General features: G+C 45.0%; 1 long non-coding RNA gene across 1 annotated transcript; it reads left to right on the forward strand.

The window, feature by feature from the left end:
* Positions 1-20,644: 20,644 nt before the first annotated feature.
* Positions 20,645-57,305, forward strand: LOC142830279 (uncharacterized). The gene is made up of 3 exons (XR_012905427.1): positions 20,645-21,040; positions 45,756-45,995; positions 55,292-57,305. It is a non-coding gene; the product is annotated as an uncharacterized LOC142830279 (long non-coding RNA).
* The last annotated feature ends 14,784 nt before the right edge of the window (positions 57,306-72,089 follow it).

The following is a 72,089-nucleotide window of genomic DNA, read 5'->3' on the forward strand; positions in this document are numbered from 1 at the left end:
TATGCCTACCACAGTAATCTAGTGAAGACTTCATCCTGACAAAGGCTTGTCTTGTTTTGTTTTTTTTAAAGAAATGGATGACAGGAGAAGTGATAATTCCCTGTTCTGTTCATTCCCTCTAGGACATCTGGCGTTGGCCACTGTCGACAGACAGGACACTGGAGATGGATCTTCTGTCTGACCCAGTATGGCCCCTCTTATATTCTTGTATACATTTTTCTAAGTCGATAAGAAACCGGAAAAAATGTTATCCCTGTTACAATCCAGCTGGTTTGCTCCCTGAGTAATCAATATATAAGACACAAGTTCTAAATGCGAAGCTGAGTGCTTCATTTTCTCTGTATAGTGATTCTACATCAAATGTATATCTTGGCCATGTACACCATTCTTCTATAGCCTCTAGTTAAATCAACTCTAAAGTGTGAGATGAGACAGGACAAAAATCTATTGCCTCCTTGTGAATTTATCAGAGCTGCTATATTAACTCAGTGGGTGAAGCGACTTCATTGTTTTGAATGGGAGACTTTCTAGGTCAATACTTAGATCTACCTCTCTTATTGCATCTTTTTTTTTTCTTTCTCTCCTGTGCTCTACTCTAGTTTCCTTCAGCTGCAGATGGTAATGATAATACACTAGTACATTACCTCGGTGGCTGGAAAATGAGTTTCCCTTAATACACACTTAAAACATATATGGCTGTGCCTCGCTGTAGATATGTATATTTATTTCTGGATTCAAGTAGATGGCAAACAGACCAGATTAATATCAAGGCACGCATTTATCTTCATGCACAAAACCCCCCAAAGAGGCAGGAAAAATGCATCGTGGGATTTGCTCATTCTTCCTGCTTTTTGTGGTGGCTACTGTCCTCAGACTGATTAATGTTGCTTTCAGTTCCATGGCATATAAGCCTTTCTCCATGCTGAAAGAAGACCGTTAAATAGATTTTGATTTGTTCTCACCTACTCTTTGTCCCCCAACTTGAATTAAGTGTAAAAGTGCCCTACCCTACCGCTCCTCCCCCCCCCCCGCCATGCAGTTATTTAAGACTGGCTAACATTAAAACACACAGCGTCCCATGAGACAGCACATTTCCATCATCTTTCCCAGTCTCTCTCCTCTCACCTAAAAGCACTTTTTTCTGAATTGAACTAAGTTGCACAATCACAGTCATTAGAGCCAAGAAAATCCACTTGTACCACACAGTGTAGCCCTGCGGTTCTGGGAAGACAACTCAATCCATCATTTCCACTAACGTTTTATCTAACTTGTTCTTGAACGTCTGCTGTGAGGATGCCTCGACCCCCTCCCCAGGGTGTCGGCCTGACTACCCAATTCCTTTTCTTGCTAAGAAATATAGTTCTACTGTCTAGTGCAAGTCCATGGTCAATTTCTCCCAGGACTGTCTGCATCTAAGATGGATACACAGAGAATATATATTTTCACTTGAAAAGACTCTTTGAAAAGATTTTTTAAAATTCTTTAATGTATATACTTTTGATTTCCCCTATTATGGTTTCTTTTCCTTCATTACAAGGCTCTGTTGAACAGTAAGGTCTCAGTTCAGGAACTAATTGCATTTTCAGGATGGTCTCTTTGGACAAAGTACCATTAGGGTTTAATTGGTAAAACAAGAAATCTGACACCGTTTAAAAAGCTGAATGAGGTTCCAAAGTGGCTTCTGAGCTGCCCTTGTTCAAACAGCTCAAGTGCAAAGAAGTTTTAGATGCTTGATTTTTTTTAGAAATGTGTGACAATTGGGTAGCTACAGTCCCATGTCAAATTCCGTGACCTTTTCTTCCATTTCCATTACAAATTGCCTTATGCCAGGAAGATAAATAGCTACCACTACAAACAAATCCCAAGTTTACATCACAGTCTTTGTATGCTGCTAAAACGTGCTTTTGCGTCACACCGAAAAACTAACTGCCTATTTATCTTTTGAAGCCAATCCCATTATTTATACAGTATTTATCAGCTCTTCACCTTGTTTGGAAATACAGGGCCGCTGGAAGGTTCTAAACACTTAAGGAATTTGAGGGAAAATAACTGCAAAGGCAATACCACGGCATAACAAAATTCAGGCTAATACACTGAAACCTCCTTTTCCCTGCTCCCTGCTTTTCAGAGATGTTTTCCCCTCCCTCACAATACATACGTTAAACAACCTCTTAGCTTATTGTTGTGGTTTAACTTGATTTTGTTTGTTTGTTAAACTAACAAGTGGTACAATGTGTTAGTGTATTGGCTTCCCCTTTTGGAAGGTTGACAGCAAATGAGTTTGCTAGTTTTAAAAGCCTCCTTTCTACCAATCCGCTACGCCAGGCTCACTCCACCCCCACACACAATGACTGGTCCCTGTCTGGAAAGCAGAGATCCAGCAATGGGAACAGCTGCAAAAGCTGTGGGAAAAGAATTGGGGTTTTTCTCAATGGCTGCGGACACTGTGTCTACTTTAGACTGTTTGAAACATTAAAAAGAGGTTAGTGCTGAGGAAAGAATGAAGCAAAGACACTTTGGTTTGGCAAGCTCAGGGCTGGTGATATTCTCATCTGGGGCAAATCAGCAAAGTTCTATGGAAGTCATGCCAATTTCCACCAATCGAGGCTCTGGCCCTATGTACTCACATTCAAATTACGTCCTCCATAATCACAGTGACGTTCTGGAGCAGGAAAGCAAGAGAAAAGACATGGTAATGTAACCACCACCAGGCACATTTGAACCTGGGTTTTCTGACGTTTGGTATAGGAGCCTCTATCCTCTGAGCTAACAGCCAGTTTATTCCCCACCCTCTTCTGTAGAGGTCTCTTAGGGTATGTCTACACTACCACCCTAGTTCGAACTAGGGTGGGTAATGTAGGCAACCGGAGTTGCAAATGAAGCCCGGGATTTGAATTTCCCGGGCTTCATTTGCATATTGCCGGGCACCGCCATTTTTAAATGTCCGCTAGTTCGGACTCCGTGCCCGCAGCTACACGTGGCACGAACTAGGTAGTTCAGATTAGGCTTCCTATTCCGAACTACTGTTACTCCTCGTGGAACAAGGTGTACCGGTAGTTCGGAATAGGAAGCCTAATCCGAACTACCTAGTTCGTGCCGCGTATAGCTGTGGGCATGGAGTCCGAACTAGCGGACATTTAAAAATGGTGGCACCTGGCAATATGCAAATGAAGCCCAGGAAATTCAAATCCCGGGCTTCATTTGCAACTCCGGTTGCCTACATTAACCACCCTAGTTTGAACTAGGGTGGTAGTGTAGACATACCCTTAGTCTTATCTGTTGCTGTGGTCTAGGTGCCACTACATGGGACAGTGAACCACACTAGGACTATGTCTACACTGGCGTGATCTTGCGCCAGAAGTATGCAAATGAGGCTAAGCGTGGAATATCACTGAGCCTCATTTGCATATCTAATGAGCTGCCATTTTGCAGAAGAGGCTCTTGCGCCAGAAGGAGCTGTCTACACTGCCCCTTCTTGCGCAAGAAAAACCCTCTTGCGCAATGCCATTATTCCTGAAAATAATCAGCGTAACGGCATTGCACAAGTGGGTTTTTCTTGCACAAGAAGGGGCAGTGTAGACAGCTCCTTCTGGCACAAAGACCTCTTCCGCAAAAATGGCAGCTCATTAGATATGCAAATGAGGCTCAGTGATATTCCACGCTTAGCCTCATTTGCATACTGCTGGCGCAAGATCGCGCCAGTGTAGACATAACCTAGGTGTGTGGGTTACAATAGTTCATTGTACCAGCAACTATACATCCCCAGGGTGAAGGAAAGGTTAATAATGAGACACCATGTCATAGTAACTAGAATTTGACAAAACAAAACTACAAAATGAGAACAAAACAAAACGTAGTTTTATGGATCATCTAAACCACAAGTTCATCGCCTAATACAACCAGCAGCTTTTAATTATTTCGTTCAGAAATGATGGCTGCCGTTGTGTAAAGAAAAGAATTGTCAGACACATAGATGAACAAAATTTGTTGATAAAAGTCTCAGAGTGGTAGCCGTGTTAGTCTGTAACTTTAAAAACAATGAATAGTCCTGTGACACCTGATAGACTAACAAATATATTATCGTGAGCTGTTGTGGGTAAAACCCACTTCCTCAGGTGACTTGGAGTGGAAATTACAGAATCCAGAGTATATATAATTACAAAAGCAGTTACCTATCATTTGTAGGACCCATATTAATGACATCAATTAGTGTCAAGGTCCCTCACCAAAGGTTCTTAAGCAAAGTAAGCTGTCTTGGGATATGAGGGAAGGTCCTTTCATGGAACGATAACTAGCTAAAAGATAGAAAACAAAGAGTGGGAATAAATGGTCAGTTTTCAGAATGTAGATTGGTGTCCCACAAGAGTTTGTATTGGGATCGGTCCTTTTCAATATATTCATAAATGATCTGGAGAATGGTGTAAACAGTGAGGTGGCAAAATTTGCAGATGATACTTAACTGTTCAAGATAGTTAAGTCCAAAGCAGACTGTGAAACGTGTCAAAAGGATCTCACAAAACTCAATAACTGGGCAACAAAATGACAGATGAATTTTAATGTTGATAAGTGCGATGTAATTCATAATGAAAAACATAATCCCAACTAAATGTACAAAATGGCAGGGACTAAATTTAGCTATTGCCTCTCAAAAGATAACTCTTGGAGTCACTGTGGATAGTTCTCTGAAAACATCCATTCAATGTGCAACAGCAGTCAAAAAGCATACAGAATGTTAGGAATCATTTAACAAAGGATAAAGAATAAGACAGAGAATATCTTATTGCCTCTAAATAAATCCATGGTATGCCCACATATTGAATACTGAATGCCTTGTCTCAAAAAATATAGCTTGGGACTGGAAAAAGTTCAGAAAAGGGCAACAAAAATGGTTAGGGGTTTGGAACAGGTGCCATATGAGGAGAGATTAATGAAACTGAGAATTTTCAGTTTAGAAAAGAGGAGACTAAGGGGAATATGATAGAGATCTATAAAATCATGACTGGCGTGGAGAAAGTAACTAAGGAATAGTTATTAACTTGTTTCCATATGACAAGAATTAGGGGTCACCAAATGAAATTAATAGGTAGCAGGTATAAAAGAAGCAGAGGGAAGTTTTTCCTCACGCACTGCACTGCCAACCTGTGGAACTCTTTGCCAGAGGATTTTGTGAAGACCAAGACTTTCACAGGGTTCAAAAAAGAGCTAGATAGATTTATGGAGGTTAGGTTCATCAATGTCAGAAGCTGGGAATGGGCAACAGGAGAGGGATCACTTGATCTGTTCATTCCCTCTGGTTCACCTGGCATTGGCCACCATAGAAAGACAGGATATATTCAGATAATTCAGGATCCACCTGCTGGTATTGCTATGTGGGGTCAGAAATGTGTGTCCTCTTAGGCTGTGTCCAGACTCAGAGGTTTTTTCGAAAAAAGTAGACTTTTTTCGAAAAAACTTCCCCTGCGTCTAAACTACAGCCACGTTCTTTCGAAATTAAATCGAAAGAACGCGGCTTTTCTTTTGACGGCGGTAAACCTCATTTCACGAGAAAGAATGCGTTCTTGAATGCCAACAGGGCTTTTTAGAAAGAGAGCATCCAGACTCACTCGTTGCTTTCTTTCGAAAAAGCGGCTTGCTTTTTCGAAAGTTCCGCTTGAAGTCTAGATGCTCTTTTTCAAAAGAGGCTCTTTCGAAAGAGGCTTGCAGTCTAGATATAGCCATAGAGTCAGACTTGGAGCAATTAGATTGGGGGCAGGAGAGGAAGAAGGAATAGCTCAAAGATTTGAGTTCAATCCTTGAGGGAGCTATTTAGGAATCTAGGGCAAATCTGTCAGGGATGATACTTGGTTCTAGTGTGAAGGCAGGGGGTTGGACTTGATGACCTTTCAAGGTTCCTTCCAGCTCTATGAGATAGGTATATAGGGTTTGGGACAGGTCCCATATGAATAGTGGTTAAAGCAACTGGGACTTTTCAGTTTAGCTAATGGGGGAATATGATAGAGGTATATAAAATCATGAGTGGTGTGGAGAAGGTGAATAAAGAAAAGTTATTTATTAGTTCCCATAATGGAGGAATTAGAGGACACCAAATGAAGTTCATGGGTAGCAGATTTAAAACTAATGAAAGAAAGTTCTTCTTCACACAGCACGTAGTCAACCTGTGGAACTCCTTGCCAGAGGAGGCTGTGAAGGCTAGAACTATAACAGAGTTTAAAGAGAAGCTAGATTATTTCATGGAAGTTAGGTCCATAAAAGGCTATTAGCCAGGGGATAGAACTGGTGTCCCTGGCCTCTGTTTGTCAGAGGCTGGAGAAGGATGGCAGGAGACAAATCGCTTGATCATTGTCTTCGGTCCACCCCCTCTGGGGCACCTGGTGCTGGCCACTGTCTGCAGACAGGCTACTGAGCTAGATGGACCTTTGGTCTGACCCAGTACGGCCGTTTTTATGTTCTTATGTTCATATAAACATTCCACATCCACTGCCCACCGCAAATCCTGAGCCTAAAGTTATTGGAGCAAAATGTCTCCAGCTGACAGCAATCTGGCCTTCACTCACTCAGTCTCACCTGGTTTTTGGTCACATCGCCAGCACACCCCAAACCATCCCTGCACACTGTGCTCTCAAACTCTTCATCAGTGTGTGTGTGTAACGCCAGCAAGCAGAATCAAACCTGGGACTTCTGCAGCTGCTACTGCATGAGCAAAAAGCCAGTTACCTCTAAGCTAAGGCTGTAGAGCAGACTTGTTATTCTCCCTGTCCATGGTCTCAGTGCCACTCAATGGAGCAGGACACCACACCACATGCACACCCTAACCATAGCTGGCACCACCCACAGGGATCTGTGAATTCACAAAATTTGGGAACGTCCCTATCCAGTGCCATCAACCGTGCCCACTCTGCCGGGTGCCAAGATCCTCCATAGGCTTAGTGTATTGGGGGGGGGGGGGGTGCCACACAAACTAACCGGCAAGATTGTAAAGATCTTTGGTACAGACTGAAACTCCATCATCTGGACTTCCCCAGTCTGGCACCACCCTTGGTCTGGCACCATTGGGATGATCCCAGAGGAGCACTCATAGGTGTAAGCCAGTGGCCTGGGGCCTGGAGCATTGCCAAACTAGAGGACCAATAGAGTGGAGTCCTGGATAGTAGCAGAGCCTCCTCCCATCCCACCCAGGGAGAGCAAAGATCCAGGTGGCAGGGCAGCCAGAAGGAAAAGTGGAATCTTCGGTGCATTGACCTCCCCTGGTCCAACAGAGTCCATGGTCTGTCTGAGGGTTCCAAACCAGGAAGGTTCAACCTGTAGTAAAATGCTCCATGACTTAGTTAATAACAGGGAGTGGCTAGGCCAGGATGATGAGAACTGCTTCGGACACTATTCTCACCACTGGAGCACGGAGAAATCACGCTTCCCATTTCACGAGGGACGCTCTTTAACCAATTCTGCCTGTTTACCCCTGAGACGGAGTTAAGGTGAGATCTTTTAACTACGGAAACTGAGGGCCAAACCCATTGGCTGTGTGTAGACTGCATCCCTTTTCCGTAAAAGGGCTGCAAATTAGACATATCGCAATTGCAAATGAAGCGGGGATTTAAATCCCCCCCTCTTCATTAGCATAAAAATGGCTGCCGCTTTTTTCCGGCTCAGAGCTTTGCCGGAAAAAAGCACCAGTCTAGACGTGGATCTTTCGGAAAATAAAGCCTTTTCCGAAAGATCCCTTATTCCTCTTAAAATCGCTTCATTTGCAATTGCGATATGTCTAATTTGCATCCCTTTTATGGAAAAGGGATGCAGTCTAGACACAGCCATTGTCTGATTTGCCCAATGGAATCAATCACTGACTTGGTGAAGAGAAATGAATCAGTAGCAGAGCTGGGAATAAAGGCTGAACATAGACCCTCTGATGTAACTACTGGAGCTGTGTCAATTGACACCAACAGAGGATCTGGCCGGCCCTAGGAGTCCTGTACTAGAATTACGAGACACTACAGGTTGAACCTCTCTAGTCCAGCATTCTCTGGTCTGGCAACATCCGCAGTCCGGCATGATTTGTTAGCCAGATGTCCTCTTATCATGGGTGTGGTCAAGTTTCCCGTGGTCCTATAAAGTTTGTTTACAGCCCCCCAGGCTTGGCTTTCAGGGTTCTGTGCTGTCATTTATCTCTAATTTACCCCAAATGTCTTCAAAGACCCCAGTAAGCAGTGGAAGTGTTGGTAATGCTCCTAGACAATATTGACCTCCTGTGGTTCGGCAAATTCTGAGGGTGCCGGACTAGAGAGGTCCATAACTTTCATAACTGCTCCATTAGGAGCAAGAATGTATGCGAGCTAAGAATATTTCCCAAGCATTGGTTTCTGGCAACATTGGTAGAGCTTAATCTCGCTCGGTTTATTTCTGCACACTGCAATTCCGGAGGAAAACGGTCAGTGAAGTCGTGAAGTGCTCACGTTTTTATTTTGCCAAAAGCCAATGCATCACAGTGTGCCTCCCTTCCCCAAGTGGGTCTGAAATTGTCATTTTTATTGTGCAGCAGGAAAATGGCACTTTGCATCCTACTGCAGGGTGAAGTGAAAGACTGGGGTTTCTTTCTTTAATCTCCTCCAGAGAGCTGGTCTATGATGCAAACCTCCCCATCCGGAGTCTGAAAAGAATCTATGCCGTTGCTTTACCCTTTCCGTGTACAGTGTCTGTGCAAGTGAAAGGGGGCAAAAGGCAAAGACAAGCCAAGAGCTGCAATAAAAGAGCCAGATAAATACATGAATCATAAATATCTTTTCTCACGCATCCCATCTGGCTTTCCAAGATAATATTACGACCTTCTCTTCTTCTGTGCACACGGGCTTTGTCACTGGGATAGGTACTATTCAACAGGAGCAAAAAAATGCAAGCTCCCCTCTCCCTCTGTAATACAAAGAAAAGTTTCACTTTTTATGAGTGTTTCTGGCGGTGATGAACGTGTTACTTTCTGGCATTCTTCGCCCAATGCCAGTGCGTGGAACAGAAAACTGAGGGGGGGCTGTTTTTTGGTTTATTCAAAAGCACATCAGTGTCCTAGAGGAAACCACGGGATCTCTAAGGCAGGGCAGGGAACCTTTTTTGGTTGCGGGGGGCTCCTGATGCCCAGGAAAATCAGTTGGGGGCTGTAGAAAAGTGAGAAGCCCCTAACTAAGAAACAAAAAGACATTCCCCTTGTGCAGCAGAGCTTGCGGGGGAGGGGGAGCTTGTAGATTTTGAGGGGGGAAAGCCTCCAGGTAGCACTTTACTGCAGCAGCGCACACAGTCGCTTCCTCCCCGCCAGGCAGAGCCTGTGGATTGGATTTGGCTCTGGCTTGCGTGATTCCAGCCCACGAGGTTCAGAGCTCCTCTTCCCAGAGCGGGGAGCCAGTGCTGGATCTGCGGGTGAGGGGCCATGGGGCTGGAGCGTCAGCATGGGCTCCCTGATGTTAGGGATCTAGGCCACGCCTTAGGTTTCTTACATTCCACGGCAGGAAAGGCTATTGCTCAGTATTGCATACTCCAGGGGTGTGTCTAGACTACATGCCTCCTTCGACGGAGGCATGTAGATTAGCCAGATCGGAAGAGGGAAATGAAGCCGCGATTAAAATAATCGCGGCTTCATTTAAATTTAAATGGCTGCCCCGATCTGCCGATCAGCTGTTTGTCGGCAGATCGGGGGAGTCTGGACGCGATGCCCCGACAAAGAAGCCTTTCTTCATCGACACAGGTAAGCCTCGTGAAACCAGGCTTACCTGTGTCGATGAAGAAAGGCTTCTTTGTCGGGGCATCGCGTCCAGACTCCCCCGATCTGCCGACAAACAGCTGATCGGCAGATCGGGGCAGCCATTTAAATTTAAATGAAGCCGCGATTATTTTAATCGCGGCTTCATTTCCCTCTTCCGATCTGGCTAATCTACATGCCTCCGTCGAAGGAGGCATGTAGTCTAGACACACCCCAGGAGTGGAGAACCTACGTGGTAGACACAACTGGAAAGCTTGTGTAACCACCACAGGGTGGATTTGAACCTGGGCCTTCTGGAGTTTAGTATAGGAGCCTCTACCCGCTGAGCTAAAAGCCAGCTGACTGTCAGCACATGCTGTATAGGTCTCTTGGTCTTAGCTGTTGCTGTGGTCTACATGCCACTGCATGGGACAGTGAACCACACTAGGGCTATGTCTACAGTCGCGGCTTCTTGCGCGAGTAATATGCAAATGAGGCTAAGCGTGGAATATTGCTGAGCCTCATTTGCATACCTAATGAGCCACCATTTTTTTCAGAAGAGGCTCTTGCACAAGAAGGAGCATCTATACTGCCCCTTCTTGCGCAAGAAAACCCCTCTTGCGCAATGCCATTCTTCCTCTCAAGTAATAGGTGTGACAACATTGCGCAAGAGGGTTTTCCTTGCGCAAGAAGGGGCAGTGTAGATGCTCCTTCTTGCGCAAGAGCCTCTTCTGAAAAAAATGGCTCATTAAGTATGCAAATGAGGCTCAGTGATATTCCACGCTTAGCCTCATCTGCATATTACTCACACAAGAAGCCATGAGTGTAGACATAGCCTAGGTGTGTGGGTTACATATTTCCCCTAGGAAGGGGAGTGTGTCCCAAGCTTCCAAGACCCAGTTGAGATCCCAGACTAGCCCCAGCTTGTAACCGCCACCAGCCAGATTTGAACCTGGGCCTTCTGAATCTTAGTATAAGAGCTGCTATCCTCTGAGGCTGTGTCTACACTGGCACAATCTTGTGCAAAAGTGGCCGCTCTTGCACAAAAACTTGCTGCCCGTCTACACTGGCCGTGTGTTCTTGCGCAAGTAAACTGACGTTTTAATGTATAAAATCAGGGCTTCTTGCACAAGAACTCTGATGCTCCTGCTCAGGAATAAGCCCTTTTGCGCAAGAGCTCTTCCAGAAGAGGCCAGTGTAGACAGGCAACATGAATTCCGTGCGCAAGAAAGCCCTATGGTTAAAATGGCTATCAGAGCTTTCTTGCACAAGAGAGCGTCTACACTGGCATGGATGCTCTTGTGCGAAAGCACATCTCTTGCGCAAAAGCACATACCAGTGTAGACACTGTCTTCTGGAAGAGTTTTTGCACAAGAACTCTTCCACAAAAGAGTTTTCACGTGAGAATGCGCCAGTGTAGACATAGCCTGAGGCTCTGAGCTAAAAGCCAGCTGTCTCCCAGCCTATGCTGTAGAGGTCTCTTGGTCTTAACTGTTGCTGTGGTCTAGGTGCCACTGTGTGGGACAGTGAACCACACTAGGTGTGTGGGTTACGCTTGCAATGCAGGAGAATGGTCCTGCAGGATGGGCAGTTGTGCCTCTCGCTTCACAACCAATTTTGGAGCCCACTTAAGGGGTTTGGGAAAAGAGCAAGAGGGTGGGCTGGTGGCTACAATTTCATTTCCCAGCTGCTTTTCAGGACCCTTTCCCTGCTCACCCTGTAATGACAGAAACTGAGCAGGCAACGTGGAGCTTGCCAGGAGGCAAATGTCGCCAACGATGAAGGGCAAGAGCCTATCAGATTGTCCGGTGAAGCTCCAGGAACTCACTTACAATCCGCCTCACTACTCCTGGCTGTGCAGAGTGTTGGAGACAAGATACGCCACCTTCCACTGGCCGGGAAGCGTCCTCTCTTCTGACTATTCGGATCCAGGCTTTTGCAATCCTCGGGTTGGATTAGTTTTGTTAAAGCAGAACAAAACGAGGGGCGTTTTCCGTTTACAACTGAAATCGGGGCTGGGAAAGGGCCTCTCTTTGCTGTGAAGCTCTCTAGACTCCTTTGGGCTTTGTTTTTCAAAATGAAAAACCAGGGGGGAAATGTTTTGGGTTGAACATTGGGTTTCAGTGAACCCTTTCTCAGGGAAAGGTGTTTGGTTGGGTTTTTGTTTGCATTTCAGTTCAAGTTGCTTGAGTACGTGCTCGCCCTTATTTTAATTCAGACCATTTCCAAAGAAGATGTATGGAAAGAGGCCCTGTGCTGCCCTTAATCCTCCCCTCCCCCTTCCCCTTCCCCTCCCCCCCTCCTGCCGGAGAACTTTGGCATACCACTAAGAGCATCCACCTCTGCTGTTGTCCTGCCTGCAGCCTACCCTGGGGCGTGGGCTTCACATAGCCTAGCAATTTCATCCCTGGCTGCAGCCCTTAAAACCTGCCTGTGGCCAGGGCTTTCCATGTGCCGTGGGAGAGCTGAGTGCCCATGCAGCTGCAGGGAAAAAAAAGTTAACAGCCAGCATGCCTGCTGCCAGCATCTGGACCGACTCACAAAGATGGGCAATTGGACAGCATCATTTCCAGGCAAAACATTTCCATAAACTGAATAGTTATTATAGTACCGTGGCACTTACTGTACTGAGAAAATTCCTTTGCTGAACTTGATTAATTAGCACAACGAGTCCAATGGTACCTTAAAGACTAACGATATTACTAGGGCATAAGCTCTTGTGTGTAGCAACTCACTTCATCAGATGCATTCAGTGAAAGAAATAGAAACAGATTGTGGGGATACAGAGATGGGAGTGGTACATCAGAGCTAATTCAGCCAGGGTGGATGTGGATAAGAAGATGAGAGTACTGAAAGTGGAAAATTACTTATTATAAGGAGAGAGCCATTCCCAGTGCTTGTTCAGACCCATTCTGCTGGTGTCAAATTTGCATATGAATTCCAGCTTAGCAGTTTCACATTGCAGCCTGGTTTTGAAGGGTTGTTTTGCTTGGGAAGGGCAACTTTCAAGTCTCTATCTGTGTGTCACTGTGAGGTTAAAATGCCCTCCCACTGGTTTTTGTATGTTACCATTCTTACAAGCTGATGTGGGTAGGGCCTATGATGGCGTCACTAGGATAGATGTGTGGCCAGAGTAGGCAAAGGGGTTTCTTGCGGGGATTGGCTCGTGGATTAGTGTTTTTGTTGTGACGTGGCTTGTTGGTGGTGAGTGTGTTTCAGGTTGGGGGGCTGTCTGTAGGGGAGGACTGGCCTGCCTCCCAAGGTCTGTGAGAGCAAAGATTTGTCATCTAGGATCAGTTGTAGATCAGCCATTCTTAACCTGGGGGTAATTTGTCATATTTCAGGGGGCAATACGTTTAAAATACAATAAGTGTTCAATTTTGTTCAACATAATGTATGAGAAAATGAAATACAATAAAAATGATTTATCATAATTTTCTTTTTGTCTATTGCCATTTTAAAAAGGAGGAGGGGTAATTTTGGTTTGTTAGTTAGTCTTATGGGGTAACCATGCCAAAGAGGTTAAGAATCCTATTGTACATCCTTGATGATGTGCTGGAGACGTTTTAGCTGGGGGCTGTAGTTGATGGCCAGTGACATTCTGTTTCTTTCTTTGTGGGGTCTGTACTGTAGTAGGTGACTTCTGGGTACCCATCGGTCTCGGTCAATCTGTTTCTTCACTTCCCCAAGTGGGTAGTGTAGTTTCAAGAGTACTTGATAGAAATCCTGTAGGTGTGTCTTTGTCTGAGGGCTTGGAGCAAATGTGGCTGTATTGTAGGGGTTGTCTGTAGACAATGGATCATGTGATGTGTTCTAGCTGAAAGTTGAAGCTGTATAGGTAGGTCTAGCAGTTGGTAGGTTTCCGGTATAGGGTGGTGTTTATGTGACCATCACTTATTTGCACTGTAGTGTCACGAAAGCTTATGCAATAAAATTGTTAATCTTTAGGGGGTTTCTGTTGAAACAGACTAACACAGCTACCTCTACAACTTGGATAACTTGATTGGGGGCCTATCCCTATTAGCATTGGGAAGCTATCTTTCCTGGAAGCTCAGGCATTGACTAACCAACTTTAAACTTTACTACAGGACTTGCTCCCCAAGTAAATTTCAGCTTTTATCTCATTAGATGGCTAGAATTGAATTAAGTCTCATTTTCATTAGAGATTGGCCTTCTCTTGCTGAAAAGTCCAACCCTTGCCGTTAGGGACAGATCATCCATGACATTTAGGACTTTTCAGTATAGCTCAGTACCAATTAGAAGTTAAACTTTCTCATTTGGGGCTTCCATGCCACCAGTTTGAGCTCATTTCAGGATCCTTCGAAGTTGAGCACACAGTTCAAGATAGCTCTCAGAAACCGAAGCCAACATTTTTTGCATGGAGGGTCTGTCTGGTGGGACAGAGGCCATGGAGGTCAAATGATGCATTGAACACTTCATACTTTATCTGAAATACAGTCCAGTTAGGATGATTATTTTATAAAGCCTGTGTAAATGGCTTCAAAAGCCTTAGGATAGTATTATTTTTAATTGCATCCTGACATCCCAAATTCAAAGCATGCCCAGAGCAACTATATGCAGTTGTGGTTTCTGTTGTTGCAATCAAGTCACTACACCTGTGACTAAGCCTTGCATATTAGCAGAACCATCGCAACATCATACTCAACAGTTGTTAATCTTCAGATTGAGATGCAATTATACATCTTTAATTACCCTTGTTAATGTACAGACTACATAGTACAACCCAATAAACTCTCCATCCCCATTTGCTATCATCCATATATCACAGGCTTGAAAGCATTTGTTCTTTGGTGCATGAGACTGTCTCATTTACCATGATCATTTTCCAGAAGTCCTCTGAAATATTCCTCCAGATGAAGGACCAGGCTTTGCATGATCTCATTTCGAATGACTGTATTTGTCAGTTTCTTTTTCAGCCAGTCTGAAATACCAGGATATGTTCTGCCTGCAAACAAAGCAGATGAATCAAGTTGCAGTCACTCTTTGCACTTAAAGGTGTATTTTTAGCTTGTTCAATATAATGACTTCACAGTGCAAGTCTTTGTCTAGCAGAATAATGTAGGGTGTACTACTTAGAATTTTCACGAGGAACTTTTTTGTTTTCTTCTTTTCTCTTTGCAGGTCACCAACACTCTTAGTGGTCTTTTGAGCACCATCAGCTACTTCATGGTGACACAAGGGAACTTGGTGCCTCTCAAGAAAAGGCACAAAAATTGTTCAAGGATTGGAGAAAATGCCATGTGTAGAAAGACTAAGGGTACGTCTAGACTACATGCCTCTGTTGCCAGAGGCATGTAGATTAGGCTACCCGACATAGTAAAATGAAGCGGCGATTTAAATAATCACCACTTCATTTAAATTTACATGGCTGCCGCGCTGAGCTGACAAACAGCTAATCAGCTGTTTGTCAGCTCAGCGCGATAGTCTGGACGCTCCCCTGCCGACATCAAAGGTATTTGTCGACCACCCAGGTAAACCTCCTGGGATGAGGTTTACCTGGGTGGTCGACAAATACCTTTGATGTCGACGCCTGCGCGTCCAGACTATCGCGCTGAGCCGACAAACAGCTGATCAGCTGTTTGTCGGCTCAGTGCGGCAGCCATGTAAATTTAAATGAAGTGGTGATTATTTAAATCGCCGCTTCATTTTACTATGGCGGGTAGCCTAATCTACATGCCTCTGGCGACAGAGGCATGTAGTCTAGACGTACCCTTAGAAAGCTCAATTTGTTTAGATTGCCAGAGGAAAAGAAGATTGAAAGAGGACTTGTTCAGTGTCTAAGTGCCTTCATGGGAGAAAATATGGGTACTAAAGGGCTCTTTAATCTAGCAGGCAAAGGAAAAGAAAAAACAATGGCTGAAAACTGAAGCCAAACAAATTCAAACTGGAAATAAAGGCACACATTTTTAACAGTGGGAGGAACTAAGCATTGGAAAAATCAGCCAGGGAAGAGGTAGATTCTCCATCTCTTGACATCTTCAAATCAACACAGGATAGTTTTCTAGAAGAAATACTTGAGCTACGCACACAAGTGATTGGGCTCAATGCAGGGATAATTGTGTGCAATTTAAAGGCCTGCGATGCATAAGCAGTCAGATTAAAGGATCTAATGTTCCTGTAGCAGGGTGGTCGCCCCGCTCCAGGCATAAAAAGGATTAAAATAGCCCTGGGAGAGGGCTGTAGCTAGGGGCCAATCATGAGAGGCCTTGCGGCAGCCAATCAGAGCCCAGGAAGGCTGTATAAAAGAGATGGCTGGCCAGGCTGAGCACACTCTCACTCCAGCCCTGGAGGAAGAAGGATCTAGTTGCCTGCTAGCTAGGCTACCTCAGACAGAGCAGTGCTGGGGAAAGGCAGAGTAAGCCAGGGAGCTCCAGGCTGAGGCCCAGAGACAGGAGTCTGAGGGATAGGAGGGCTGCAGGGAGGCATCCAGAGCAGGAGAAGGCAGCAGATCCCCACCTCCTTGTCAATGATGAGCGGCTATTTCAGATGGCAGTTTGCCCCTGAGGTAAGGGGTTAGATGAGGACTGGCAGTGGGTCACTGAGGCAAAATGGGTTTAGGGGCTTGGGGGTTCCCTGAGGGAGAAGAACCCAGAGTGTAGGGACACTGCAGCAGGGCAGTACCTGGAGGGAAGGATGCCACAGCCTGGGAGAGACGCAGGCCCTAACGCAAGGTGGCAGAGCCATTACCAAACAGGGAACAGCAGGCAAGACACAAGCCAGAAGGGGACACTCCGGTGCTGAGTGTCACTAATGCCCAGAGTGACCAGCAGGAGGTGCTGCGGCAGTGAGTTTCACCATGTTACAGTTCCCTTCTGGCTTTAATCTCTGAATCTCCCGAGCCTTTTCCACACAGAGAATCCAGAGTGTGTGTCTGGTCAAGAGCAGTGTGTGCCTAAGAGCTGTATCATGGCAGAGACAAAATAAGCTGTCTCAAGCGTCAAAATAATGGAACGCCTGCGTTGAAAGCTGTCAAAGCAAGGTGAGCAGAAAGAACGGGCTTGTTTTCCAAAGTTACACAGAGAGACAGGCAGTGCCTTGTGGCTGAGGTGTCTCGGGAAATGACAATAGTCGCAGGCAACTGCTATTTTGTTTCTGTTGTAGGCAGCAGCAGGACCAGCCCAGCAAAACAACCAGCAGAAGCTGATCTACTTATTGGAAGTGTAGCTGCCTCCATGTTTGGGGTGTTCATTGTAGCACCTTGTAAAATGTGTGTGAGGGGGGAGTTTCATGTAACTTCACTGAATCGCTGACACCTACAAAGAATGACGTAGGAGGCAGGTTTAAAAACACACGCCACCCTCTCTGGAAAGCTGAGTCACTCAGAGTGCCTCTTGGTTTTATACGGCCACTTTATTATTTGTAGAACAGTCTAGAATAAGGCAGACTGAAGGAAGGGAGCATCCTCCATATGATCTGTTGATTATATTGTAAAACACGGGGGTTTCTTTTTTTTTAATTTTGTTTATGCAAGCCACTGGGGTTCTCTGTCACTCCAGCACCAGCAGGGAAAAAGCAGTAAATAATATGGCTGCCGGAGGACTTGATAGGACAAGTTCCAAAAAGATCACTAAAATATCAGAGGTTCATGATCAATGTGCCCTCTAATTGTTTCCATTTGTGTGTGAAATACATTTTGTTATGTGCACTGAGGCATATGTGGGTGTGTACCACCCACAGAAACAAATGCTGTGGGCACCATGGGCACTTTTCTATTCAGCTGGGTGGCATCTGAATCTCTCCTGGGGGGGGCACCCAATCACTTAGCATAGAGGGAACACTGTTCATGTTGTGTGGATTCTCTGCTGCCTGTGTGAAAACAAGGAAATGGAACTTGGTCATCACCCTGCGAGGGTTTGGCAAGAAAGGTTAATGTGATCCTTGGGGGGGAAAGCTTGCTTGGGAATCAGGAGGTTTATTTTACCTGTGTATTAGGTAGTAGTGTGACTGCTGCGAGAATAGTGTGTCTAGCTGGGCTGGCCACATTCAGAAAGAATGTTGATTAATTGGAGAGATCAGAGAATGATTAAGGGGTTGGGAAAACATGCCTTATAGTGAGAGTCTTAAGGAGCTCAATCTATTTAGCATAACAAAGAGACTATTAAAGGGGCGACTTGGTCACAGAATACAAGTACCTCCAGGAGGAACAAATATGTAATTGTAGGTTCTTCAGTCCAGCAGATGAATGTTACAATGATCCAGTGGCTAGAAGTTGGGCTTAGACTGGAAATACAGTGTACATTTCCAACAGCGAGAGCGATTCATCATTGGTTGAGGGTTGAGGTGGATTCTCTTTCATGGGAAATTTTTTCATCAAAATGGGATGTTTCTCTTGCAGAAACACCATAGTTCAAAGAGGATTTATTTCAGAGAAGTCCTGTATTTAAACAGGAGGGCAGACTAGATGATCACAGTGCACTGTTGTCATCTTTAGAAGCCCCCAAGGAGAGGCAGCTGGTTGGATCTATCCCTGGCCCCTCTGGAGAAAGAGCATCGGAAGTCTTCATTCAATGGGTATGTCTACACTATAGCTTTTTTTTTTGGTGGCCGGGGTGGGGAGGAAGCAGGGGAGAAAACTACGCAAATTGTGCCCATGAAGACTGGGCCAAATGGCAAAAAAACCTCCTCTTTTGGATGAGCCCTTATTCCTTGCAGAACGAGGTATACAGGGCTCCCCGAAAGAGCGCGTCTGCTCTTCCGCAAGAAAAAGGGGAAGAGCAAACGCATTACCTGGATGCAGCGGAGTTTTACCGGGATACCCCTGCAGTACAGACATAGCCAAGGAGAAGAAGGGTCACTAGCCTTGGTGAAAGAAGACAGAAATGGCCAACTCGGCTGCAGAAAGGGTTGGAAACATGGTGGAACAATAACCATCAATGGGATGCTGGAATACGGGAGTACAAAACATATGGCAATGACAGGGAAGGTCGTGCTGGTGGGAGGGTGGCAGTATGTGAGAGAGAAAAGAGAGTCAACTATAAAGAGAATCGTCAATCGAACCATACCCTAGAATCTTTATGGACAGACATTCCATGTTTTGACAATGGAAGTCTAGCAGTTTGACTATACTACTGACCACCTGACCGGGATGGTGACTGAAATGTTCAGAGAGATGAAGGAAGCTACAATGTGGAAAACCCAATAATAATGGGGGATTTCAATTATCCCCATATTGACTGTGTACCTGTTGCTTCCGGATGAGATGGAGAAAGAATTTCTAGACCCCTTGTATGACAGCTTTGTGGAGCAGCTAATCCTGGAAAAATCCACCAGGAGAAAGGGAATTCTGATCAAGTCAGTAAATCTAACTTCACTGCTAGCCAAATAGTTGGAAATTAGAGTAATGGACAGAATTATCAGACATAAATCAATATATGTTGGGGAAGAGTCAACATGGTTATGTAAAGAGAAATCATGCCTTACCAATCTATTAAAATGACCTGAGTGTGGTAACAAGCATGTAGAAAAAGTGTGTTCCAGCTAATATAGAGTATTCTGAATGTTAATGTCTTTTTTTACAAGGTCCCACACACCAACGGTTCTTGGGCAATGTAAACAGCAATGGGATAAAAGAAGAAGTTCACTCATAGATCACTTCATAAACTCCTCCCTTTTCAAATCCAAATTCTGAGTTTTAGGCACTAGAAACAGGACCGAGTCATGAAAAATACTATCTGTGGAACTGCTTGCCACAGGAGATTAGACTGAGATCAGGCCATCTGCACATCTAGATGCCTTCCCCTAGAATTTGTACATTTAAACCAAGGAGACTTCTATAGCCACAAAATCATGCTCGTTAACCCTACTGCCTTGGGGGAATGTACTCTTTCATTGTGCTCACTGCTTTGGTTACCAAGGTGAAAAATAATATATTAGCACACCTAAGAGAGACCCTGGTCCTCTGTTTAATCTCATAAGTGTGCTGGACTCCAAAGCCATGGTCAAGTCAAGTGGCACAATGATGATTCCCCAAATCCTCTTGAAATCCTTCATCATGAGCCCTATCTTCATCTGAGGTGTTAGTCAGCTGAGAATATAGGTTACCAGCACCTACCCCCAGCACATGCCATTTGTTCTGGCAAAGCATCCCATCACAAAAAATTATTCTCCTCAAGTACTCATGAAATCATAGAAGATTAGAGTTGGAAGAAGATCATCTAGTCCAACTCCTTGCCCAAAGCCGGACTAGCTCTATCTAAATTACCCCAACCAGGGCTTTGTCAAGCCAGAACTTAAATCAATCTACTCCCCACTCAGATATCTATACACACACTGATTTTGTGTAGGTGGATACATCAATATATAGATAGACACACAACACGGATTTTTTTTTTCAGGAGCTTTCTGAATTCTTTACCTTTGAGGCATTTCCTTGTCTCATAAGCGAGTGATGTGATCTTTTGTCTAATGTTTGTGTTAGGCAGACCCAGTGGCTGCCCATCAGCATGGAAAAGATAATGGGTGAGTAAAATAAATAGCATTTGAAGAGTATTATGGGGAAAACTACATAAATAATCATTTCCTCAAGTTTGCTAAGTGCAGGCTGCAATGAATGATTAAATGGACTGAGAGAAAGCAAAGCTCGGAGTGACTGAGACCGTTTCCTCCTCAGCATGCTTATCTAGTGGCATGGATTGTGATGCTATTGAGTGAGTCAATCCGGTTGTTCTTTTTGCTCTGTTTGTACAGCGTCTAGCACAGCGAAGCCTTGATGAGGATTCCTAAGCACTATTGCACTACAGAGACATAACAGGAAAGGTGTCGGACGTGTTCAGACACTTGAACATAACTTGATCGTTGAGCCGAAACTTAATGGGAGGCGAGACCTTCATGGTCTAGAGCTTAGTTAATATAAATCCAAGGGGTGTGACAACAGTATTTTATTCTTACCTTTGCTTAGACACAAGGTTGCAGCCTCCTCTTTCAAATGCAGGATCTTGCCACACTTCTCCATGCTTTTGTTATGCTGAAAGTGGCTTCCTATGATACACTCTCTAGGGCTGCACATTATAACCAGGCAGAAAATTCAGCCTGTACAGCCTGCTGCTGCTTAGCAGCTCAGATGTTTTCTTGCCAAAAGCAATTCACACCTCTGCACTATGCTTTGCACAGGTTTGCAGTGCACTGACTAGCTACAATTTGAAGTGTTTCTAGCCCAGCAAGCCTAACTTAATGGGTTGCATCTGGGTTATCTCAGAGATTGCCTTTATCCTTACATGATACCATGGCTAGTGCTGGTCATTTTTCCCCCCCTCTGAATGTTTTTCCATCAGAAAATGCTGATGTGATCAAACTGAAACTCTGGTAAGTCTGAAATTTTTTGTGCTTGTTTTGATCTTATTGAATCTCTTCCTTTTAACTTTGTTTTCATGTGGCATCTTAAAAGTTCTGGGCATGAGGGCTTGGCAACAAGATAACCCAATGTTTTGGAAAGGGATCATAGAGGGAATGGGATCCAAAATAAGGCAACATTTAATGGTTAAACTACAGCTTCAAAAAGCAGATTTCATCAGACAAAAGTTGTCCAGAGAACACCAACTGACTAAGGAAGGCATCAGGGGGTTACATGGGGTGAATCTAGCACATGATCCTCTCAGAAATATGTATTTCCTTTCTGGAATGTTTAAGCCATCATTGCACTAGTAGATGAGTAGGAATGCCTGAGGCTGAGGTAAGTGTTCCAGACGTGAATGAAATGCTTTTTAGCAATGTCTCTGGCAGCCAATGCCATGAGGTGGAATAGCTAGTTTGTGCTGGCAAGGTTAGGACAGCTTGTATCTGTACGGTTTCTGATCATTCCGTCCAGCAACTCTGGCATTGACCAACACTGACGCACAAAGGTCAACAGACTAGAAAAGAGGAAGACAGCAGGCAAGACTCTGGCTTCCTTTACATCAAAGAAACTCCTTTAATGCCCACTGTATTGAGGACAGTGGAGTTCCTCTGTATATAGAGGCGTGAGATTAGAATACCCGGGTACCAAATACTTTGCACTACATGATTACCCTCGTTCTAGTTGATAAAAACCAGATCTGGTTCTATAGGTACAGACAGGACAGATAAAATCACCTGTTTTCACTTTGTTATAAGGGCCTGTTTTCAGTTGCTTATAATTTTCCCCAGCTAACCATTTGGGATGAATTTTTTTTTATTGGCCTCAGGACAATTTGGGGGCAGGTGTTCCGGGGAGGCGCGTGGTAAAATTTCAGTCATTTTTGAGACTGCGACTAAAGAGAAAATTTCCTGAGGGGAACCACACCAAAGTCCATGTGAAAATGACATAAAGGTTGCAAAAGTTGAGCGCCCAACTTTTAGGATAGGAAATACCAGCATTGAGCTTGCCCATGCAACCTTAATTTGGACCCCTTGTCCAGAAGTACATGACGATCACAAACGCTTTCCTCCACAAGACCGCCAACCACTTATATAAAGGCAAGAGGAAATTCAGGCCAACGGTCAGTGAATTGAGGCAACTGGGTGGCACAGGTCAGAACTAAGTTCATAAACTCATCACATCCTGCCCCCCCCCCCCCCCCCCATACACACACTCCATGCACGCTGTTGCTTTATCTCATGTTGACAAATCCAGTTTCTTAAAAACAAAAGAGACACCAACAGACACCCCAAGCACTGGAATTCATCAGGGAAAAAAAGTCCAGATCCCTTAAGCCAGGTTTCTGAAGAAAGGAAACTGTTTCCTCACTCAGATTGGCAGAACACACGCAGAGGACATTTCTCTCCCATTATCTATTTTCTTGAAGCGGCCTGCAATTCTTCATGAATTGATCCTTTCACAAATAGAAATGCTGTGGTTTCCAGTGCCATCTAAGGGTACGTCTAGACTACAGGCTTTTGTCGACAGATTCTGTTGACAAAGCTTCTGTCGACAAAGAGCGTCTAGACTACAGTCAGTTCTGTTGATAAAGCAAGCTGCTTTATCAACATGAGAATGTAGACGCAAAGGACAGTGTAGATGCAATAATGCCTTCTGTCTACAGAACTTTGTCGACAAAAGGCGTTATTCCTCGTAGAATGAGGTTTACCGCTGTCGACAAAACTGCCGAATTCTGTTGACATTATGTCGACAGAACTCGGCAGTAGTGTAGATGTAGGTATAGTTTTGTCGACAAAAGGCCAGTTTTGTCGACAAAACCCTGTAGTCACACACACCCTAAGTGTAAGATGCCTCCGCTTGGTTGGTTCAGCCTCCCAGTAACCGTCCACGATGAATCACTGGAAAGATTACAAAATTCTTCAGTGCTGCTTCTGAGACACAACTCCAGCCAGCTGGAGAATCTGTACAGTTGTTTCAGGCTCTGCATACAGTCCATTTAGACTTTTTTTTTAAAAGGAGAATTGTTCATTTGTTTCATTACAACAATTTAATCAGAACACCCATCCGAAAAATAGAAAAATGTCAAGTGGCTATTACAGCTCTCTAGCATGAACGAGATGCAGCCGCTTGCAAATATTAAATGGGAATGATTTTGAGGGGGAAAAAATACATATTAGAGGGCTCATTGTCCCACATCACATTTCCCCCCCTTAGATTTGATCACGCAGAACGCTAGTGCCTGGTGGGATAACGAGCAGAGCCGTGAGGCATCGGGCTTGATAGGAGCAGTCAGGACTCAGAGTGGGCACTAAGCTTGTGGAGGAGGTTCTGTGTTCCAAGCAACTCTCCGTCGCTTCTGTGGCTAACCAGAGACTCAGTTCTAATCCTTCTTGTGCAGGGGTGAATCAGGCACAGCTTGCTGAAGCTAGTGGATTTAATAATTACAGCAGGCAAATGAAATGTGAAGGGGTAACCTGCATCACAAAGAGATGGTAGCTAAAAACAAACAAGCATTCAAAGCCAGGTCCTTAGTTGAGGTGGGACAAGGGATGAGAGAGCAGCATTTTGCTCACTTTGGGCTGAAGGAGTGGCCTGTGCCAGCAGCTTCAAAACAGTCACTGGGGGGTGACCCGAGATGTATTTTTATCATTTACAGCCACTCTAACCCCAGTTCCCTATTCAGTCACTGTCTGCATAATGGAAGTGGGGGGTTAACAAGAGGCAGAATGCTATGAATCAGTAAATAGCACCTGGGGTAGTTTAAAGATCAGAACGTGGCCTTCAAGCAGAAACTACACACTAATACATATACACTCCAATTCCAGTGTGAGACACCTGCTGCTTGAGCTAACTTTATGAGTTGAGGTGACAGAACAAAGCTGGTACAATTTATACATCAGTCTGGGATGTGTTAACAGGAGTGTTGTGAGCAAGATACAAGAAGTCATTCTTCCGCTCTACTCTGCAGTGACTGGACCTCAGTTGGAGTATTGTGCCCAGTTCTGGGCACCAAGTTTCAAGAAAGATGTGGAGAAATTGGAGAAGGTCCAGAGAAGAGCAATAAGAATGATTAAAGGTCTAGAAAACATGACCTATTAGGGAAGACTGAGAGGGGACATGATAGCAGCTTTCAATTACCTAAAAGGGTGTTACAAGGAGGAGAGAGAAATATTATTCTCCTTAATTTCTGATAATAGGACAAGAAGCAATGGATTTCAAATGCAGCAAGGAAGGAATAGGTTGGATATTAGGAAAACTTCCTACCTGTCAGGATGGTTAAACACTGGAATAAATTGCCTACGGAGATTATGGAATCTCCATCACTAGAGATATTTAAGAGCAGGTTGGATAGACATTTATCAGGGATGATCTAGATGGTGTTTGGTCCTGCCGTGAGGGCAGGGGACTGGACTCGATGACCTCTTGAGGTTTCTTCCTGTTCTAGAATTCTATGGTTCATTTAATTCTCTATCTCATTTTCTCCCACTCTGGTCCTTTCCTCTTGGTTTTTCCATAGACGCATATGCCTCAATTTCCAGCATGTGTGTTGATCTACTGATCACTGTCAATGGGAGCTGCTGTGTGCTGGAAAAAAATCTAACTTCTTATTTTTACATAGCTAAATGGAAAACACAGCTCTCTCTTGGAAACATGGCCCTTGCTGTGGGTGTTGAACATTTCTGAAAGTTATGGTCCTCATGTATAAAGACAGAGTGAAAGGAGCGCTGTAAAATTCATGTCATATTGATTTGATTCTTGGAAGGAATGCAGAAATGCAACAGAGGGGTTCAAAAAGGCTAGAGAGAGAATTTTTCCTGTAACTTGTGAAATGTCTCTTATGTCTGCTCACAAGTATTTTGGATCTAGGTATAATCAACTGCATTGAAACACATTTCTCATCCACAGTTTTAGGCTAATGAATAATTCAGATCCTCCTCAATTGGTTTACTCTGCTCCTCAGTATTCATACTTTTTTCACATTTATTATCTGTGGCACTGGAAAAGAACCTTTCAAAGCCCTTCTTCAAATTGCTCACATGGATAAACTCATCATCTTGTTAACAATCAAGCATGCCTGCAGATCAATGACACTACGACTATATTGTTACCTTTCTCTGTTAATTTTTAGATTTCTACAGTATGTGTAAATCGGACACTGATTCTTTTAAAACACCTGGGTACATGTAGACGTCAAGCAAAGATGACTTCAAAGTAAAACTGTACTCTACCAAAGCTATTTAAGATGAGAGAGGGGTCTAAACTAAAACTAACATCCCCTAACTTTGGGATAGCTTGGATACAAATCTCTACCTGAACTTTGTGGCAACGGTACACTTATTTTGAAGATATGGTTTATGAAAGAATTTTGTGCAAAGTTTTCCTCAAGTTTTAAAATGTCTGGATGATTTTTTATTTTAGCTGTTTTTCATGGCCTTGCACCTCTGTGTTTCCAGCCACAAATAGGCTGGTTAAAAGGGAGTTTTAGTGGTTGTGGTATGGGACTGGAAGATCTAGATTCAAATCCCAGTTCAGCTGGACATCCTGGGTGACCTTGGCCACACAGGGTAAATTATGTGACCTCCAGTTCCCTTGATAAAATGGGGTTAATACCAGTCCACCTCAAAGGATGTTAGAAGGATAAATGCAAAAATTGAACGTGCATCATTCACATGCTATAATGGCAAGAGCTGTGTTGCTAGACAAAGACTATACATACCTGCACTCATGCTATTATTTTACAGTTTTGCAAACCCAAGCGTGGCTACGTCTACATTGCACATTCTTGTGCAAGAAGATATGCAAATGAGGTGCGGTGATGACTATCGCCATGCCTCATTTGCATACCTAATGAGCCACCATTTTTGCGTAAGGGGCTTTTGCGCAAGAAGGAGCAGTCTCCACTACTCCTTCTTGTGCCAAAAACCCTTTTTGTGCAAGAAAATAAGCGGCAGAATGGCTCTTGCACAAGAGGGGTGGTTTGCACAAGAAGGAGCAGTGCAGACTGCTCCTTCTTATGCAAAAGCCCCTTGCGCAAAATGGCAGCTCATTAAGTATGCAAATGAGTCGTGGTGATATTCATTGCCGCACCTCATTTGCGTATCTTTTTACACAAGAATGCTCAATGTAAACATAGCCAAGTAGTTTAGACAGTTTATGGCTAAGCAACAAACTGAACCTCCAGATGAATTTGAAGTTACCTGTCCACGTGTATTAGGCCCAGATGAGACATGCAGAAGACTTGCTCCCTATACATTACATGCTTTCTGCTGTAATCTGATTTTCTTCTTGCTTCAAGCTTCCTTTCTGTGTAAAAATGTTTGCAAATTTAGCAGTGAAGCTGAAGGAAAATAAAACCCCAAACCTTCCTGTTCCTTGGTGCCACTTTGTGACCTTCACATCTGGTGGAACGCAGCTGTCACTTTCAGACTTCATCTTTCCCATAAAAAACCTGAAAATAGCCTGCCCCAGTGTAAGGAGCTGTGGTAAATGTTATAGTTCAGACCGGGTATGCTATGTCACATGGTTTGGAGCCAATGTCCCAGTGCTTCCAGCAAGGAGATGTTGGAAAATGCCAGGAGGGTGCTGAAGATAGGAGTCAGAGAAAAATCTGAAGGAGAAAGTCTTTTAAAGTTCTCCAGAATAACTCAGAATTGTCTGAGTTCTTAGCTCTGCCTGTAATGGAGGAGTTTAGAGGTACAGTGGCCTGGATGTACCCCTAAACCACTCCTGCCTGTAACAGAGGAGTTTAGGGGTACAGTGGCCTGGGTGACCGTTTTGACCTGTTCCAGTTCTAATTCCTGGGGGTTGTAAAAAGAGAGAAGTCTGAAAAAGCTGGAGCATGCCATTTCTTTAGAGGGAGGAAATGTCAAGGCATATGACCATCTCCCTCACCCCCCCCCCCCAAAAAAAATCATGACCTTAATATTGCCTGAATGTAAGTTATCTGCTTGGAGTGACGATTATTTAGTGGTACTGGGGAAAAAAGTGCTAAATGGTGCTGCATTCTGTGTGTCACCACAGTGCTTTGGGTCAGACCTCCGTGCATTGCATGCATACGCTGGCTTTCCTATGAGGGAGACAGCAAGAGGATGAGGAATGAAATACTCCACAGGGCCAGTGAATACTTCTCCTACCCTGCCAGAGAAAAGATTCCACCTAGGAACCTTGGAAATGCAGGTCGAGGCACGATTCCATAGTCACTTCCCCCGTCGAGTGCTGGAATGTAAGTCAGCGTGACTCCAAAGAGCTTTGAGAGGAGTGGTCACCTTGCAGATCCCACCGTGCAACAGCCCCCTCCCCTACCCCCGCTGCCTCGATAATAGTAACTGAAAGAATTTGTCCCATATTTTGGAAATGGGGAATGGAAAGAACCAGTGATTATGACTCTCAACTTTTCTACAGCATGAACCTCCATACCAGGATCCACACCATCCCAGCCCCCTACAACCATTCCTCTAGCCAGGACTCCAGTCCCATGCAGAAATATGGGAAGGGCTTTGGTCATTGTGACACTCAAGTGCTGTACTCTTGATTCAGCTCATGAAGTTTGGGCGGCAAATATAAACCACCTTGTTATACTGCTAGGCTGCTGTTTGGACCCCCAGGTGCTATTCTAGTCTAGATATGATGATGTGCACAAAGTGTATGTTGACTTTTAATTGTTCTGTGCTTCCTGCTCCCAAGGCATGCGATACAGCCAATGTGATGTCTGTAGGGAGATCTATCTCCTTTCCCACCCAGTCAAATTTTCCGGGACTCTCCTCTCCAGAGAGGTTGTCAGTCCCTTTTTTTTATTATGTGCATAGATGATCAAATCTCTGTGTGTGTCACGGCACAGAGATCAGGCTATCATCAACTCTCGCCTGTGCTGCTCCGGTGATGCCCCCTGACACCGGTAGGTCACTTAGAGAGACATTTTCAAAGTGACAAAGGGTGTTAGGTGCCCCATTCTCAATGAAAATTGCTGGGAATTGGGCACACAACTCCACCAGTGATTTTTTTTAAAAATCTCCCTGTGACAGGGTGGACCATGCCCCAAAGATCCCTGCTAGAGGCTTGTGGCCTTGCCATACCCCATTCAGAAAACCATAGAGAACATCCTCCAAGAAAGCTAGAGTGGAACAAAGGACATAACCAATCAGGGCCCAGCAAGCCTGTTAAAAGGAAGCTGTTGGTCCAGAGTGAGGCAGTTCCTCCTTGGAGCTCTAGAGGCTCAGACAAGGCTGGAGTGCTAAGTTGCAGAAGAGCTGCCACCGCAAGGAGTGGAGGTTCAGGAACTGAGCCAAAAGGAAGTCACTCATGTGAGGTGAGTGATGTCCCATTACATTCCCCTCTACCATCTGTGCCTTGGTTTTCCCAGTTCCTTTCTACCTCACCCAGGCCTGGCAGGGCCTCATTCAGCAATGATGGTAGTGAGTCTAGAACACAAAAAGCTAGATAATTTGTGTACTTTATTTATCATTTGCATTTTTTTCCAAGTCAGGCATGGAGCACGAGCTTGCAAGGGGAATAGGCAAGTTTTTCAACTCTCACAAGGTGCAGGCAAAGAGCACTTTATTAACCTTGGCTTTGTCAACTCTTAATATAATAGTTCAAGTGATATTTTCTCTTCTCCATTGAGTCAGCAAGAAACTGCTAGTTGTGTGTACTACAATATCCTGCTGTTTTGACGTGCCATCTCCTTTTCCACGTGCTTGTATGTACAACAAGCTGTTGTACAGGTTGAAACTCTCTAGTCCAGCACTTTAGCCTGGAAAAATCCATGGTCCAGCACGAGTTTAGTTGGCCAGATGTCCTTTTTTCATGGGTGTGGCCAAGTTTCCTATGGTCCCATAAAGTTTATTTACAGCCACCAGTCCTGGCTTTCAGAAGACATATAGGGGTAAATTAGAGCTAAATAACAGCACAGAGCACTGAGAGACCAGCAAGCAGTGGAAGTGTTAATAATGCTGCTAAACATAAGCATATTGTGTATGCTTTAGCTACTTATTTCCTTGTGGCAATACAGTAAAATTTCATAACACTTTGAGAGGGAGATCCCTTGACGCAGCCTCGGGTGTGGCTGGGCCAAGCTCCCATGGTCCCCTATCTCTTGGTTTATTCTAGCCCTCTCGGTGTGGTGCCCCCAACATCGGGCAACCAATGGCCCTGTCGGGGCTCCCTTACTGAATGGGCACCGTGACTATCCTCCACCCTTACCCCAGCAGAGATAACACCCAGGGTCCTCAGTCTGGTCCCTTGTATGGCTGTCCAGCTGGTGAGGGACGGGGCCTCGCCTAGCGTTTCCCTGCGGGGAAGGGAGACCCAGGCCTGCCCTCACTCAAGGGTCCCAGCCCAGGGCCCTAAGGACAGGGTCAGCATGGTCCCTGCCTAGCTGGCAGAGAATCCTCAACTCGCCAGCCTATGGGCTCTAGCACAGCCCTGCCCTGGGCCACTTTCTACCCCTCCTGCTACCCTCTTACAGCCATACTGGGGCTATGGGTCCGTCCTCGGTGCTCCCCAGACCTGCCTCCATCTCCTGTCCACTCTCCTCCTCCCCTCTCCAGTTCCAGGGCCGGCTTTTCCTGCCCCACCTTTTCCATGAGGTAAAACAGTTAACTCAAACTAAGGACCTAGTTCGAGTTAACGTTTGACTGCCGCGTGTAGCCGTGGGCAGTTAGTTCAGACTAAGGGGATTTAAAAATGGCGCCTGGACGGGAAGATGCAAATAAAGCCCAGGATATTTAAATCCTGGGCTTCATTTGCAACTTTGAATGCCTATATTAGCCTCCCTGGTTCGAACTAGGGGGATAGTGTAGACATACACAGGGGCTACGTCTACACTGGCATGATTTTCCGGAAATGCTTTTTCCGGAAATGCTTTTAATGGAAAAGTTTTCCATTAAAAGCATTTTTGGAAAAATCGCGTCTAGATTGGCAGGATGCTTTTCCGCAAAAGCACTTTTGCAGAAAAGCGTCCGTGACCAATCTAGATGCGGTTTTCCGCAAAAAAGCCCCGATCACCATTTTCACGATCAGGGCTTTTTTGCGGAAAACAGTACTATGCTGTCTACACTGGCCCTTTTGCACAAAAGTCTTTCAGAAAAAGACTTTTGCCCAAACGGGAGCAGCATAATATTTCCGGAAAAGCACTGATGATTTTACATGAGATCGTCAGTGCTTTTCCGGAAATTCAAGCGGCCAGTGTAGACAGCTGGCAAGTTTTTCCGCAAAATCATCTGATTTTGCGGAAAAACTTGCCAGTCTAGACACAGACAGGGTGTTTAAGCACTGGAATAAATTGCCTAGGGAGGTTGTGGAATCTCCATCACTGGAGATATTTAAGAGCAGGTTAGATAAACATCTATCAGGGATGGTCTAGATGGTGCCTGGTCCTGCTGCGAGGGCAGGGGACTGGAGTTGATGATATCTTGAGGTCTTTTCCACTTCTAGGATTCTATGATTGTTACCAGCTCCCTGGCTTTATAGAGGCCCACCCTCTTCCTCTTCCCCCCCACATTCCTGCACAAGTGAACTTCTCTTCTCTAGGACTTTCCTCATTTGCAGCTTAATGGGCTCATTAGACTATCTGGCCCACATTAACCCCTTCAGAGAGATATGGAGTGAATACCCCATCACAGCACTAAAACAGTGGAGTCAGCTGCCATCAATAGTCCCTTTTGGAAAATCTTAGCCCCTCGGTTTGTACAGTACCTAGCACCATGGAACCCCAGCCTGTTTAAAACCTCCAGGCATGTCGCTTCTGCAACACAAATAGTAAACAACCACCCAGCAGCTGAGGATCTGGGTCAGTAGGCAGATGGGGATGAACAGGATCACATTCATCAAAATGTGTTCTGAGAGTTTCTAAAGGGCTAGCTAAAAAGAAGCCTTCATTATTCACCACAATGAAAGCCTTCAAAAGCTATTGGTTATTGTGCTCTGCTGTATTCTTAAGGGTCAATGTACCCACTAGAGGGAAGAAACAATTTTCCGGCTGAGAAGGCCACCCTGATGGGTAACACATGTGCACCCACGTTGAGGTTGCCATTCAAAATAAGAGCGGCTGGGGAAGGAAATGGTGTAATACTCACGGGCTCTCTCCTGCATCTGCACTTTAATTTCCCCTGAGAGTGTCACCCTTGCACGATAGTATGTTTCACAGCATGGCTGAAGGGGAACTCACTCCTTTGAACTATAATTCACAGTGGGGGTGAGCGGGGATCCTCTACCAGAAGGCCCCAGATCCATCTGCTCAATCCCCTCCATCCCATTCACAAAAACGTTACGGTCCACAAGCTCTGTTCCCAAAAAAGCATCATAAATATCAGCATGCTGAGTAATCAGACTGACAGCAGCTTCCTACTAGAAAAAGAGATCTAATGCATGTCAGCATCTGACAGGCCCACAGTCTGCCAAGTTGCCAGCTGAGAATAGCTCATGCCATTTTCTCCCTGTCGGGACTGTTGAAAGAACAGACCATTGTTGTCTGGAATAGACACGCTTCAGCCAAGGGTCGTCAGGTCTTGTTGGCAGGGCTTGGCTTGATCTGTTCTTTTTTTTTTTTTTTTAAGCCCTCTCTTCCAAGTGTACATAGCAATTGTTTCCCAGTCGGAGTGGTTGTTTCCACTCCTGAATGCAGCTGGTGATTCTAAGTGTAGAGGGCACCCATCCTTCTTTGAAACAGGAGGGGCACAAATACTATCAACAGCTTGAAGAATTAATGACAGTGATTGAAAAAGAAAGACAAGAAGCTCACACCAAAAATAGGTGCGCATAAGCATTCTCGACTGAGACATTAAATATTAACATTCAAAATACCAATCTGCTGCTGGGGTTTGGAGAGTTAGTTCTTTCTTCTTCCTGTTTTTTTTAAGCTGTTGTTAATTAGCTCTTATCTTCCGTAGACCTAACTTATCCAGCTGGAGAAACCATGCCATCGATCACACCGGCGTTTTCTTCACACGGCCTTATTATTCTGCTTTAGAATTCAAGTAGTTCTGGAAGCGTGGTTCCATTTTTAGTTGGCCTTCATTACAGTGCTCTGACCCCAGGCCAGTCCGTTTAAATGAATGTCCTGGAAATGTCATCACTGGTAAATTTACAGGCAATCGGTGCCTAAAAATAACAGGTACAATCGTTTTATGAGCAACCGTAGTTGAGAAGGTCCAGTGAACAACTTTACAGCTGGAGGGGATTTCAGTTATGGTTGGAGTCTGAGGTTGGGTCAAAGCTCCCGTTAGGGCCAATGTTTTGTAAGATGCTGGTGTAACCCGCACACCTACGGGGTGTGATTCACTGTTCCATCTAGTAGCGCCGAGGCCACTTACAGAGAGAATAATGAACCTGCTCTGTAGTCTGAGCTAATAGCCCGCTGGCTTTTAGCTCAAGCATTAAAGATGCATGTTCTAAGCTCCAGAGGACTGAGGTTCCATTCTACCTGCAGATAACCGGGGATGAAATTTCAGATATCACAAAATGTCTCCCCATTATGAACATCAGAATCTGCATGAGATCTGCTTGCCATATTTTTCCAGATTTGGGGCTAAAATCTCCCAAGAACAATTCTCATGAGATGTCTAAACAGAGACCAGAAAATAAGTCTCTAAGGTTTGGATCCAACCTGGACCTCAAGCAGTAAGGACAGGGTTAGAGCTGGAGGCAGAAAATGAAATCTCGCCATCACTCTGAAATTAAAAATAGAATAGGGTTTGACATTCTAGTTTTGGTCACACGCTGAAAGGCTACATCTACACTGGCACCCTTTTCCGGAAATGCTTAAAACGGAACAGTTTTCCGTTAAAGTATTTCCGGAAAAAGCATGTCTACATTGGCAGGATGCTTTTCCGGAAAAGCACTTTTTCCAGAAGAGCATCCGTGGCCAATCTAGACGCGCTTTTCCGCAAAAAAGCCCCGATCGTCATTTTCGCGATCGGGGCTTTTTTGCAGAAAACACTACTGTGCTGTCTACACTGGCCCCTTTCCGGAACAGTTTTCCAGAAAAAGGACTTTTGCCCGAACGGGAGCAGCATAGTATTTCCAGAAAAGCGGCTGATTTCTTACAGTAGATCGTCAGTGCTTTTCCGGAAATTCAAGGGGCCAGTGTAGACACAGCCAAAGTGTTCAGGATTTTAAACAAATCAACACCAAAGCCACATTGGTTTCCTACATTTACAAAGTTATTTATTAGATGCTGTTAACTTAAAAAAGTGAGATGGGAGCTCCTATATATTTGAAAGAATTTGTGCATCTGTGTGTGTGTGTGTGTGTGTGTGTGTGTGTGTGTGTTCATGTTCAAGAACGCCTTCTAATCCGTAAGAGCTAGGACCACCAACTTTGGTCTTATCATAACTGAAAGCAAAGCCAGGGTTTGGTTGTGCCAGGACAGTGGGATGTGCCTGAAATTTAATTGTTTCTCACAAAATAGAAAGGGAGGGGTCTGGTAAAAGGGACAAGTATACTGTAAAATGACCACAGGGGGGCACTAAGGGGACAGACGGGGACTGGAGCAGCTATAATTCCATTTGGCCAGCAGGGGGCATGGTGGAGAAAGAGACAGCTATCGACTATATATTTCAGAGAGTTTGTCTGTGTGTCTCTCTCTTTGTGTGTCTGTCTGTCACTCCAGTCAGGGGACATGTACCCCTCTCCCATTTGTTCCTGCTGCTGCTGCAGTGGTCACGGACAGGTGCTTCTCACATAGCCTCAAGTTACTGTGCTAAGAGAGCTGGGGTTGGCCTCTCTACCTGGGGCAGCCTACATCGTGAACCCCTCATTCCCAGTCCCACCCCAGAAAAATGATTTAAATGAAGAAAAACAAAAATTATTCGAGTTAAGGACCTGAGCAACACTGGGTAAATATTCTAGTTCCTCTCTAAAATAAAGAGCCATTTTACCTTTAATAGCGTAAACAATTGATTTCCACAGAAGCTTAGAGGTAAGTGTGAGGTAAACAGAAAGTGCTTATGTGATGGAGTTCACTCATAAGGGAATTACTTCTTACGAGCCATCTCGGGGATTAGCTCCCTCAGCCAGCACACCCTCTCCTGCTGGTGTCTGCCCACTACCTTCTCCCCCCTGAAGACCCATCTCATCCCAAGAACCATAGCATCCTTTTCATCCTCTCTATGATGTTATGTGAGTCCACTGAGCCCTGACTAGCTGCTCCATGCAGCTTCCCTCTGATTGTCTGCCCCCTGCACAGCCTCCCTTGGCTTCCTTGCCAGCGTGAGGGTGAACACCCCGCATGCACTGTCTTCCAAACTTTTCCCCAAAATGACCCACCTTCAAACCACTGCCCACTCTGGCATGACTAACAAGCGTGTCTGAAGGCTGGCGCAGCAGAGGTGAGTACGCTTCAGCACTGAGGAACAATAGCGCCTTTGAAAGGAGACGCTAGTGGCTTTCAAGTCCTTCCTTTGCCTCCCTCTTCTCAAATGCCTTTTCCCCTGGACGTTCAATGTAAAAAGAAAAGCAGGGTTTCTCTCTGGCCTCACTCTGGCTGGTGGGGCTCTATACCTGAGCTAGCAAGGCTCCCTGCCTGTCCCCACCTGCAGGCCCACTGAGCAGGCTCTTTGCGCCTGGCCACTGGCCCCTGATGGCTGCCAGCCACGGGCAATTTCCAGCAACATCCATGGTCCTGCCAGAGCGTGGATGTAGCCAGCCCAGAGAGCCCCGGACCACAGAGATTCAACCTGTACTACAATTGCAACTCATGGGTCCTTTGGTGAGCATTTGCAGCAGAGAAGCCAAGGTGGATGAGGACTAATGTACCATCCAAGAGCCATCCTTTCAGAGCCAGGATAAACTCATTAGCAAGGTAGTGTTGCAGGAGCGCTTGCTCTGCTACCCTCTGTGCCACTTCCATTCAGGGGATAACTGGGTGGATTCCAGTCTCCAGCCCTGCAGGTTCACGTCTTTCAACATGAAACATTATCTGAGGAGGAAGGGGGAAAGACAAAAAGAAGAAACAAACACCCGTCTGGCAGCGGGGTTTCTGAAACACGTCCCTGACAGTTCAAATCTTGGTGGCATGAGCCTGCCAGACGTGTAAGAGGCCGATGCTGGGCTCATTTCACCAGCTGGCGTCGGATGCCCGTGTCGGTAATCTCTGCTCTGCAGACCCTAACGTTCTGCTGGCATGGGCCAGGTGTTTACATTGTCACGAGAGAACGACTCCAAAGAGCGAGAGCAGTGGCGGGGAACAGTTTAACCAATGTGCAGCATTTCTCCTGCTCTCTGCCTGGCACCAGAGACTTCGGAGGGGGAGCCGAGTGAGTCTGTAACAGAAAAAACTTTAAAAACAACAAATAGACTAATAGCACCCTAAAAACTAACAAAACATGTAGATGGTGTCATGAGCTTTTGTGGTCATCTGAAGAAGTGAGCTGTGCCCACAAAAGCTCATGATACCATCTACATGTTTTGTTCATCTTTAAGGTGCTATTTGTTGTTTTTAAGTTGTTCCTGGCACGAGAGTGGTATCCAAAAGGGCAGCAGGGGCTTCCAGGTGCATTGGATAAACATCAGCTTTCCTCAGGTCAAACATCCTCCAGATACTCAGTATTTTAGTGTATTATGGGCGGGCACCTGGAAGGGAAGTCATGTACTCACAATGATATGACTCAAGCTGGAGTGGTAGGAGAAGGCTCAGCTCTCATGGCTGGTGCATCCTGTGCACAGAATAATGGGGTCTGCTCCTGTTGGCATCCACCTTGCAGGAAGACACTGATTCTGCCTACTCCTGCTGATCAGCCTCTAGGGAGAGGAGAGGAGATGAAAGTCTGTTGGGTTTCTTTGTTTCGTGGAGTTGTAAAGCTGACTCCTAGGATGGGGATGAGCACTTATCTTGGAAAACCTCTGTGGAACTCCTTGCCAGAGGATGTTGTGAAGACTAGGACCTCAACAGGGTTCACAAAAGAGCTAGATAAAATCATGGAGGTTAGGTCCATCAATGGCTATTAGCCAGGATGGGTAGGAATGGAGTCCCTAGCCCATGTTTGTCAGAGGCTGGGAATGGATGTCAGGGGATGATTCCCTGTTCTATTCATTTCCTCTGGGGGCACCTGGCATTGGCCACTGTTGGCAAACAGGACACTGGGCTAGATGGGCCTTTGATCTGACCCAGTACGGCTCTACTGCTCTTATGTTCTAAGTGCTGACTGTTTTGGAACGCTGTCCACTTCTGTGTTTTCAAAAGGAAAGTCAGTCACACTGGGGGAGAGGGGGAAGGAATTAGGGTTGGATTTTTAGAGGTGAGTCGGTGACTCTACATCACAGATCCTACAGATTTTTTTATGAGGCTTGTGTTCCTAAATCACTGAAGTACTTTGGAAAGCCTGACGTGCTACTCTAGGCTCTTATCATATGCTGAGAATGGGAGCCTTAACAATTCGGCCTCTGCTATGGATGCGGAATGCATGAAAATCTGGTTCTGAATTCTTTGGGAAACTTAGCCCCTTGTGGCTTCCCTACAATGGAGCCATGAACTGAATGTACATATGTCACATGCTAGTTTGCCAGGTGTGGTGTGGGTAGAGCATCTGGACCTGATGCTCCTCCCATATCAGTGTCACGTAGGAGTGACTCCAATGAAGTTGTACTGGTGTGGTACGTATAGTTTGTGAAGTAGTATTTTTTTAGCATAGCTGCTATATGTGACACTATCCAGCACTGAAAGGAACCTGGAAAGTGTGAGCTAAAAGGTCTTTTCCAGCTTCTGTGCCTTTCTGTAAAAAGCCAACTCCAAAATAGAGGTGGGGGTCAAGACCTAATCCCTATTCCTGAACATTCCCTTCCTACCAAGCCAACAGAGCAAGTTCTAGTTGTCTGAGGCCACATCAGTGGGACTATGTATGTGTGTATGTGTTCATAGGATTGAACCCAATCATTTATGTATTTAGAAGACTTTCTATGAATCATACTCCTAGGCTGCTTTGCAATTAAACTGAGCTGTTTACTAACAGGTGCATTCTCAATAACCCGTGTTCTTTGTGTGGCAGAACTGTCAGAAACCAGATGCATGTTGTATATTAATTGTTGTTAGGTATCACTAGGACTAAACAGTACATCTCAATATGTTCTAATGCTATTTGTACTGTCTGGTTTATTTACATCTGGAAGCTAATTGTGTACCGTTGACATAGATGCTGTTATATTTAAAACAATAGATATGAAACTAATAAGGGGAGGTGAAACCGCCACCGGTTGGATTTGAAACTGGATGTTTGGAGCACAGTAGAGGAGGCGCTACAGCTTGAGCTATAAAGCCAGTAGGCTTTCAGCTTTGGCTGTAGAGTTCCCTTGTTCTTATCTCTCACTGTATGTGGTCTTGGGACAGTGAACCACACAAGGCGTGCATCTACACAGCTGAGCTTAACTCGAAATAAGCTGCGCAAACTGAGCTATGTCAATTGTGTAGTTTATTTCGAAATAGCTTATTTCGACTTTTGGTGCTGTCTACACAGCACTTATTATGAAATGGAGCACTCTTCCTCCGACTTCCCTTACTTCATCTCCTGTAACCCTCATTTTATGAGGAGTAAGAAGTCCTCCAGCTTGACAGTGTTTTGACATTATGTCGAAATAACTGCTGGTTGTGTAGATGCGGACTATGTTATTTCGAAATAATGTTGCTGTGTAGACATAGCATAAGACTCTTGAGAACAAAACATGCTTAGCTACTGTAAAAGTATTGTTGGAGAAGGAGTAAATTGAGGAGGTTTGAATCCACCTCTGGCTTAGCTTTGGCCTAGTTCTGAGGCTAACCCATACATAGGATTCATGTTTAAAGAGAGTAGAAAAGTTAAAAGATCATAGAATACTAGGACTGGAAGAGACCTCGAGAGTTCATCGAGTCCAGTCCCCTGCCCTCATGACAGGACCAAATACTGTCTAGACCATCCCTGATAGACATTTATCTAACCCACTCTTAAATAGCTCTACAGATGGAGATTCCAAAACTCCCTGGCAATTTACTCCAGTGTTGGACTACCCTGACAGTTAGGAACTTTTTCCTAATGTCCGACCTAAGCCTCCCTTGCTGCAGTTTAAGCCCATTGCTTCTTGTTCTATCCCCAGAGGCCAAGATGAACAAGTTTTCTCCCTCCTCCTTATGACATCCTTTTAGATACCTGAAAACTGCTATCATGTCTCCCCTCAATTTTCTCTTTTCTAAACTAAACAAACCCAATTCCTTCAGCCTTCCCTCATAGATCATGTTCTCTAGACCTTTAATCATTCTTGTTGCTCTTCTCTGGACCCTCTCCAATTTCTCCACTTCTGTCTTGAAATGTGGTGCCCAGAACTGGACACAATACTCCAACTGAGGCCTAATCAGCACAGAGTAGAGCAGAAGAATGACTTCTCCTGTCTTGCTCACAACACACTTGTTAATGCATCCCAGAATCATGTTTGCTTTCTTTGCAACAGCATCACACTGCTGAGTCAAATTTAGCTTGTGGTCCACTATGACCCCTAGATCCCTTTCTGCCGTACTCCTTCTCAGACAGTCGCTTCCTATTCTGTATGTATGAAACTGATTGTTCCTTTCTAAGTGGAGCACTTTGCATTTGTCTTTATTAAACTTCATCCTATTTACCTCAGACCATTTCTCCAATTTGTCCAGGTCATTTTGAATTATGACCCTATCCTCGGGTATGTCTACACTACCACCCTAGTTCGAACTAGGGTGGTAATGTAGGCATACCGCACTTGCAAATGAAGCCCGGGATTTGAATTTCCCGGGCTTCATTTGCATAAGCCGGCCGGCGCCATTTTTAAATGCCGGCTTGTTCGAACCCCGTGCCGCGAGGCTACACGCGGCACGGGCTAGATAGTTCGAACTAGCAAGCCATTCCGAACTATCTGTACACCTCGTTCTGTTCTGCAATGTGATTTGTCCTTTTCATATTTGTTCATTTTTTTTAATTGTATCCTTTGGTATATATGGTTGTGACTACTTTCTTCCACTGTTTGATCTGAGGAAGTGGGTCTGGCCCACGAAAGCTCATCATCTAATAAACCATCTTGTTAGTCTTTAAAGTGCTACATTGTCCTGCATTTTGCTTCAACTACCCCAGACTAACACGGCTACATTTCTATCACTATTCTTCATAGCAATGTGTGGAATTGAGACTTGTCCTAGGCTACGTCTACACTACAGGGTTTTTGCACAAAAACCTGCGGAGTGTCCACACATCAAGTGCATTTTTGCACAAGAAAATTTACAGTAGAACAGCAGAACAGAGGGCTTTTGCAGTATAGGTATACCTCTTTCTACGAGGAATAACTCCTTAGGTGTGTGTGAATGCTCAACAGGGATTTCTTGCATAACAAGAGCCAATCAGAAACAGCAAAGGTGCTCTGATGGCCATTCTGTGAATGGCCATCAGAGCGTTCTTGCGCAAGAGTGTCCATGCAGTCTGAATGCTCTCTTGTGCAAAAGCACATCGCTTTTGCAATGAGCTTTTGTAGTGTGAATGCACTTTTGCACAAGAAGTTTTTGCAGAAGATCTCGTTCGCAAAAAGCTTCTTGCACAAAAACCCTGCAGTGTAGATGTAGCCCTACTGTGCTGTGGTTTATGAAAGGGGAACATGATTCCGGTAAGCAACCTTATTCTGGGCTAGCACAAGTGGGATTTTTTTCCCAGTCCTTGGAGTGAACAGAGTTCAAGGAGCAAACTCTAATACCCTAGCCTGGAGTTTGAAGGCAGGATTGGCTGTAGCCACTCACTTCATTATCAGATGGTGATGAGCACAGCATAAGAATCTATCCGGCACAGATTAGAATTTGCAAATGGCCTCATCACAGTTTGCATCTTCGCCTCCGTTAAGACAAACAAACGTGATAAGACTGAAGCTATCATAAAAGTTTCTCTCAAAAACATAGAATGGAACTATAACAATTGGAATACTGTGCCGTCATGAGTACCCAATTTAAAACTTCAGCCACGGGAGAAACTGAAATTTAATATGCAGTGATAAAACAATACTATTTTTTCCAGTAAATGCACACGGACCCAATAAACGCTTTTCTTGTTTCTTAAAATGATTCTGATGTTTTGCCAGCTAAGCAGCATTGCAGGCAGCTATGGGCAATGAGCTTGTCAGAGCTGAAGCGAGGCTGGGACAGGACGCAAATATGAGACCTCAAGTGACAACTGAAATCCTATACAAAATGTGGTTGGTGACTTCTGTTAGGCGCATCCTTCCCTTGCACTTTGTACTCACCAGGGCTGCCTGTTGAAGTTACCAGCAAATCTGGTTGGGTTCTGGATGGTGAAGATTCTAGCTTTTTCCTGAGATATAAGGCAAAGTCCGGGGTATTTGTGGTTATGACAATGCCATGACACTCAATACCAGGGCTACTCAACTTTGGAAGCCCCAGGGGCCACAATGCAACTCACAGCACATGCCGAGGGCCTCAACTTAAGTGTGGTTGCAGATATTTGCATATATATGCAAATAGCTTCTTTCACACTGACGGGCATGAATACAAAGATTACGGCAAAACTACACAACACGCAGGCCCCATTTAAGTCAGTTCTGCTGATATTAATAAAATTCAATATTGACCTGATTTCCACCCATATGTCAGCAATTTTAATGAGTAACGACAGTCCAGGAATTTAACTATGAAAACGCATCTCAACAGAAGACCGTTATATTAACAACTTTTTTGTTTTGGCTCCCACCCGCGGGCCATGTGAGCCCCATGTAAACCCAAACTGCACTGCAGGCTGCAAACAAATGGGCCATGGGTCACATGTGGTCCACATGCTGTGTGTTGAGTAGCCCTGCTCTATATTGTATAAAAGTTTGAGGTATTTTTATCCCAACAGCTTTAATCAAATTCCACCTCAAGAACTACAGTCTGCCTCTCTTTAAATATGGCTGCCCACAGTCCTAGGGGCATGATAAAACTCTCTTCTGAAATGTCTGTTAGAGAAGAAACAGGTGACCCAGCAGCGGATGGGGTAAACGAATTTGCTTTATTGCCGATGCATGTTTACCTCGAAAACAACCTTCCGAGTGGCAACAAATTGGCACCAGTTACACCCTCTTATCCATTTTAGTATGTTAATTCGCCCATCTATCACTACTTTCCTTAAAACCTTATTTAGTAAGGTTAACTCCCATACAATGAATATTAATAAGCCAGCGATTAATTCAATTCTACCCACCCCTGTTTATTTACTGGTTTTTAATTAAATTAGCATTACATACTGAATTAATCAGCAGCTTATAGGGAGCGGGAAAGGATTCTGACCTGAAAGTGTTCATACAGAACAAGTGCGAAGACAAAACCAAACACTGTTCAGTGCAACTATCTTCCAAGGCTGCCAGGACTTGGAAGGGGAAAAAAACACGTTTAAAAGGCAATGCCAGTTTTGGCTGAACCTTTTTTCCATTGATGTATAATCATCCCAGACCCCTATTCATTTTACATATTCCAACGATGTCTTTACTCAGAATTAGTCCTGGTACATGTTCTGGTAGACCCCTTGTGACAGAGTGGGAGGCAAGAAAGGCTGAGTCAGCTACTCAACTCAAGCAAGGCAGAATGGAGCTGAATCAGCTGATTAAGCAGGGCTGTACCCAATTTGTGGGTAGGCTAGGGCAGAAAGGCAAATGAAGCAGAGCCCACAAATAGGCACAAGAAGGAAGTAGAGGGAGCAGAGCAGAGTCCTCCCACCTGCTTGTTACAGGAGCTCTCTACATGATGAAATTCATGGGGATCTATTTGTAAATAAACTGCACAAGCGGTTGGACCAATCCAAGGGTTGGATTGGGACAGAGCCAAGAGCCAGGATGCTCAGTTACACTCTTCTTTATAATGCCTCTAAAATCACAATGCTTGCGGTTATTTTAGCTACACGTCAGTTCCTTTGATTGTTTATTGTATTTTAGAAAATTTATTTTCCCAAGATTTGCTCTTCTCAGCATAGAACACTAGAACTGGAAGAGACCTCGAGAGGTCATCGAGTCCAGTCCCCTGCCCTCATGGCAGGACCAAGCACCATCTACGTCATCCTTGATAGATGTCTATCTAACCTGCTCTTCAATATCTCCAGAGATGGAGATTCCACAATCTCCCAAGGCAATTTATTCCTGTGTTTAATGACCCTGACAGTTAGGAACTTTTTCCTAATGTCCAACCTAAACCTCCCTTGCTGCAGTTTAAGCCCATTTCTTCTTATCCTATCATCAGAGGCCAAGGAGAACAATTTTTCTCCCCCCTCTCTGTGACACACGTTAAGATACTTGAAAACCACCATCATGGCCCCTCTCAGTCTTCTCTTTTCCAAACTAAACAAGCCCAGCACATTCACCTCATAACTGATAACCCGTGGGACCACTCACTGAGCGATGGGTAGCTTCTCATGAATGAATGTCTCTGTAAAACATACATTGTGACTGAATCAGAAGTTACAGGCTTTGGTGCAACCATCTCTGGGAGAGGCCTGCACAATGCATGAAATCAGAATAAATTAATATTAGTGTCTCGTCTGACTTTAACATTTATGAAACTGATTCTTGTTCCCCTTCCCAAAAAAAGCAACAAATTCACGGTCCAAAGGTATAAAAATTACATTGCCCATAACCTTTTGAGTAGCCAGCTTTTTTTCACAATTGGTAAATTATAGATGCTATTCTAAGAAAGTGAATCGATATATATTTCTTTTGATATATTGCTGTAATATCAAGCTGCACATTAATTTTATTAAGTCTTGATGATTTTCTTTTAGACTTAGGAGCTCTAAATCTTACTATTATTTGGCCGTGCCTCAAAATGGAGACTCATTTGTAAACCAGAAACACATTTCATTCCTTAAATATGCAATTAATATTTGATGCCATTTGGATTCAGTTGCCAGATTCCCAGAACTATGCAGCCAAAATGAGTAAGTTAAGACTAATTTAAGGTTATGTAAAGGAACTTCAAAAGGTTACAAGAGTCCCTTTGGTCTGGGTAACTTGGAAAGCTTGGCTCATTCATAACTCCTGCTCTGCCAACTTGGGCACCTCCTGATGCTGCAATCAATGTGTTGAATGCCGGCAGATGCCTCTGTCCAACACACTGACTAGACCGAGCTCTCTTGCTCCCTTCCTCCATTTCCAGCTGGATTCTTCCATTCCTCAACCTTGAATCACCTTTCTTCACCATATACTTAGCACTTCTAGGTCATTCTCCATTCTATGCTCTTAGAGCCTTTTACAAACATTGGTGAACAATCATGTGCAATATCCTTGCCCTGGTCTACACTAGGACTTTACAGGCAGTCCCCGAGTTATGCGGATCCGACTTATGTCGGATCCGCAGTTATGAACGGGGCCGTTCCTCTCCCTGGTCTCCAGCAGACCAGGGAGAGGAAGCAAAGTGGCGGAACACGTGGGCAGCGGACAGGGCTGTCCGCTGCCCACGCGCTCCGAGGCTTGGCTCTGCTTGGCTCTGCTTTGCCCCCTCCCCCCGTCCCCCTGGTCTGCAGACCAGGGGGACGGGGGGGGCAAAGCAGAGCCAAGCAGAGCCAAGCCGCGGAGCGCGCGGTCAGCTGGCAGCTGGCAGCGCGCTCCGCGGCTTGGCTCTGCTTTGCCCCCCCCCCATCCCCCTGGTCTGCAGACCAGGGGGACGGGGGGGCAAAGCAGAGCAAAGCTGCGGAGCACGCGGACAGCCCAGACGCATCTGGGCTGTCCGCTGCCCGCGTGTTCCGCGGCCTTGCTCCCCGTCCCCCTGGTCTGCAGACCAGGGGGACGGGGAGCAAAGCAGAGCAAAGCCATGAAGCCCGAGGGCAGCAGGACAGCCACGGCGCGTCTGGGCTGTCCCGCTGCCCCCGTGCTCCGTGGCTTTGCTCCGGACACCTGTGGTACAGCAGCTGGGGCGCTGCCAGTTGGTCCCGTAGCGCCGCTCTGGGCGCTACTGGACCAACCGGGCAGCACCCCAGCTGTTTTGCCCCAGGCGTCCTGATTCAGCCACTGCTGGTCAGATTCAGCAGCGGCTGAATCAGGATGCCTGGGGCAGAGCAGCTTGGGTGCTGCTGGGTTGGTCCAGTAGCGCCGAGGAGCGGCGGCACTACTGGAGCAACCCAGCAGCACCCCAGCTGCTCTGCCCCAGGCGTCCCCAAGTCAGCCGCTGCTGAAACTGACCAGTGGCTGACTACAGGAAGCCCCTGCCCCGGGCTTCCTGGAATCAGCCGCTGATCAGTTTCAGCAGCAGCTGACTTGGGGATGCCTGGGGTTCTTAAGTTGAATCTGTATGTAAGTCAGAACTGGCGTCCAGATTCAGCCGCTGTTGAAACTGATCAGTTTCAGCAGCGGCTGAATCTGGACGCCAGTTCCGACTTACATACAGATTCAACTTAAGAACAAACCTACAGTCCCTATCTTGTACGTAACCCGGGGACTGCCTGTGTTTCAAAAGAATCCCCTTCCCAAGGTCAAATTTATAGGCAGAGTATCCACACGACCAAGCCAGTTATTTCAAAATAATGGCCCGTGGAATTCAAAATCTGTACTGCTGCTTTTCATCAGGAATAAGGCTAATTCTGAAATAGTTATTGGTAGTTCTTGGTACCAAAATAATTCTGAAATAGTTATTGTACCAAAACAATGGCAGCGTGGATGTGCCAGTGCTGCTATTTTGAAATAACTACTCCCCAGAGTAATTTGAACTAATTACTTCCCAGTGCTTCCTGGGGCTCTCAGTCCAAGGTAGTGAATCCACATAAACGGAGGCTGCCTCGGACGAATTTCGAGGCTTCGTCATAGTGCGGACTTGCTAATTCGATTTTGTAAAATCGAGAGTTGTCGAATTTACTAATATTGAAATCGTTTCCTAAAGTAGACATGGCCCTTTTGAGCTGGTATTTTTGTGCCTGTTTTTCTGATAAGGAAATTGAGACAGAGAGAAGTTAAGTAACTTGTTCAAGAGCATATGGCGTGTATGTTTTTGAACTGGGAATAAATTCCAGATTTCCTGTTTCCCACCCATAATTTATTTACAAGGACAGTTTTATAGTGCTGTCCTCAGGCCCAGTGTTTCTCAATCAATGGTATGAGTACCCTTAGGGTACTTGAGAGAAGTCCAGGGTTCATCAACACAACTGAAATTTGGAGAAAACTGAATGTTTGTTTTAAGTTTTACAGCATTTTTATTATTTTTGTACTTTTTACACCCAAAAATTTCATCTTTCGCCCAGCTACAATTAAGTTGTTTAAACAAATGTGTGGCAATGGTAGAAAAAAATTGTGTGTGTCTGAAAACTGTAGGTACTGGGGGTACTTATAATTTTTTTAAGAGGTACTTTATTAAAAAAAAGGTTGAGAAACACTGCTGTAGCCTCGAAGTCATATGCTGGTCAAGTGTTTTTGTCACCCTTTAGTGGACACACCAGGTAAAGACATAAATTGGCTGTCTTCAGGGTCACAGATTATTTCAATTATGTACAAGATCTATTGGCTTGATGGTAATAACTGACTCAAACATCTCGCATGGTGCAGCCACAGGAGGAGGGACAAAGACACATTTGGTCCGTGAATTATAGATATATTGGGATTCACCAGATGTGCATTTAAAGATAAATAGCTTCTGTTTGGTATATAGTAGGTAGATCTTGGAAAATGCTCATTGTCTACTGGAATGCAGTTCCTCTCTGCTGAACGTATCATCAGTAAACCTGTTGTGCCTTGTTGTCTCTCATTCATTAGGTGCAGTTTACAAATAACACATGACATGATGCCCAAGGTACTGCCAATGCCGATCCAAACCAGGAAAAAAATCCAGCCAGGCTTATGAGGTTTGCAGCTTCCAGCTGCCCCAAAATCAGAAATTATCATGGAAAGGGGAAGAAATTCAAACAGAATCCTGAGCTCATTTTCAAAGGTTCCCTGAAGCTGACAGGCAGCGAGGAAAATTGCTGTTTTCTCTTAATCTAGGCTGGAGATAAGGTAAATACATCTATTATGCTTGTATAGATAAGTCAGTTCAAGAGAAAAAGAGCTATGGGCATGTTATAATAGGCTTGATGAATGTGTCACCCCAAGAGCTAACCCAATGTTTGCATAGTATAAATCCTCTGAAGCTAACCCAGTATTTGCACTCTGAAGTGGTACAAAGGCCAGGGGACTCCATCAAATGGCTCAGCAGAGTTAAAACTCCTGGATCAGGACTGGTCATTTTCTGATGCAAATAAATTGGATGGGGCTAGATACACTTAAGGGAAAACTCATTAAAGGCGGCAAACCAGGAGCGGCGGCTGCTCTATCAACACAGCTGCAGATATGGTGATGTGTAGTTGCACAAATCCAATGTGCCTCGGGAAGGCAGCTGCGCATGCCCCATGCAGAGCACAAAAAGAACTGGCTGAATCCCTGCAAGGGTGCTCAAGCAATGAGCTTGTCCAGTTACAGAGGAATTTGCACCCAGTGGAGTGACTGGGTTTTCCATAAGAATGACCATACTGGGTCAGACCAAAGGTCCATCTAGTCCAGTATCCTGTCTGCTGACAGTGGCCAATTCCAGGTGCCCTAGAGAGAGGGAACGCAACAGGGAATCCTCACGTGATCCCTCTCCTGTCATCTATTTCCAGACAAACAGAGGCTAGGGACACCATTCCTACCCATCCTGGCTAATAGCCAGTGATGGACCTAACCTCCATGAATTTACCCAGTTCTTTTTTGAACCCTGTTAAAGTCCTGGTCTCCACAACATCCTCTGTCAAGGAGTTCCACAAGTTGACTGTGTGCTACATGAAGAAAAACTTCTTTTTGTCTGTTTTAAACCTGCTCTGTGTCTTGTAGTGTGGAGTAGCTGCTGGGAGTATCTGAGAAATGACCGAATATTTAATCATTGGTAGTGAGGCTTACAGACTGGAACAAATACTCTCCCTGCACAAGTAGGTACGTCTAGACTACAGGCTTTTGTTGACAGAAGCTTTGTCGACAGATACTGTTGACAAAGCCTCTGTCGACAAAGAGCATCTAGAATACAGCCAGTTCTGTTGACAAAGCAAACCACTTTTTTGACAGAGAGTGTCTAGACGCTCTCTTTTGAAAAAGCAGAGTGTGGATGCAATAGCACCTTTTGTCGACAGAACTCTGTGAACAAAAGCCATTATTCCTCATAGAATCATAGAATAATAGGACTGGAAGGGACCTCAAGAGGTCAACGAGTCCAGCCCCCCGCCCTCAAGGCAGGACCACGCTCCGTCTACACCATCCCTGACAGATGTCTATCTAACCTGTTCTTAAATATCTCCAGAGAGGGAGATTCCACCACCTCCGTTGGCAATTTATTCAAATATTTGACCACCCTGACAGTTAGGAATTTTTTCCTAATGTCCAATCTAAAGCTCCCTTGCTGCACTTTAAGCCCATTACTCCTTGTCCTGTCCTCAGAAACCAAGAGGAACAAATTTTCTCCTTCCTCCTTGTGACACCCTTTTAGATATTTGAAAACCGCTATCATGTCCCCCCTTAATCTTCTTTTTTCCAAACTAAACAAGCCCAGTTCATGAAGCCTGGCTTCATAGGTCATGTTCTCTAAACCTTTAATCATTCTTGTCGCTCTTCTCTGTACCCTTTCCAATTTCTCCACATCTTTCTTGAAATGTGGCACCCAGAACTGGACACAGTACTCCAGCTGAGGCCTAACTAGTGCAGAGTAGAGCGGCAGAATGACTTCCCGAGTTTTGCTTACAACACACCTGTTAATACAACCTAAAATCATATTTGCTTTTTTTGCAACAGCATCACACTGTTGACTCATATTCAACTTGTGGTCCACTATGACCCCTAGATCCCTTTCCGCCATGCTCCTTCCTAGACAGTCGCTTCCCATCTTGTATGTATGGAACTGATTGTTCCTTCCTAAGTGGAGCACTTTGCATTTCTCTTTATTAAACCTCATTCTGTTTACCTCTGACCATTTCTCTAACTTGCTAAGGTCATTTTGAATTATGTCCCTATCCTCCAAAGAAGTTGCAACCCCACCCAGTTTGGTATCATCTGCAAACTTAGTATCATCTGCAAACTAGAATGAGGTTTACCACCGTCAACAAAACTGCCACGTTCTGTTGACTTACTGTCGACAGAACTCGGCAGTAGTGTAGATGCAGGTATAGTTTTGTTGACAAACGTCCACTTTTGTCGACAAAACCCTGTAGTCTAGACACACCCGTAGAGAACAAGGGCAATGTTTTACCACCCTGAAACATGCTGAGCAATCCCTGACCACTGCAGTAGCTCCACTGGTACTCATTGGGGCTTTTCATTCTGAAAAATTGTGGTAGGATTTGGCCCAATGGGACTCTTTACGGAGGAAGGTAGAGAATAACTAAGGAGTACAGGATCTGGTTCCACAACCTCACCCTACAGCTCTTACGTGGTACCAGATGCTATTTATTCCTTCACATCAGATCTTCTGAGGTCGGTCTCTCTTACTATCCATCCATGATGCACCTGGTTCACCATCCCCTCTAACTTTAAGCTCCGCATATTTCTGTGGGAAGTATCCAAATGGCTCTGCCCACTGAGCCAAAGCGCCTCATTTTTTGTGGCAACGCAGAGTTCTTATGCTTTGCTTCTTTTCTTAAATTTCAAGCAACTATTGAAATCCTGATTGGCAAACTGTGAAAGGAGCTTGCGGTGGCAGTTCCTGCATATTTCACTAGTAACTCTTCCATGGACCTGCTGCCTGAGAAAACACTTGTGGAAGTGGCCGAAATGTTTTTCCTTACAATGCGTTCGGCCATTCATTTAATGGGAGACACATGGGTGCCAGTATAGTCCCATTTCAGAGATTGTGTTTGTACAGTGTGCTGAGATGGACCCATTAAAAGAGCTGCTTAGTTAGCCAGTTCATACATTTTGCCACGCATTAACATTGTTTCCCTCCCTCTCTAATAGCTGTAGATCTGCGGATGTTTACCTAGACAGTTGGGGTTGGAGGAATGACTTTGCATATTACGCTAAATCCTGCTAGACTGTACCAGGCTAAAACCAACAGGTGGAAAGAACTGTGGATTTCAGTCCCTTATTTACAAGACCCTTACCCATACAGAGTTCTGCATCACCCTTTTGTTAGCATGCTGCGGCCTTATGTTAACACTAAGACCATGGGGCAAAGATTCCCCTGGAACAAGTAAAATGGAAATAAAAAGGATTAATGCAATAGAATAAGTGAAGTCATCACTCCTCTCTTCATTCACTTGCCACCTTAAACTCCACTACTTCTGGGACAACCGTAAGAAAGGAGTTACTTCTCTTTTCTAATAGTTTTTTTAAAAAGGGCCTTTTTTTTGTCCCAACCCTGGTATTTCTCAGTGAGTTTTATTTTGCATGTGTCTATCAGTGCTTGGTTTGCCTCTGTTATGCACTCTACTTTGTCACCATTATATAAATTATAAAGGGAAATTTTACACCTGGGCTTGATCTTCATGCAGGGTGGAGAGGCCACAATTCCTGTTGCCATGGCAACGGTAGGACAATTAGGTTTCCAAGACACAACCTATTCCTTAAGGTATTTTGACTAATATGTCTTCAACACGGCACTGCAGGAAGGCTTGGCAAGCTGTGTTTAAAAGCAGGATGCCCATGACCGGCTAATATTTTCTTAAACTTGAGGGCTACGTCTACACTGGCACCCTTTTCCGGAAATGCTTAAAACGGAAAACTTTTCCGTTATAAGCATTTTCGGAAAAAGCGTGTCTACATTGACAGGATGCTTTTCCGGAAAAGCACTTTTTGCGGAAAAGCGTCCGTGCCAATGTAGACGCGCTTTTCCGCAAAAAAGCTCCGATCGCCATTTTCGCAATTGGGGCTTTTTTGCGGAAAAGAAATCTGGGCTGTCTATACTGGCCCTTTTCCGGAACAGTTTTCCGGAAAAGGACTTTTGCCCAAACGGGAGCAGCATAGTTTTTCTGGAAAAACACTGACGATTTTACATTAGATCGTCAGTGCTTTTTCCGGAAATTCAAGGGGCCAGTTTAGACAGCTGGCAAGTTATTCCTGAAAAGCAGCTGATTTTCCGGAATAAGTGGCCAGTGTAGACACAGACGAGTTGTCTTGTTTAGACAGGAAATTGTGTTGGCCAACATGTTGACCACAACCTATTTTCCTTGTCCCAACGCGCGTGCATACTTTGGACGTGTGCTGCTTCTGCAAACTAGTCCTGATGTTATAAATAGTTTTATCAATGGCCTCATTGTCCATTGTAACACTCTTTGCTTACCACCTTAGAAGAATCCCAAGATGGACACGTGCTACCCAATAATTTAAGAGGTTATGGTGGAACTTAAGGGGATTTCACCAAATAAAAATACAATAATAGTCTGAGGGGATTGTTGCCAAAGATTCTGGACTCTCTGCCTTTAGGGTCAGAGTCGGGGGAAATCAGACAGAGGATTACTAGTCCTCAATTGTCCAGCATGTAAGGTGAGCAGAGTTATAAACCATAGTCACATGTGTGACTGCAAGCCATGGCCCTTGATGTGGGGTGTCTGGCTGGGCCTGGCAGTCATGGAATCCCAACAAGAGAATTTGCTAAGCCCAGGTGACTAAGCAAGTATTCCTCATGGGGCTCCAAAATAGCACACCCCACAGCAACTATTCTCCAAGCCTTTGAAGGCTTTAGCTTCAGTTTCCCCAAGCCTGTACAGTTCCCAGTCTGCTCTATAGCCCAGAATCTCTGCAGTGTTCTGTGGTATAAGCTCCACCCATGACACTGGGGTTTTGACAGAGCTACAACGAGCCACTCAATTAGCCCAGGGCTGTACCAGCACTAGGGGGGGGGATTCTCCCCCCGCATCTCAATGCCATTTATGCATTTCCTGAATGATGGCTATGGAGTGGAAGGAGTAAATAACGTCCTTTTGATTGGCGCATCACAGTGATGCTGAGGAATGTGAGATGGAAAAATGGCCCTCCACTGTAGATTTTGTTTGCTTTTCTTTTTCCAAAGTGGTGGATGAAGGTGGGCTGTCCGTGGTTAAACTAATGTGTCCCTGAGTGAATCTTGGTCCCCAGTGGAAGACCGTGAGACCAGGTTTTCACCATTTTAAACACAGCTCTCTGTGGCTTTACTTGCTAAATTGGATGCTATTTGAAATTCAAGTTTATGGAATAAATTTACTAGTCTCTTGCCTGGAATATTTGTCACTGTTACAGCTATACATTATTTATTGCTAAACTTATTTACAGTCTCTCTGCTTGGAAGGAAAGCAGCATGAGAGCTAAGAACATTATTGTGGGCTGGTATGAGACAGCACCAGAATCTGGGAATTATTCTGATGCTTAGTATCAAAAGTCGTCATTTAGGTACCAATGGTGCAATAACCCATCTTGGCTGATACAGTACCAGCTACATCCCCCAAAAGCTCCCCATGTGTATAATCCTAGCTAAGGAGCCAGTTGGGTCCATTTATGTGATGGGGAGGGGGGTTGTGACGAAAGGAGTGTGAGAATGTTACACCTCTGCAAATGGGCACATCTGAAGTCTCCCCATGCCCTGGAGTGATGGAAGTCCACCCTAGCACCCCTACGGTACAAGACTCTCCTAAGGCAGTGTGGTTATGATTGGAGTGGCTGACCAATAGGGAGAGCTGTAGAAGTGGGAATGTATATAACTCACTGATCAGTCTCTTGTTTAGTTCAAGCTATGGAGACTCATGCCTTTAACTGTGGAGGTCCTCCGTTCAATCCGAAGGGCCAGCAATAATGGCAGCTGTCATGCATGCTTTGGCCCATGCCAAAAATCCTCTTGAGTTGTACTAACCTTGCTCTGGGTGAAAAACTGAGTCAGAGACATGCAGATGGTCAAAGACAGTAATTTTGCCTTAAAATGTGCCCAAATGAAACCTGTTGGCTCAGTTACTTGATGAATGGTGTTCAGGTTCCTTCACTATGGAGACCGCAGACACCAGTTTGGTCAGGATTTTAGTGTGAGGAAGTCTTGCTGAGGTCAAGTATCAGAGGGGTAGCTGTGTTAGTCTGGATCTGCAATAGTGACAAGGAGTCCTATGGCACCTTATAGACTAACAGATGTATTGGAGCATTAGCCTTCGTGGGCAAAGACCCACTTTGTCAGATGCTTGCATCTTCGTGGTCTTTGCCCACGAAAGCTTATGCTCCAATACATCTGTTAGTCTATAAGGGTGCCACAGGACTCCTTGTCGCTTTTACCGAGGTCAGTATATAAATGCCTGTTGTAGAAAGCCAAGACACAGCGTGGGCTCCCCAGAAGCAAAATCTCAGAACCACAGAAATTATCTGCTCACTTCTGGTCCTTCCTGGCTGAGTCAGGTGGTCCTAAGTTCTCATCCGGCCTTGGACCTATCCTGCTGCCTTTGGGGGTTTTTTTCTTCCTCTGTAAAATGAAAGTGATACTAGTTGCCCACCTACCTCTCCGGGGCATTGTGTGGATTAATTAGATAGTGTCTGTTCAGTGCTTTGAGCAGACAAGCACTATAAAAATGCTAAGTATTCTAATTTAATCCTGCTCTGGGCTGTGCTAGTGAGAGTCTTATGTCTCCCTTGATTCGTACGAGTGGGAGTGCCAGCCAAATGGCTTTTCTGACATTCTTGGCTGAGAATCCATGCGCAGTGACTCAAACCTGATGCATACGTTAGTTCTCTGGCATGGTGGCCCTCGTGCCCATCTGTCAACATGGCAAAGTTCCCCCTCACAAGTGTGCTGTGTCGGTTTCAGTAGCTCAGAAGTGCCGACAGAAAGAGTGGAGTGAGTTCACGAGAACTTCTCAAGTTTTCAGCGAGAAGCACTTCAAGGTGACCAGCCATATCCATGCAGAGTTATGCGCCTCGTTTAGGCCCTATCCCTGTAACACTCCAGCAACAGCCTCTGTGGGAAAGACAAAACCAATATGTTAAAGAATCTGCAGCTGTCAAGCGATGCACAAGCAGACCCTGTTCGCTGTGAGATCTCGGCATCCGAGACCTATCTTACTCTTTTATCATTTGGTCTTTACTCATTTTTAGTTAGATATAAAGAGAGAACAACATTTTGCAAAGTAGTACTATGGTACTACTGCAGCATTTCTAACCCATAGGAATATAGGGAGCCTATTGAACCTACCTGTGGTGCAGACCAGTCTCTGATACAATATTGAGCTGGATCTCATCCACATTGGCAGTTTCCATGTTCCTAATGGAGGATCAGAGCCCCATTGTGCTAGGAACTAGACAGAAAAGTAACAGAAAGGGCCATCTCTGCCCCACAAAGTGTTTTCAGAGTTGATGAATTTGGGCTCCTCAGCTTGAGACAGGAAGTTCTCAGCGTCCATCCTCTGAAAATCAGCTGCCCCCTATCAAACCCCCCAAAGGACTAGTTGCTTTTGAAAATCTGGGCCTATGTATTGAAGAACCTGAAGCTGATTATCTTTGTGGAGTAATAAACAAATAGTTGTATGGAGATACTTATTTAAAGGGACAAAATTAAAATGGACAGACACAGGCTACTGCTACATTTGAGCTGAGAGACTTGATTCCCAATTTGCTTAGACATACTGGCAATCACTTGGCTCAAGTGAGAATCTGAAAATAGCAATGGGGCCAGGTTAGCACAGGCAGTTGCTCAGACTAGCTACCCCTAATACCTACCCATCTGGACCTGCTGATGAGTAGTTAGACAGCTATTTTAGCATGCTAGAGCTCAAGGAAACATAGAACACTAGGACTGGAAGGGACCTCAAGAGGTCATCAAATCCAGTCCCCTGCCCTCAGGACAGGACCAAGTACTGTCTACATCATCCCTTATAGATGTCTGTCTAACCTACTCTTAAATATCTCCAGTGATGGAGATTCCACAACCTCTGTAAGAAATTTATTCCAGTGTTTAACCACTCTGGGTATGTCTACACTACCCTCCTATTTCGAAACTAGGAAGCCTAGTTCGAACTACCTAGTTCGTGCTGCGTGTAGCCGCGCGGCACGGTGTTCGAACGAGCGGGGATTTAAAAATGGCGGCGCCCCGCTAATGCAAATGAAGCCCAGGAAATTCAAATCCCGGGCTTCATTTGCAATTGCGGTATGCCTACATTACCCCGTTAGTTTGAACTAGCGGGGTAGTGTAGACATACCCTCTTATAGTTAGGAAGTTTTTCCTAATGTCCAACCTAAACCTCCCTTGCTGTAGTTTAAGCCCATTGCTTCTTGTCCTATCATCAGAGGCCAAAGAGAACAATTTTTCTCCCTCCTCCCTGTGACACCCTTTTAGATACTTGAAAATCACTATCATGACACCTCTCAGTCTTCTCTTTTCTAAACTAAGTAAGCCCAATTCCTTCAGTCTTCCCTCATAGCTCATGTTCTCTAGACCTTTAGTCATTTTTGTTGTTCTTCTCTGGACCTTCTCCAATTCCTCCACATCTTTCTTGAAATGTGGTGCTCAGAACTGGACACAATACTCCAACTGAGGCTTAATCGGGGCAGAGTAGAGCAGAAAATGACTTCTCATGTCTTGCTCACAACACTCTTATTAATACCGCCCAGAATCATGTTTGCTTTTTTTGCCACAGTGTCACACTGTTGACTCATGCTTCACTTATGGTCCACTATGACTCCTAGATACCTTTCAGCAGTACTCTTTCCTGGACAGTCACTTCCCATTCTGTATGTATGAAACTGTTAGCAGAGTTAGTTTAGCTATGGGAACATGTACACTAGTGGTGACTTGCACCTTCCAGCTGAAATATAGATGTTGCTTTAAAGAATCCATCATTCTAACTTAAACCACTATAGCTAAGCTACAAAACCATTGTGGTCACTCCCTATTAAACCACGGAATGGTGGCATGGGCCATATAATCATTTATGCTTCTTTCACGTGGCTTTATCTTGTATTATACTGAAGAACTAGAAATACCTGGTGTTGATTAATTTTTGCTGCTTTTGCCTTTTTTTTTATCTGAAGAATTTGCTTATATTGACTGTTTCCAGCAACATTCCCCAGAACAGCCCAACCCATGAACAAGACAACAACCAAACATACAAGCGCAGGCTGCCTCTACTTTGTGCTAAACACATCCGGTTCTAAAATAAATAGCTGTGTGAGTCCCATCTCGCTCCATGTTTTGGATGTTGTTGCTTTTCCCCAGAATGGAATGGGGAGATGTGGCAGAGAGGAGGAGAAGTAGTACGGCTGGTAAGAGAAAATAACCTCTGTGGGGTGAAATGCTCTTTGAAAAAGCAACCCGTGTCATTAATGAATTGCATTGTATACTTTGTTTCTAGGTCATCGACATCAGGTGTCTCTTTGTTGCCCTCTGTTGGCTATAGAGATGTTTGAGGTTTGCTACCGCTTTCAAGCAAATGGCCGTCTTGTCTTTTCCCTTGAGGAGTACAACTTCACAGAGGTCCTAGGTTCAGTCCCCAGATAAGCTGGTAGGAGAGTGTTCCCATAATGTTAGGAAAAAAAGGAACAAGGATGGAAGAAATAGGAACTGAAGCCAAACTCAGAGCCAAATATACCCCATTTGTTCCCTCTGAAGTAAGTGGGATTTGGGTCTTAAACCAAAACTGATCTCGGCGGGGCTACAATACCAATGTACACCTCTGGTCCTGTGTTTTTCTTTTTGTTTTCCAATTCTTCAGTACTACCTGGCTATGACCAAGGCCAGAAGGAGGAACAAAAGCCTCCAGTCAAGATGCTCGTTTGGAATGGAAATCACACAAGCAAAGAATTTCTTATGCGTTTTTATTCAGCACTTCCTTCATTCAAGCTAGAAAGACCAAAGAGCTGCACAGAACCCAAGAATACCTTTGGAGGGTCACCTATTACTACAAGGAGCAGTTAAACTATACACCAGGAGCAGGCAAGCCTTTCTATCCAGCCCACGGCGCGCCCCACTAGACTCACAGGGAGCAAGCAGCCCCAGGTCTCAGAGTGGCTGGGTGTTCCATCTCCCCCTCTGCACCAGGGGAAGGGGAGAGGGGCACGCTTCATGTGCGGTGAACCCCCTCCTTCACCCAAACTCCCCCGCAAACCCTACACCTTCTCCTGCACCCCAATCCCTTACCCCGAGCTCCCTTCTGCACCTAACCTCTGTCCCAGACCCCTCACTTCCTCCATACAAAAGTGTAGCCCTCGACCACATATCAAAATTTTGGAGTGCCCCCCCCCCATCAAAAATTATTGCCCACCCCTGTTATACACTTTAGAGCGCTTTACAGATTACCCCCACCAAAAAAAATCCAGGCTGTTGCTTTATGTTGACAAGCCAAGTGTGTGTATGATTTTAACCGAGGAAGAATATTAAAATGTAAAAATCTGTTCCTTAAAAAGGCAAGAAACTAGAAGATTTTGGTGGTGGGGAAGCATTAACTCATCTGTCTGTAATTCTTCCTCAGTAATTGGCAAACCATATATACTACCCTGCATTAAATCAGGCACCTCGGTTAATATCTGCTCAGCCTAATCTCAGATTATATTAATCACAAATGAATATTACTTTGCTTTTCTTCATGCAGAAAGGATCAATATTGTAATTACAACCAGTTTAATAATGTGCCTTTTATCTTTCTTTTAATAGGGCTTGCTAGTTTATTTAGATGCAAACATCTAAGGATTTTTTATATTCCCCAAGAGCACTTCCTCTTTTAAATACTTAGTGATACACTTACTTTAAAGCAATATGCAGTAGAAGCAGAGCTAGCATGAAATTACATTGGATCTCCAGAGCTTTGCAGTTATATAAGAACTCTTAGCCTATTCAGTTAATTAATGGAATATGTACTGTAGGGTTCTGAAGTTACTTTTTTACCAGTACAAAGTTCTTTAACTGACCCGTGTCTGTGGACTGTTTTTTATCATTTGTTCAGGCCAGAGGAAGAGGGTTTTTATGTGTGTGTTTGTAGCTTGGCTGGGGGATGAGCAGAAAGTATTGTTGTGAGGGATTTTTCCCTTTAATCAAATGTCATACTGTATTCCTTCTGACACTGCAACTAATAATATACATACTAGAAGATTTACCCAGCATTGCTCGGGTCCTTAAATCAATCAAATGTTGTTTTTGGAAAACAAAATGCAGTCCTGGATGGTGAGGGTGTGCCCCCAAACAGGCCCTATCGCCTGCCTGGCGATTCTGTCTGGTTTTATGAGACAAAATCCCATTCTAGGCACATCCCATTTTCCTGGCACAACTAAACCCTGACCTTGCTTTCAGTTATGATAAGAGGAAGCTGTGCCCCGAATGCGGTGGTCCTAGCTCTTACCGCTTAGGAGGAGATCTTGAACAAACAGACAAGTACACAGATAAACAAACTCTTAAATTTATAGGAGATGTGAAAGCACCAATAACACATGAGGCTAAATTAACATTGTATAGCCAAATGAATTTGCTACACCAAATCTTGCCATTTTTTCAGCATAGGCCTATTATTTTTTGTAATACCGAAATGAGTGCAAGCTGGAAACCATAGAAAGTGTTCCCCTATTTCAAAGATGTTCACAGATTTCGAAAAAATCCAGTTACAAAGATGTATTTACTTCCCGTGCATGGCAAAAGTGCAATATAGGGTGTACCTCCCTTAACTGGGACTCCCTGGTCCGGCAACCCCCATGGTCCCTCAATGACCATGTATGTTCCTAGACCACATAGTCCAGGAACAGGGAGGTCTGGCGGTGGCGCAGGAGTGCTATAGGGGACACCAGCGACTCAGCCGGGAGCCCCAGTGTGTGTGGGAGGGAGTGGGGGACTGGGTAGCACAGCAGGGAGCTCTGGCCCCAGCCCTGGAAGCAGCAAGGGAGCTCCGGCCCCGGCTGCATACCTCTGGCCCCAGCCACGGAGCCTGGCAGCTGCGAAGCTCTGTCTCTCCACCCCAACCACACACCCCGGCCAAAGAGCGAGGCACCTGCAGAGTTCTGCCCCAGCTATTGTGTCCTGCCAAGGTGCTCCAGCAGTGGGGTAGCAGTGGGGGCAGGCTGGCACCCTAACCCGGTGGCAACCTGGGTTAGGAGAAGAGGGACCTTCCCTGGTCTGACAAATCGCCTCTTTCAGGACCAGTCAGGTCCCGAAGGTGCCAGAGCAGTGAGATCTAATCTGTATATAGTTGGCTTTTTTACATCTTTCTTCTAAGAGAATAAAGAGAATGAGGGTTTCCTGGATTCTAATCCAGGCTCTGATACAGACTATTATCTTTGGCAAGGGATTTCAACTACTCTGTATTGTTTTATCCATCTTTAAAACACAGGACAGAGTTATACAAATGATTGATGGAAAAGAGCTGTAATATTAGATCATCGAGGCCCCTTGGTGGCCAGCACAGGGACGCTGGGTATAATAACGCTGTGCCTCACCGTGGCGTTTAACAAATATTGATGAATTAATTTTCAATCCCCTCCAATGAAGAGTGACACAGAATTGCAAAGTGTTGCTGCTTCCTTCTTTTCCGTTCTAGACCAGTGTTTCTCAGGGTGGTCTGCGAAACCACTTTGAGAAACATGATATTGGGCCATGCCGGTTTGTTTGCTTACCGGCACCGTGGCCATGGAGCCTCACAGCTCCAATTGGCTCCAGTTTGCCATTTGCAGCCAATGGGAGCTGCAGGAATCAATAAGGGCCAGGCTCCCCTTGGCTACAAATGGTAAACCAGGGCCAATGGGAGCCAGGAGGCTCAGTGGCCCAGGTGCCAGTAAGTAAACAAACCGGTGCAGCCAGTTTCTCAAAGTGGTTTCGCAGACCATTTTGAGAAACATTGATCTAGACACATCACATGGATTAGGTTGGGAAGAAGAATAAAACATTAAGGCTTGCTTGTATCACAACTCATGCGAGCATGCTAAATAACAGTGTCGTAGTTCTTTGGATTAGGTATTTGTTCCTTCTTATTCTCCCTTTGCTAAATGGAAATGAAATTCCAGACTATGTAAGTCAGTTGGCTACTTGTAACAGAAATGGGTGCAGTGCGGATATTGGTGTAATTTGTGGTCACTGAAGAGACCACTACTTCATGGAAGTGCTTTTATTCTAAGAAAAAAGGTGCCAGTACTCTGGAACAAAGTTGTGGAGAAAAAAAGTCGCGGCCCCTTTAAGAGCCAGAATTCTGCTCTGGCAGCCGGAAAAAAAAAACGTGCACCCCCTGCAGGGTTCTGTCAGGAGCTGTGCCGCCCCAGGAAACCAGGTGCCGGTACACAGGGGAAATGCCTTTCTTTTCCTTTGGGCTGGGAAAATAGGTGACGGTACGTCATTCCAAGCTGTACCGTCACAAAAAAGCACTGCTTCATGGTATCAGTAGTTCTTTCTAGGAGAGTTTCCTCCTGGGCACTTATATATCAATGATCCCTGATTGTTCAAGCCATTAGCACCTTTCACCATCACACCACTGAGCACTGCTGCCAGGAACTGTTCATAACTGTTTCTCCTCAGGGATAATCGTGCTACAGTCCTCGGAGGAGCGAGTCCTGTAAAGGGCTTTAGGATGGCGGCAGAAGTCTGGATTCCAATCAGATTCTAGATCTGACCTTCATGACTTAGGCCTTTCTCTCCTCAGCAAGAGCTACTTGGGGGATGCCAGAGGTATCTCTGGCCACTGAGCTTACGGCCTGTATTTAAACCTCTCTTTTTACAAACTAATTTATAACTACAATGATTTGAAAATGTCTTAGAATCATAGAATACTAGAACAGGAAGGGACCTCGAGAGGTCATCAAGTCCAGTCCCCTTCCCTCACGGTAGGGGCAAGCACAAGTTAGATGATCTCTGATAGATATCTATCTAACCTGCTCGTAAATATTTCCAGTAGCGGAGATTCCCTAGGCAATTTATTCCAGTACTTAACCACCCTGACTGTTAGGTGTAGGTTGGATGTCAGAGAAAACTTCCTAAGTTCCATCTAAACTTCTTTTTCTTAACCAAAAGAAGTTATTTATGTCCTTTTTTTCCCATAAATAATTACAGAAATACTTGCTAAAAACAAACCGGTGAAAAAAATGTTTTCTCAGGAATTTTTCTCTCCTTTTTTTTTTTTTTTGGGCAGATACATATTTCCTGCCAACACTATTTTTAGTGCAGCTTTTTAACTCCATTGAGGAGTTCCTCTCGTCAGTAAAAATGTACTGTGTGTGAGGGGATTGAGTGAGGGTCCTCTGGCACAAGGCCAGAGGGGTGGAGCCAAACTGGTACCTTGAAATTGATGGTCCTGTCCCTTTCTGACAGCAGCATCAGTAAAGAGGCAGTCAACCAGGCAAAGCAAAGGTAGAGTTCCACATCCAGATTTCAACCAAGTGTTCGAGTTGGGATTTCCAGCTGGGATAGGCCATCTCTGGCAGATAATAAAATAATAAAACCTCCCTGGTCACAGCCCCAAAAGGGTTTTCTTCTGAAAATCTTGAGAGAGTGCAGAAAAAAAGGAGACTGGAAAACAGACTGCACTCTTGTGCTCTGGAGATGTATTATTAATAGACTCTATAATTCTCATTCCCTCTCCTAAGCCTTTGACTGTTGTCAGAGATTCTGCCCATCTGAGAAGTTCTGGTATCAGAACTCTGCGCTGTTGTGTGGCTGTCGGCAGTTTCTTGTTACTTGGGAGAAAAAAAAGGCAATTTTTCCTTTAATTTCAGTGGGGGAAATCCTCATTTCCCCATCGTAATCTTATTTTCCCCACCTTTTTCCAACAGGTAAAAAGGGAAGCAAGGGTAAATGTGTTTTCCCGCCATTTTTTACATGAAATACTGTTCAGAAGAGCCTGGTTTACTATGCAATCGAGATCACTTTGAAGAAGTGACCTGTCCTCATTTACCCAAGACTGCATATGTAAGAAACCAATAGTGGACTCAGAAGCCTGGGAAAGGAACCTAGATTTCCTAAGAGAATAATTCTCCTAAATGGAACAGTCATTTAAAATAGTCACCAGAATGCACAAAAACTTTGCACTGGCTGAAAATACGGTGCCTTTGAAATACGGCCCCGGAAACCTTTTTAAGAGGCTTACACCTGAGGCCAGAAAATGAGTGGCGTTCTTAAAACATTGGCTAACGTTGTTGAATATCACTTGGCTCTTAGACAAAGATAATGTTTCAAAACGTGTGTGCTGGTCATAAGAACATAAGAACGGCCATACTGGGTCAGACCAAAGGTCCATCTAGCCCATTATCCTCACTGCCGACAGTGGCCAGCACCAGGTGCCCCAGAGAGGGTGGACCGAAGACAGTGATCAAGCGATTTGTCTCCTGCCATTTCTCTCCAGCCTCTGACAAACAGAGGCCAAGGACACCATTTTATCCCCTGCCTAATAGCCTTATATGGACCTAACCTCCATTAAATTATCTAGCTTCTCTCTAAACTCTGTTATAGCCCTAGCCTTCACAGCCTCCTCTGGCAAGGAGTTCCACAGGTTGACTATACGCTGTGTGAAGAAGAACTTTCTTTTATTCGTTTTAAACCTGCTGCCCATTAATTTCATTTGGTGTCCTCTAGATCTTCTATTTAGGGAACTAATAAATAACTTTTCTTTATCGGCCCTCTCCACACCACTCATGATTTTATAGACCTCTATCATATCCCCCCTCAGTCTCCTCTTTTCTTAACTGAAAAGTCCCAGTCGCTTTAACCTCTCCTCATATGGGACCCGTTCCAAACCCCTAATCATTTTAGTTGCCCTTTTCTGAACCCTTTCCAAGGCCAAAATATCTTTTTTGAGGTGAGGAGACCACATCTGTACACAGTGTTCAAGATGTGGGTGTACCATAGTTTTATACAGGGGCAGTAAGACATTCTGGGTCTTATTTTCTATCCCTTTCCTAATAATTCCCAGCATCATATTTGCCTTTTTGACCGCCGCTGCACACTGCGTGGTAGTTTTCAGAGAATTTCAGAGTTTTCGCGGTAATACTTGACCCAGCTCCCGAAACGAATTGCCAAGTCACATTTCACTGAGTTAGTTTACTTTAAAAAAAACCACCATTTATTTCCTCCGGATACACAAACTTGGGTAGTCTTTGGTGTTTAGTATGGACTTGATGGGGGCAGGAAGGTGAAAAACATGTGGGAAAAATCTGAGCATAACCTGAGATCTAACCTGACAGGAATCCTTCCATGCCCCTCTCACTTGAAATGCCATATTTTTTGGACACCAGGCTACAATATATTTGAAACACCTTTTTTTCTCACTCCTAAAAGAAGCCCTTCTCATCTGACATTCATCCCACAGTTTTCCTTTTTAAATGAAACCTGTTATTATACGCTGCTCTCTGGAAACGATGAGGCTCATAAGTCCTCGCTATTGTAATTTCTTCCCGGCATGACACATGTTGCATTCTATTACAGAAACAAAGGGCGCACATGGCTCCTTTATCTGCGCTCCACAACCAAGACACTGATGCTCATTGTGATGAGTGCCGTCAGTGGCAGCCTCCTGCCAATTCTTCTCCTTCCCGATTCACATTCACTTTGTTATGTCTAATTAGAGACCCGGAGTACAAAGAGGCTTAGGACCGCTTTCCTTGCAAGCGTCTCTGCCTTTGCCTGATAGTATGCCTTTTGTGTGCACCGTTTGGGGATTGTTCAGACGCGGTGTACAGTGACAGAATGCCTTTATGATTTGCTGGCTACTGTCCGCTTCATTTCCAGCCTGTGTTTCATTGTATGTTTCAAAGGCAGCTTCCTAAAAGATTAGGACACCCCGAATTTATAGCAGGACTGAAGTCCTGGGAGTGCGGAGGAATGTTTCAAGTCTCTTCCCTCCGATTTCCCTCCCATAGGCTTCACATACACCAGGATACTAGAGAAGAATGAGAGTGGTTTAGTGCATTTTCTCTCCTTTTTTTCTCCTACTGCCTGTGAATCCAGATGGGATTCCACTGAAATGGGACTACAAAAGTAGCATGGGTGAGGCACTTGTCTATTGCTTATCCCATACCCCAAGGGGCAAATAAATCATTGTTTTCCATCAGCCCTACACACTTGTCCTGGGATCTGAGAATTAAGCTGGCTTCTTGCCTTGGAAGACAACACCACAGGTAGGTCCTAGAGGTTCTAGAGGCTGTGACTGGCCTCACAGAGACCTTCTGGCCTTCAGAGGCATTGTGAAGGTAGAACCCCCTTGTAATTCAACACCTATTTCTCTCAATGCTCATGATGCAATAGGTGTATGCTTATGGGTGTCCTATTCTGCTGGGTTATCAGGCGTGAGCCAAGTAGTTGTCTGTGTGTGACTCTGAATGCACACTGGGGGACGAAGGGTTGGAGGGAGCTCTCCTGCAGCAACATCGGCATAAAATCGATGCAGTGGAGTCGGGAATCCAGATCACATCCTTTCAAAAATGTGCTGCCACATCTGTACTTACTTACCAGTGCCCATGGCAACCTGCCTGGTTCCATCTCCTCCTTCTCCATTACCCACCCACAGCCCCAGGGACTGCCTCCATGTCTCTCAGCTTTGGTAGGAACTTCTTATGCTATGGGAAAGGACCACCAAGTACTTAGGAGAGTTCTGCCACTGAAAGCCACTACCACAGCAGTGGCTAGGGCAAATGGTACCTTCCACGAGGAGTACAGCTAGTTCGGATTAGGAAGCCTAATCCGAACTAGCTACTCCATGCCGCGTGTAGCTGCGCGGCACGGGGTTCGAACTGCCGGCATTTAAAAATGGCACCGGCCGGCTTTATGCAAATGAAGCCCGGGAAATTCAAATCCCGGGCTTCATTTGCAATTGCGGTATGACTACATTACCCTCCTATTTCGAATTAGGAGGGTAGTGTAGACATACCCTTGATGACTCCTGAGGTCTCTTCCAGTCCTAGGATTCTATGATCTCTGATTCTATTATTATTTTTGCCTATCCACATGCTTCTCACACTTGCCATAGGAGGTGACAGATCCAGGGATGGGGTTGAACCAGAGCAGCACTGTGTTTTGTGTAATTGGTTCTTGCATATTGTGTACCTTCAGTAAACACAATTATTTGGCTCTTGCTGTGTTTGGCTGAGTCCTTCATGCTATGTGTGTTATTTAAAGAAGAGAAGACACGTCTCCCCTCTCCAACCAGCTCTAGAACACTTGAGGGAGAGACCTGGTGCAATTCCCTCATATCATTAACCCTTCCCTTCGTGAATTTAGCTGAAGAGCAAGCCAGCTTGCTTTGCCTAAGAGGCTGCACATACCTCATGAAAGGTCAGGTCGAACGTTTCATCTGTATGGTGGCAGCCATTGGAAATCTACAACTTTAACCTGTTTCCATTTTCAGGGTTTAAGACCTTAATCCTATTCTAATTACTATAGCATTAGGGACCTCTTTATGGTGGTTCTCCTCAGAGACGCTCATTGTGAGTAGCAAGCGCTCCCTGTGAGGCCATGGTTATCTGGTAATTAACTTTGTTGATGTGAGTTAAAAGCACAGTTGACTTTGAAGCAAGCAGCTTACGCTAACAGATCCCATCAGTTCTCTCTCAGTCCGTGCTGTAGAAAGCCTTTGATTTATAACTTTCTTGGCTGCACAGCTAAATTAAATAAATGCAACACCCAGAGTTTGCTGTGCTGCACTGTAAATAAGTCGGCGTGCAATCGCTGTGGTAACAGAACACTCTCTTTCTTCTCCCACCATGCCCTGTTCTGTACCAGATTTTGCAACTCAGGCAACCTACCCACTCTCAGCCAAATTCTGGATCAGATCATCTCCTCAAAGGAGAAACCCTCAAGGAGAGCCAGGAAAACTCATGAGATTTTCCCTATGGCCTCCTGCCAGAAACAGAGACCCAGAGAAGACAGTGAGCAGCCTGGATCTACTTATGTAGAGTCAGTAGCAGGACAGATGGCTATGGAAGAAGAATGGTGCAGTGGTTGTAGCATTAGCATAGGTCTTGTGAGAACTTGGATCTGTTTCTGACTCTGCCACAGATTTCTCATGTGGCCTTAGGTGAGTCACTCTGGATACCCCTGCAAGGCAAGGAGAAACCTGCAGCAGTGACTCATGCTCCAGTGATAAAAACAGCTGCATAGTTGTTCCGGCTCTGAAGCCTACAGAGGGTTGGTAGATCTCGGCTGTGAGAGTCAATGTGGTGGGTTTCTGTTTGTCAGAGAGAGATCCCCTTAGGGTATGTCTAGACTACAGGGGTTTTTTTCGAAAAAAATGGCCTTTTTTCAAAAAAACTTCCCCTGCATCTAGACTGCTGCCGCACTCTTTTTGGAAGTAAATCAAGAGAATGTGGCAGTTTTTTCGACCACAGGAAACCTCATTTTATGAGGAATAACGCCTTTTTTCAAAAGTGCTCTTTGGAAAAAAGGCGCTATGTAATGCACACTGTGCTTTTTCGAAAGAGAGCATCCAAGCTGCCTGGGTGCTCTCTTTCAAATAAGCGGCTTGCTTTTTCGAAAGTACTGGTTGTAGTCTCGATGCTCTTTTTCAAAAGAGGCTTTTTCAAAAGTATCATTCAAAAAAGCCTCTTTCGAAAGAGGCTTGCAGTCTAGATGTAGCCGTAGTCTCTCCCTGCTTACGCTTTCACATCTTTAAAAAGGGGCTAGCGGAATAGCACTTCCCTACCTCACAGCAGTGCTGGCAGGATAAAGACATGAAAGATTCTGACATTCTCCGACAGTCTGGTAAAGAAGGCCACAGAAGTGCCATCGGAGGGAACTACGGGAGGAAAAATTTGGAATGTTATACGCAAAGCCCGGGTCTACAGTAAGACTTTATTTTGAAATAACACACACACCTCCCGATGGTTGAATTTATAAGCAGGGTATCCACACTACCAAGACCATTATTTTAGAATAACAGGCCACGGAATTAAAAATCTGTACTCCTGCTTTTCATCAGGAGTAACGCTAATTCTGAAATAGTTTGAATTACTCTGAGAAGTAGTTATTTCAAAATAGCAGCACTGGTGCATCCATCCTCTCATTTATTTCAAAATAATAAATTCCTCCATAGTGTTTCCTGGGGCTCTGAGTCTGAGGTAGTACATCCACATTTAAAGGAGGCTGCCTCAGAATGATTTTGAGGCTTTTCCATGACACGTTCTCCTTAAAAATCAGCGAGGCCCAGAGGCCTCCACAGAGCAGAGGACCACTGTAATCAGCTAGAAATAGTGTTCCTCATCACTTAACCAAGGACCTGTAATCAAATGTCATGTTTTCCCAGCCTGCTTAATATTAAATGAATGAAAGTGAAAAATGCAAAAGTAAAGCCTGTTGTTGAAAGCAAGGAAATGTAATTAAAGAAATCCAGGAGATGGTTTAAACAAACAACATTCTAGTGGGAAGGCTTGGGGTCCAATCCTGCTCTTGCTTTACACTGGAGTAACCCCTCTGAAGACAATGGAGTCACATAGAAGAGAAGCATCTCCTGAGATTCTGGAAGCAAACAAAAAGGGTTGTTCAGAGAGCAGTGTGGAAAAATAAAAGCTGTGTAAAAATCAAAATATGAATTAATATCAAGTCGATCTTTACAACAACTGGTCATTGATTTCATACACTTAGGAGTGAACATTTGCTGTACTGATAAAAAAATTCCAAAACCTATTTACTCCATCAAGCTGAAAGTCTCAAGCGTCAAAGCCCCTGTTTCTGAGCTGAGTTTGAAAAGCATGACTCTTTAAGGCTCAACCGAGCATTGACATGGAACGAAAGCAGAAGCCCTGAAACCTCAAATGACCAGCTGGCTTAATTTAAATATACTTTATAAAGCTTCTCTTCAGCTCCTGGTACACAAGGAACCTGAACATCTAAATATTCCACAAGCAGCATCTTTACTGACATTGTTAGAGTCCTTTGCTTTCTTAGTCAGACCAGTGCTTAAACTGGGGAGCAGAGAAGGCCACAGAGTGTTCTGTATATGCAAGCTGGTTGAAAATTTTTCCCCTATATGGGAAATTTTGAGTTTACAGGCAAACATTGACAATGTTTGGCTGAAAACCAGTGTTGGGATTCCCTCTGAGACCTTTTCCATTTTGCTTGTCCACACCACCGTATCCACTTCTAGAAGAACATTTCATCCTGTCCTCTTGGATCCCAAACACCGCCGTGCTACTCCAGCTCCTCACTCAGCTTACACTGTTAAACAGTGCTCTTTGTCCAGGCCAGGGGCGGCCAACCCATTAAACAAAGAGAGCTGAAACAGCGGCAGAAAAAATAAGAAGAGCCACACCAAAATTGTTGAGCAAAAAAAAAGGAAGAGCTCCCCACCAGCCAGAGTTGTTGAGGAAAAAAAAAAGAAAGCTCCCCAGCACCTAGTGAGCACAGGGGTCAATTGTAGAGGTGCATGGGGTGGCTTCGTGAGCTGCACTTTCAGGGGCGAAGAGCCACATTCAGCTCATAAGCTGCAGGTTGGCCACCCCTCGTCCAGGCAGTCTGGGCCCAGATTCAGGGGATGCCATTGCAGGAAATCCCCTCCATTCATGCTGAATGCATTCCTAGCACCACTATAAATGGTGAAATTTGTGAATACAGGGAACTATGGCCCCAGCCCCCGCGGTGAACTCCCCACAGCTCCCAAACTCACCACAGGGGCTGGGAGCCATGGGGAATTCCCCACGGGGCCGAGGCGGGGGGAAGGGGATTTCACCACAGGGTTCCAGGAGCTACAGGAAACTCACCATGGCTCCTGGCAGCTATGGTGAGTTCCTCACCGCTCCCAGCAGCACGGGGAACTCACCTCAGCTCCCAGCCCACACTGGCCCACCCAGGCCGGGACCGGAGATCCCTGCGAATTCTGTGACTAGTGATTCCACAATTTATGTCACACGTGGCCCAGTTAATACACAAGTATAGATGTTAGTAGCTGGGAAAGATGCACACAAAGATGTACACAATCATTTTGTAGCGCGCATCTGAACCGGTCGCTTTGCGGATTTCATAAGACAAACTTATCAGTACAGGATGTTCCTCCCTATTTCATTCATGCTGCACATACCCCCAAATAGTAATTTGGGTAGTTTCTGTCCTCCTTATTTAATATAAACATATTTTCAAGAGTTACTCATTTAAGTCGTTACTTGTTCTGACTTGCTCAGCATTTATCATATATGTTCGAACATAAGCCCGTTCATTTATAAGCCTACACCCTCCCTCCCGCAGCTTACAGAGAAAAAATGGTAAAACATCACTGACCCATTTATAAGCTGAATCCAGAGTACAGCCATCCAGTCTCAGCTCCTCAGGGTCAGCCTCAGCATCAGCATGGAGGCTCTCAGCTGAGCTTTCACTGACCTTTAACACTTTCCCAGGGAAGAGAGTCTCCCTGAGAGCAGGCCTTGCAGCTCAGGAAGAACCCATTCAGAAGCTGACCCCAGATCTTCACAGAGGGATTTCCACCCCCCAAAAAAGGGCTGATGAACGAGTATATACGTGGTCACACATTTTCTTGTCATAACTTGGGCCTGTCAAGTCAGCTAAGCCAGCCCTACAGTCAAAACCTTTGTTTTGGAAATGCAGCAATATGGGTGTCATAGTTGGACGCATCCCACACCTCTTTGCGGGCTAGGCTCCTCGGCCAATCTCACGGCCTGTTGTCCACCATGGCCCTGCTGCTCCCATGATGCACTGCTTCCTCTCAACATTTTCTGTGGAAAATTCTGCAAAAATTAGAAGCTTCATTTTCACAGAAATGTTCTGCTGACAATTTTGACTCTTCAATCAAAAAAAATGCCACCCCCAACATAGTTCAGCCAGACCCTAAATAATTTGAGTCCAAAATGTTTCTGTGGTGCCTCTTCGGAGTAGCATTTCAGAGGCATTATAATCCTGTTCTCCCCGGGCTCCTCCAGATGCCAAAAGGCCAAATTTGGACTTTTAGGTTCCAATGCTTATTTAGGCTTCGTCAGGCTCTGACTTGTTTACTGGGTGACCTCTGGTTTTGTGTGTGCTTGGTGTGTGGCTGGCCAGGGGCAGGAGTGTATGTGGCTTGGGGCTAAAGCCAGATCCTCCCTTTAGACCAACCCCCAGAGATGGTTGGCAATGGGACAGGGTGTCTGCCCCATTCTGGCTTGGGTTAAAACCAGTCTGGGAAGACTGTGGGGTCGATGGACACAGGTGAGGCTGTAGATAACTAAGGGCCAGTCCAGTATAAATAAAGGCTCCTGGAGGGGAGGAAAACACGCACTCACTCTTGCTCCAGCTGTAGAGCAGGAGGGACCTGGCTGCTAGGGAAGCTAGAGACTTCCTGAGACAGAACAGGGCTGGGGAAAGGCAGGCAGAGCTGCGAACCTCTGGCCTGACCATACTCTGAGGCTGCAGGTCCTGAGGCAAGGCCTGAGGGATATGAGGGAGGCAGCCAAAGCAGGAGAAGGCAGCAGCTCCACACACCCCTTGCCAGTGACAAGTCGCCATGTCAAACAGCAGTTTGTCCCTGAGGCAGGGGCTAGATGAGGACTGGCAGTGGGTCACTGAGGCAAGCTGGGCATAGAGGGTTGGGGGTTCCCTGTGGGGGAGAACCCCAGAGTTTGGGGGCACTGTGGAAGGGCAGTACCCAGAGGGGAGGGTGCCGGGATCTGGGAAGGACGCCAGGTCTAATCTAAAGTGGGAGAACCATTAACACATACACAGGGAACCGCAGGCAAGATACCAGCCAGAAGGGGGCGCTCCAGCACTGTGCAGAGTTAACTCCTAAGTGGCCAACAGGAGACGCCTGCAGCCGTGAGTCGCACTGTGTTACAGGCACATATTCCTCACCACCACAGGTGCCATGGTGACTTCTGGAATTCTTTCCTTGCTTCCTCTTTGCCTCCAGCCGCCAGATGCTTTGTGTTGGCCTACACCAGCAGGTCCTCCCTGCATCCCTTCCCCTCCCTGCTAGCCTAGTTGTTCTCATCTACAGAGGTGGGAGGAGAGTCAAGGCTCTCCCCATTCATCACTCCTCCCTTATCACACCCTCCAGGGAGCAAGCCCTGCTTAATTCCATGTACCCGGACAAAAGGTTGCCCATATAGCGCTCTGAGGGTCTGACTATGGGGCATCTGGGAGTAAAAGGCTATGGCAGACTTTGGAGTGTTTAAGTTCACTCCTGCAGCATCCATATGGGAGTGTTAACAGCCCAGTGCTTTGGTGCACACTGCTCTTCACAAAGAGCAAGCCCAAACTCTGGACTTTTTTTTCTTTTTTGCTAAGCAACAGTTCTCACTCATTCTGACAGACTAGGAGATCCCTGTATTATTTCCACAGGCTCTGTGAATTCAGGCGGGAGGGGGTCCCCTCAATAACCAATTCAGGTGATTATAAACACCCCAATTGCTGTTAGTCCTTTAAAAAATATCCCAGGATTATTAGCTCACGTACAATATTTCAGGTTCACTTAAACAAAGACTCTGAACCTGCAGTCACCAGAGTCCTTTAAAAGCTCTAGGCCTGAGAGCCGCTCTTTATCCAGTAGAAGAGCAACTGTTGGACCCTGGAGAATGGGAGGACACGAAGGGGAGGTGGGAACACCATGGAAGTTAAATTCAATTTTAGGATTGTGTGCTGCAAAAAACGTTCAGTTCTTTGCTGTTTTGATCTTGCCCTGAGCTTGGTAAAGTCGAGACCTGCTTTCCTCGTGGAGGCATCCCCAGAAACAGGGCAGGGGGATCATGTTGACATTGATTAACTTCTCTGAGGTAAAATCAATCTGCTCCTTATCACCACGTCGACCTTTATCTGTGTATAAAAACCCGCCTCTTTTGTGCAGGGAAGACGTAGCTGCAGTCAATGGGAGCATTCCTGGATCAGGGAGTGAATAAGGTCAGCTGGATTTGGCCCTGTGTTTTGGTCCCAAGCAATAGTCACTTCAATAATTGTGCTTGAGTGGAGCCATAGTCTCACCTTCGCTCCACCCCATGGCGCTGGTTCCCAATGGCTTAGTCAAGTTTTATGTGGGTCATGTCGGTGGCGTTAAACTGCCTTAGAATTGAGGCAGCACAGTAGTGACGTAGGCCTTGTGCAGAGAGGTAAAATCCTACCCCACTGTCAAAGATACGCGCGTGTGAAGAGAGAGAGCCTTGGCAGTGAATTTGGAAGCATCTCACCAGTTAAAGGTGGGAATGGCTACAGAGCCACCATACCCTGTGGTGTGCAACTTGCTATTGCTTTGAGGTGCAACAGCTACTCCCCCAATGTGTATGTGCTGGAAGTCTGGCCATGCCATCCATTGGTAGCCCATATCAGTTCATGGTTGTAGACCATCAGAAGGCAGGCTAGCTAGTCCCCTTTTGGAAGCGCTAGGCTATAATCATGCTAATTTGTAGCATTTGAGGCCATGGGAAAGATGCTTGAAGTAGAGAGATCAGTGTTTTCTTCCCCTACTCTTCACTCATGCAGAGGATCTGCTAACGAAAGGTTTTCCTTAGTAAATGCTTCTGGATAGGAGACAACTGGAAAGAAGCTAGCTGGAAAGAAGAGTAAAGGGGGTTTCCCACCTGGGATGCAATGTCTTCTGCCTTTATTTTAGACAAGTAGCCAAGTAAATGCTTCTGGATAGGAGACAACTGGAAAGAAGCTAGCTGGAAAGAAGAGAAAAGGGGGTTTCCCACCTGGGATGCAATGTCTTTTGCCTTTATTCTAGACAAGTAGCCAAAGAAAGACAAAGGACTGTTTTGTAAACTTTGTTTCTTGTACTCCTGGATAAATCCAAGCATTGCCTGCTAAGAGGTATGCTAATCCCACCAAATTAATGCAATAAGAGATTTAATAAACTCGTTGGTCTAAAGGAAACAGGGTAGCAAAATTTAATATCTGTTATGCTTCACAGTCAATACACTTTTTTCCCTTTGCAGTGAAAAGATAACGCTCTTTTCCCCTAACTTGTTTCAGGATTCTTATATCAGTAAAGAGCAGAAGAGAAATGTACCAGAAAGCTCAGCACTATGCAAAGAACGATAACTTCTCAGAAGGTGTTTACAAATGCATTCAGCGAAACAGAATTTTAATGAATTGTGCCACATAATCTCACAGTTAATGAACTGTAAAAGCGTTTGTCAATTACAGTGACTAGGAACTAACTCTTTCAGTTTCCAGATCAATAATGTGACTCTTGTCTATATACATTTTGTAAGGAGAGATTGGGCTCTGAAGAGAGGAAAATGTACCTTTCTCACGTTCTGCATCTCAGAAAGGTCATTCGTTATTGT

Source organism: Pelodiscus sinensis, chromosome 7 (genome assembly GCF_049634645.1).
Source record: "Pelodiscus sinensis isolate JC-2024 chromosome 7, ASM4963464v1, whole genome shotgun sequence".
In the NCBI taxonomy this organism is placed as follows: domain Eukaryota; kingdom Metazoa; phylum Chordata; order Testudines; family Trionychidae; genus Pelodiscus; species Pelodiscus sinensis.